Source organism: Eleginops maclovinus, chromosome 15 (genome assembly GCF_036324505.1).
Source record: "Eleginops maclovinus isolate JMC-PN-2008 ecotype Puerto Natales chromosome 15, JC_Emac_rtc_rv5, whole genome shotgun sequence".
NCBI lineage: Eukaryota > Metazoa > Chordata > Actinopteri > Perciformes > Eleginopidae > Eleginops > Eleginops maclovinus.
In genome coordinates, this window is record NC_086363.1 from 10,530,783 (window position 1) to 10,591,730 (window position 60,948).

A 60,948-nucleotide genomic window follows, 5' to 3' on the forward strand; every position below is an offset into this window, starting at 1 on the left:
ACTTTAAATAACAAGATTAAGTCTCTGCTAGCAGCGAAAGTGGACATTACCTCAATGATTGTCACCGTCACTGAAGAAAATGCATCCCTAGCCAGCTTTTCCTGCAATAAATAACATAAGGATTACCTATAAAAAGCAGCAATATCTGCAACAGGCACAATGCATGCTTACTGCGACAATGCCAGGAGGTAGAGATAATGCATTGTTGTCTGATGAAAAGAGACGCAAGCCCAATATGAAATGCAAATAAAAATGAGTCAAATCGTGGGGCTATAAAATAGGCTAAGCTTGATTGACGTGCATAAAGAACAGGTTTGGCTGTTGTCCTTGTTATTGTATTAGCAATAGACAGTAGTGAAGCAGCAAGTGTTTCCTCTAGCTGAACATTTTGGCGCAGAAAAGAAAAGAAAAGTAATTGATTGCTGTAAATACTCAGATGTCGTGTTGCCAGCCGAGACCTTTAAGGCTTAAGGTTGAACTTGCAGAATATCCATTTAATGCTTACAGAGGAATTTTGTCTACCTCCAAATAGAATATTTTCCCCTACATAATCCAGGACAATGAAAGATATTTATATTTCACTTTGCTTGTCTTAGAGAGAACGAATCATTTCGATAGCCAGCAATACGTTATTTGTTGAACGCTAACATCTTCTATAATATGTACCATAACCTCAACAAGGCACAGCATAACATGGAATTATAATGACAATACAATGATTAAATAGATTGCAGGATGCCATTATTACAGGAGCCATAGTGTGTGGTCATAAAAAATCAAAAAAGGTATATATTTGATAGAGGTGGTATATACAGTATGTGTATGTAAAGATAACGGGCCATACTTTAAGGCAGTGTTGGCTACTACAGTTTCCAAAGTGGCAGAATGTAATTGTTTCCGAGACATGGAAGTTAGACATTTAAACTAGCTGCTACCACGCAAATTACAGATGCAAAAAATACTTATTATGACCAGGAAACATGCAGTATGTGGCCTAGAAATCTCTAGAATAATACTCTTTCAAGCCAGCATGAGTTCATTTAGTTTACCCTAGATTATTGCATTACCTTTTGTGTATATCACACAAACAAAATACTGCCTAACATTACTAAAATCCTAAACTACATTTTTCCCAAGTGCAGTTTCCAGTCTCATTGTTTTAGCTATAAGGGAATATGTTATGCAAATGATCTACAATGTACACAAGAGACAGGAGACTAATTAAATGAACAGTACAAAGGTATGTATACTCACATGATCCACATCTCTAAAAGACCCACATTTAAAATAAATAGTCCAAAATCCACAGCATAAAAGAAGTAAACTCCGAAAGAAACAGCAAAAGCTTCCACGAGCAGAGAAGCGAGAGACAAGTTCAAAAGCCTCCCTCCAGAAGCGGGCCTACCCACTAATCACGAACATGGGAGGCTAAGGATAGAATGAAAAGCCCTGCTAATCACTCTGAGATTGGACTGAAATCTGCTGAGGCTTTGGACACATGACTTGGACTTCACCATTGCATAAAGGAGTTAGACACGCGTTAAGAAAGCATTTGAAATCTCATTGATGATAAATGATTAGGCATAATGGCCCTCTTAACCTGCCACCTTCTGTCCCTTCAGTCATTCTGTGGATGCTGTTTCTTCTGGGTTTTATCTCAAAATACCTGATCAAATAGAACATGTACACATATTTTCATAGTGAGCATAAAGATAATACAGCTTTAAATAAATTAAGCTTTTATCGGTTGATTTTGTGTGTCATGTTTTAATATTCTGGATGGTTTTAATGAATGATGTTATATTTTGCACTTTATAAATGTTGCTTGTTATTATCTTAATAAACGAAATGGACAGTGTTTAAAGCAACGTTACCTTTTGCTGTTTATGTTTAATTCTTTGGATTCGGTTGATTAATTTCATCTTGTTTTTCTGTTACATTACCACCTGAACAATGACAGAGCCTTCTGTTTTTTGCAATGATTTCCAGCCCAAATATCCCTTTGCCCATTTCACTCCCCTCCTTATTGTTGCTCCATGTCATGAAATCAACAAACAGTAAACAGAGAGTGGTCCCAAGGGTCAAAGCAAGATGAATGGGGAAATATGGCAGCGTTTAAATTAGGCATTTATTTTCCATATCAGTGTGATACTAATGGCAGAGACACTGCCCCCAGCTAATAGGCCCTCCTGGCCGCCTGCTTGGCAAAGTCTCTATTCATGTAATCATACGTGTTTCACCTGCATGTGTTACATGTGAAAGGTACACAATTATTTAAAACTGTACTTTCCTCATATTAATATCGCTCTGGGTCAGCTAGATCTTCTCAAGGACAAAGCAACTTCCCCAGAAACCACAAGAGGTTGCCCCTATCTGAGGCTTACAGACGGCATGCCGATCCCTCCTTGTGATGCTGAGAGTTTCAAGAAGTGCTTCATCACAGGAGCACCCACTCCCACAAAGCCTACACAATCACACGCACAGCGGGGGGCTGCCCCCGTGCTGCCATCTGTCTTTGGTCTTAAGGAGCTTGATGTGTCATGGTAGGGTGGAGCTGACTCGAGGAGGGCAGATTTATGCATCCTGACTCATGGGGAGAAAATAGCAGAAAGACCCCCCTGCTGAGTCATGACGGTAAGTGCTAAGAACATGGTTTTTTCCTCTCACTGCGGGCTTTCCTGTGCTAGGAAGCCACCTCACCTCATTCCTTCAAGTTAAGTGAAAGAATCAACAGCACGAGTCATTATGATTCTTTTTTTTTGTTAATCAAATGTCTGAACACAGTAAAATATATATATTTCTGTTTAAAAACTTCCCCGATTAATTAATTAAATCTACTGCTTACACCAACATGCTCTCAGAGTAACGAGAGCATGCTGTCTGCATTATATTTATTTAAACATGATGAGCAGGTATTTCAGTCTGCAGTCAGCTGTCTAGCCTCCACCATGCCAGTACAGTTTTGGATGAATCACAGTCACAGAAGGGCGTCCAGAAGCTCATCCGTCAAGCTCACACGTGAGTAGCGATGTGCAGGTGTAGCACCTCCCCTCCCCCCCCCCACCCTCGCTAAAGAAGGACTCCCTCAGTGTTAGTCACAGTCCTGCAGAAGCTCACCGCCCAATTTTAATCTTATTGTTTGTAGCTCAATATGGAAGTTTCTCGTTTCTTTCACAAATATGAACTAAACCAAAAGATATAAATACATGTATTCATTTTTAAAGATATGACGCTACACAACAAATATTAGCAACATTGAATGTTACAGCAAAAAGAAGTACCAACAACACATTTCTAGGATGCCATTAAGTGTATCTTGTAATTCTGGACTTGGTAAGGTGTTTTTTTGTTCACTGCAGTTGCCTGTCCTGAGTGTGATTTTGAAATACTCATTAGGAAACTTATGTGCAACGTGCCAATATGAAAGCTGTCCCTCCGTCCGTTGTTAAGCTGTCCTTCCACAACCTGAAGCAACGCCCTGAACAGTAATACTGTCAGCCTGTTGAGACTGAAAAGTACATTAAGGCACACATTAAGGAAGAAACTCATGTGTTTAGGCACTACAGTTTAATATAAACATTTAAGAACCTGTGCCAATCTCACGCTAATGAGTTCCCAGACAGACTTTATCTCTGTTGCCCCTTTATCCTGTACATGTCACAGTGAGGTCATGGTGAGGATTGAAGGGAGGTTCTATAAAAATAACGCAGAGAAGAAGCGTTGACCACACACTTACACAATCATACAGTAGCAGGCTCACACTCTGGGCAAATCCTATTATCCTCAAAGAAAACCTCTCCAGAATACCAATTTAAAAGTCATCCAATATTTATACATTTGGCTCGATTTATTTGAGCTGCAGAACTCTTTAGGTTTATTTAAAGTAAGCAGAACATTATTTGCAAGTGTTTCACAATGTTGCTTTTATATTTGAAATGAGGTTGAAGTCACATCAATGGTCAACGTGTGTGTGTGTGTGTGTGTGTGTGTGTGTGTGTGTGTGTGTGTGTGTGTGTGTGTGTGTGTGTGTGTGTGTGTGTGTGTGTGTGTGTGTGTGTGTGTGTGTGTGTGTGTGTGTTGCATGCCATGGGGATATTATGTATCTGTGTATGTTCAGCAGTTGTATGGCGATCACCATTTGGATTGTCAGAACAAGAAGGCACTATTTTTACCACCTGCCTTCATAAGACATGTGGGTTGACAATCCTATTAGTAAAAGCTAAACGTACTCCAACGTGCTCTTCTTCTGTCAAACCAGGTAGTTACAACATTTTTATGCAAGAATATAAAATACTGTACTCTTTTTTTAATACTGTATATCTACTCTTTTCTGCATTAAATGTCAAGAATGTGTTACCAGATGAAACTTATTCCACTGTTAGTACAGCTGCAGTTTCTCTCACAGCCACTAGATGCTTACTCACCTTCACAGCATCGAGTTAGTAGAAGAATCCTAAAACTTCTGTCAAATGTTGCCCATAGGAGTCAAACCAAACCAACCTCCTAAACTAAATAAATATTGTAAGCTTTAGATTGCTTTCAAAGTGAGGTAAATCAATCTACAGCACTAGCTACGAGTATTAAAGCAATCTGCTTGCAGCCAATCCACAAAAAACTGTAAACATATTATCGTGAACTGGGTTTGAGAAGTTGCCTCACAGGTTTGGGTCGAATTTATGTCCCTTTCCCACTCATCTTCACTTTACTTTCTAATAAGGAGAAAACAAAAAGTTAAATAATTCAACAACTAGAAAGAATAAATAGAGTTAAGTAAATCAAATATAAATAAATGTTTTCGAAACGGTTGTTCTCTTAAATGTTTACATGCCATAGATGGTTGTAGGATAATCTGAAAGCTATATCTTGTGCTTATATTTAATTGTATGTAGGCCTGCTCTTGTCTGTAGAATTATTATCCCACTACCAAGCAGAAATTGGTCGGTTTAGAGATAGCATAAGCTAGCCAAGAAGGTCATGGGCTATTGTAATTAATGGGGTTTTATAGATCCTAAGTTCCAAACACCTTGGGGAATCAGCCCTGTGAAAGTGCATACTAAAGATTTAGCAAAAGCAGAATTTAGCTAGTTCTTGCAGTTATACAGTGTGCTTAAAGAAGTTGTGATTTTTTAGGAGTCCTTTCTTACATATTTGAAAATTGTTAAAGTGCCAGATGTAAAAAAGATTTCATGTTGAAGTCATGTGGATCTGATTTCAGGACACACACACTGTGCCTTTACTCTCTGTATTTCTTTTTGGAGTGAAATCTTTTCTTGGCATTATAATTATTTCTTGCATGTTGGAAATGTTTAAGAAAACATTTGGTCATTCCAGCTTCCTAAATGTGAGATTGAAAGAAATGTGTTGCTTTATAAGCTGGATATCTTTGGGTGTCAGACAATAAAAAGCATTTGAATCACCTTGTTATTTATTCATTTTTACCGGACTCGAAAGAGGTGCCACATAATGCACAAAGACATCCTGCCCACATCTCTGGGATTACAACTTCAGTCTCTGTCAACCAGGTGCAAGAAAACATGTGTAAGTGTAAGAGTCATGGACGATGACTGATCAGTGATGCAAGTTCCTACATACAGGAACAACAAATTACAGCTGCTTATTCAGAGATAAAGTACGTCAGTCATGACACAGAGCATTTCCGCTGCCTTGATGTGTGCTGTTTACACTCAGAAGTTCTGGTGAAGTGCTCTCCTGACGGACCTTGACAACAGGTCACTTTGGCATCATTTCCATGCTCACTCCCATTCCTCCGACCTTTACGTTAGGGATGTAATATTCGGGATGTTGTTGATGTCTGAGCTTGGAGGAATCCCTTCCTGCTGGATGCTCAGCCTTGCTTCCTTAAAGACTCAACATCAAAAATGAGACACATGGAAATGACTCACTCAGTTGTCCCCAGAGTTCAGTACCATGTTGACAGGTTCAAAACAGGATATGAGCTGGATAGGTCTATGTTTATTACAGATGGCAGAATACTTAAAAGCAGAGATGGCTGAAAGTTCTGATAAGCAAATAAGTCACGTATTCATTGTGACATACTAGTGGGCACAAAGCCTGAACTCACTTACCTTACCTCGTACAAATTATTTTGAAAACAGGCTACCATTTAACACACATCTTACATTCAAAAGTCATAGATTATATTTCCTAAAATTGTAATTTTTAAAATGGTAAAATATATCATGCCAAGAAAGAGACATAGAACATTTAATCTTGTGAGTTTCAAACCATCTTTAATTTGCTTTGGATTACCGCAGACTAAGACAATGACATCCTTATCATGGAGGAAAACTGATAAACGTGGGAGATATTTACGTATGTGTAAGAGATGGAATCTAGTATTATGTTAGCGACAACACATAACATAGCCAGAGATTTAATTTAGAGATGCACTATTTAAATAAATATGTATTTTAAATGTAAAGCTATTTCTAACCCAGATAGATGCTTTAAAGGTGCCATAGAATGGAAAACTGTATTTACCTTGGCAAAGTTGAATAAGGAGAGTTCGGTAAATTGAACTGACATACCGTGAACCTCAAACACCATTGTTTCCTCCTTCACGTGCAAATCATGAATATGCATATCACAGCGGTAAAACGGGCGAATTACAACAATCCCTGTGTGTGACGTCACACACGGTAGTCCAGCCCCAACATTTGCATACACCAGCTACTGGAAACACTAATGCTAACACTTAACACTCCGTAACGTTGCTCTCCAATCTCCGACCAACTGGCTGTTCTTCAAATTCATCGGTTTCCTCCTCTGTTAAAGGCTCAAACATGTAAGGTTGGATGCCAATAGCCTCCATGGTTCATCTCTCACAGTTTCGCAAACTTCACTTACTTCTGTGGGCTCTGAGGATGCAATGGATTGCTCCTTGTAAACCAGCCAATCAGAGCACAGCTCGTCATCATCATTTAAATGAGCCCCAAATAAGACAATTCAGCTTGTTTCATTCTAGGACCAAATCATAGGGTTGTAAATGGGTCCGTAAAACCACATCCGGACATTTTTTGGATCAACTAAAGTTATATACCTTCTTTATAGACATCAGAGAACTATTTAAAATGCCAGATAGATGCCTTCTATGGCACCTTTGTGTAAGAAGCAGCCAAAGCAATGGAATGTGAAACTTGTTTTCTTTTTACCACAACATAAAATAAATCAGCAAACAAAGATATTCAATCCAAATTATTGTTAATGGTTTATTATTATTAATTTGTGTGCTATAGACTCAGCCAGCCAGCTGCAATGCAAATCTGTTTTTTTCCTATAGAAAAGGTTGATTTACTACTTTCATGGGTAGTGGTCACTTGAGCTTCACTAATTTTATGAATGATCTTTGTTGAAATATAAAAACGTAATTACTCTCATTGTTTTTTTACAAAGTGTCATCAGGCAACTTGGTGGTTTGCTTTGTCTATCCTCCACAGTAGCTGTTAAAAGGGGCTCTCTCACACCGCTGAACTTATAACATCACTCATCTAAATCATTAGTGCGTCTGCATTTCAGGATGCACGCTGAGTAAACTCTGTTGGTGCAGGACGCCGGGGCCAGAGCCACGATGTCAGTATGTATACGCACTAAAATGGAAAAGTTGGGGAGGCACTTGGGATCAAAGACATCCCTTGCCTTTTAATGTTAGGACACGCTGTTAGCTCATGCTTTTCACAACATTTTAAAAGATGTTATCAGGAACTAGCGATATACTCAACAGATTTGCTGCATATCTCATCCCTATGTTGATAAAAGAAAGTTGTCGGAAAATGAAAACACTAAATGTTATAAATATCTCAATTAAAAACATGAATCGGAAATGTGCAATGCCTCTTCCAGGTATTCCCACAATACGGCATCACACACGGAACAGATAAGGATGTTCTATCTCTTAAATGGAACAACCACATTGCAATTAGGAAGCACAATAGGAACATCCTCCTCCACATTGAGGTGAAGAGTTACACCACCCCTGGGAGAATCTGCAGCAGTCAAAAACAAGCCAGATAGCGCTGCAGCATACACAGACCAGTGCAGGCCATGCTTTTAGAGGGAGAAGGAGAGGGACCGATGCGGGCCAGGACAGTAAAAATAGGACATGCAATGCAATTTCTCATCACCTTTTTAAAAATAATACATCTGTACTAGTTATTTCAAAGTTTTTATTCATCTAGACTTCTCAGTGCTGTTGAAATGCAGTGAAATGTCTGAGCACACAAGCACAAAGCTCTTAATAAAGTGGGGAGTTTGCTGAAATGCACATAGTTTTGGAAGACATTTCTCAATCCTTTTTTGTACATCCTGCAGCAGAAGCTTTACCGCCTGTGCCGATTTGGTAATCAGGCCGCGCTTATGGGTAAATGGAAATCTAGCCTTCTCCTTCCCTGGGTTGGCAGCCATGTGCTGGCCTCCCTATACGCTCTTGCTGGTCGCCTGTATCTGCTTAGAACAGGTGCCGGATCCCGTTCAGCTGCAGCATTCACAGCACAGGTACGGGTTGGAGGCCCTTGGCTGCTCGTACAGTCCCCCAAGTTTTCCAGGGGTCCCCATCTGTGTCCCCGCACATCCTCTGCCACATGGCACCTGTCCCTCGACGAGTCTGGTCCATTCTTCGTCCGGCGACGTACACGCCTGCCTGCCACCCCGCACGCTGCCTGTTGTTGAGCCACAATGAGATGAAGAATAGCTGCACCCATAATCCCTTGCTGTGAGACGTGTGTATGTGTGTGTGTGTGTTTTCCCTCCTTCTTTTCCTCCTTTGGCCCGATTTAGGGCCAAGTACAAATTGTAAACAGGTTATTATGCTGCTGTAACACACTCCAGCTGGAAATGCACTCCGACAACATTTAGTGTTTACTGATGTAAGTGTGTCTTTATCCGTCGCACAGAGTAGTTTAATTTGGTGTAAAGTTCACTGCGTTTAATGTGATTAGGACGCTATAATGAGTTTGTTGTTTTCTATCTGTAGGGCTTGACAGGAAACGCAGGATTTTCCCTGCTGATTCACTTAGAAAATAACTTTGACTCATCTATCTGCCAATAACTGTTGTGATATGTGCAGCTGCATGCATATATTAGGTGTCTTAATAGTAAAGTAAGCAACATTTCTTAATGCAGCATCAGTACAAAAGAACTCAAACACACCATCATATATAACATCTATAGAAGCCTCGGAGGTTTAAAGGGCATCCCAGTCTCAAGATTTGATAAGCCTTAGTCACGTACTTCAAATCAGTCCCTTCCTCTTGACCTATAAGCAAATCACGTCATTTAGCCCAAATGCTTGACCTAATATATGATGTGATTGGACTCTCCCTCGTCGGCAACACAATAGATGCTGTACCAACCAGACTGTCAGCTTCCTCCGTGCCTCAGGAGGACACAATATTTAAAGTGATCACTGCTCACCTCGGCCCCAGCAGATGGATAATACTTTACACAGCTGTGCAAATCTCTGCATCGAGCCTAACGCTGTTACCTTGACAGTTGGTGTTGAGTTAGACCGCAAAGTTGTTTGTTTGCCCAGGGAAGTGACATGACGGCAGAGGAGGAAATAGGAAACATAACAGACTACCTGGCGGACTCATTCCACAGGCTTGACCTGAGACTGGAAGTGAGCCAGTCAGCAATCAGAGAGAAATAACAAGCTCTTGTTTGTTCAGCCTATATCCTTATATTCACAAATATAGTAAGTCTTGTTATCCTGCAAATGTGTGAAACATTCAAATAGTCAAATTAAAGGGATCATGCACCCACAGAAGAGGGGGCTTTACACACATCACATGCAAGCTGGGTGTGTATAAGTGTACATTGCATGTGGATCACACCGATGTCATGGCAGTTTTTGTTGACACGTTGTTTTCTCTTTTCTTTCTCGTTGATTTATTGCAGCTGAAACTGCATCGATGGCTGTCTTAGTTTTTCAGCAGAAGCCTCTGACAAAAGGCTGCGATGACGATGAGTCAACTTCTTGGGAGGAAAGGATCAAGGCTGACAAATTGAACGTTTTGCCCTCACTTCCCGAAAAACTTAAAAGTCACAGGATTGACAAACCTCGGATAAAAATTCTTCAGCGCTCTTCTGGGAATTTTGCATTAGGGATGTTGTTACGCTTATCAAAGTGTTATTATCCACAGGAGATTTGAAGTGGTCAGTTTGTTGGAAATCATTGTGACCTAAATGTGTTGGACACCAAATGTTTATTCACTGCAGAGGCACCATAATGAGAAAGTCGATCGCAAAAACAGCAGGACCATTGTATACAATTATAATTAATTATGGTTTCTGTTAACATATATAACATGTATTTGAATGTTATGCGTTTGCTTTTTTTTTTTAAATACCAGAAGTGGTAATCGCTTTAAACATTTTTTAAAATCAGCTTTAGAAAAATAGTTTGAACAAAATGTGTTTTTCTGAAAAAGATCATCTAAGTGATCTAAATGTCACCTAAATGAAAAAGGACTGCTTTCTTAGTTCGTCTAATTTTCTGTAGAGGCCATAAGGATTTTCAGAGGCATTTTGGGCGTGAACACTAACTCTAAAATCAACACAACATGAAACAGTGATAAAAAAAAAAAGTACCCTTTTCTTGTGTGCATCAGTCTGGCCTAATGTGATGATGAATTTTTGGACGCTTGAGTCCTTGTCCTTGTCCGTGTTAGAGTGTCCTACCCTGAGGTGGAGCATGTGATTATTGAGACATTGCAGGGCGTGTTTACCAAGGGAGTCTGCAGCAGCACCCTGAGCTAACCCTGACAACTCTGGGGCTGATGGTGCACCAAAGACCTACTTTCTCACCCCGCATGCCTGGGGCAACCACCCGTTATGCTCCCACATCCAAAATATGGTCGCACTCAAAAGGGACCCTTTCCAGAGTTTGGACCCCTGCAGGCACAGAGGCTAATGATCTAACCCCAAAGAAATGAGCATGAAATCGGCTGGCTATAAACACTGGTGCTTGATAAATGTTGTCATTCTGATCAGTTTAATCACATTCTCAGCAAGGTGTGTCAAAAGCACACAATCATAGTTGAATGTGGGTATAAAGAAAGGTCATTTTAGGTACATATGTTTAACATAAGTGTGGTGTTCTGGTTTGAGAAACGCCGATATGTTTGTGGTTTGTCTGTGTACACCAGGCCAGGTTGACAAAGCCTCTCCTGAAATATGGTGGGTGAGTAAAGACGGGTAAGTGAGATGCTAATCAGCAAGGCAGTGTTTCCTCCCGCTCGCTCAACAGCGGGTTCCCTTCCCTCACTCTGGCTCTTTTAATGCAGGGCCCAGCCAGGCCCAAACATCCTGACGGAGAGAGGCTTTTCCCTTATCAGTCAGGAAACACCGCTCCTCCGCCACATCCTCTTTACAAGAAGCACGACTCAACCGTTCCCAAAAAAATGCAGGAAGACCAGCCAGACTCCAGGATTTGTCAAAAGCCCCTGAATTCCTTTTATCAGAAAAAGAAGAGGGGAGGAGTGGAGTGGGGGGTAAACAAAAAAAAAAGAAGAGGAAAATGAGGAGGGTGTAAAACAGTCAACGAAGCCCTGGGATTTATTTTTTTATTTATTCTGCACAGATTACCAAAGGTCTGCATCAGCAAGATAGAACGCAGGGTGAGGGGGTGGGGTGGAGGTGGGGTCCGGAGTGCCTAAGAATGGCACCCAGAATAAGACTCCAGGAATACAAAGGACGGTTGAGATGGAGGCGGGTGGCGACGGCTGTGCCTGTTTTACACTAATCCTCTGAACCGGGATGAAATGAAAGCGAGAGGAGACGTAGAGAAGGCTGATGTGATGCGGGGTGGAAAAACCAAGCAAGGGAGTGGGTGTCAGAATGAGCCACAGCTAGATAGAGCCCAAAATAGAAGAAAACATGTGACCCTAAAGTCCAAGATGGACTAGTATGACCCACCACCTCCTCCACTTGTGTGTCAAAGCATGTAGTTAAAAACAAATACTTTTCTTTCTTTTATTTATTTAATTCAGGACATATTGTTTTTAATTACGTGATAAATATATGGAATAAATCTGCTTCATCTGCTTCCCAACAATACCTTAAATTATACTACATATTTTTTTTGGTGTGGTATGTTTTCTGTGGACACATTATCCAAGCAGCAACTGCATTAATATAAAAAATGGAACTTTATTTTAAATTACTGTCTTTCACAAACCTAAATCAGCATACATTTATAGTTACCATTATTATTTTTCATCGTAGAGGTTATGATTATATATTATTAAGTACTTGGGAAGAAGTATAAACGCCTTTTTTCTTCATTATACACCATTCTGTTAAATTGCATAAGAAATGGCCAACTAAAACCTCAATCAATTACAACTAGTGAGGTAAAACTCCCAAGCTAATGAGAGCGAGAACATATAATACAAACATTCGTATGGAAAGCGTCAATTATAGCATTACAGTAGCATTTATGCAAAACATCGAAGTACTTAAATTAGCTTCTAAAGAGCGTCTGTACATGCCGCAGTGGAAACAGTAACTGGTGACATTTACAAGTGGAAAAAAAGTCTTTACGATTGTTCTTCTGGTTTAGAAATGTCATGACAGCTGGAGGTGGCATACTATAGTATTTTGTGTCTGCATCCCTGAGGTGTCCATCTCCTTTTTTTTCATATTTCTCCGCTTGCTCTTTGTTCTTTCCTCGGTTTCAGACAATCATATTGCTCAGTGATCAGTTCAGGTTTTAATCATGCTGGGGTGATGTTGCTCATGGATGCTTATACAAGATTTGAAATTACAGATAAGAGCACCAAAACTTTTCTCTGACTGGCAGCCAAGTGCAACATCATCCCAAATGTCTTCCCCCCATTTAAACCCCATAGTGTCTCTGATCAGCCCCAAGTGTAATGTGAGCTTACGAGATGCCGTAGTTGTTGTAGTAGGCCGCCGTTGCGTCTGCGAGAACTGAAATGAGGCTGGTTTCTGAGGAGCTGCTGGGACACGCAGTGACAGAACCAGCATTGGGAGACGTCAGCTGGATGTGTCCTGTAACAGTCATGCTGCTGCCCTGCTCGGGGTGGAACCCGGGCCCATTGGAGTTCAGGTACTGGTCAAACTCATTGCGGTCCACCTCACCCAGAAGCTCGGCCTGACTCAGCTGGTCCAGAGTCTCCAGGTGACCCTGGGTCTCTGGCGGGGGGGACAGCTGACCCAGGTGACCCTGGTGGAGCCCGTGGTGGATCTGGGCGAAAGATGAGGTACTGTAGTAAGACAGCGGGGGGCCGTGGATCAGTCCCCCACCACTTTGGGACATGTGAGCGATGTGACCCATGTGTGTCCCACAGTGGATCTGGGTCTGAGAATAGTCAGTGTGGTACGGGGGCGGGCTGCCCATGTGATGATTCTGGTGGTGGTCGTCTGGGCAGGAGGAAGAGCAGGAGGAGCTACCAGATGTTGAATAATAAGAGGGGGGGACATGCTCGTGGTCCATGGCATCTAAGGGGGACATCTCAGGGGGGGTGGGCAGGCCATAGGGGTAGGTGTCAAAGCTGCTGCTGGAGGGGGCTGGGTCCCTGAAGCTTCGGACGCTGGGCAATGCCGGGCTGGGGCTAGAGAAGCCGCTCCTGAGGCCGTTAGGGCTGCCCTCGTCTTTGTCCAGGGGGTGACAGAGGGCCCGCTGCTCGGGCAGGGCGTTCTGATCAGGGGCCAGCCCGCTCAGCAGGAAGCCGGGGTCCACTCGCTTGCAGATGCGTTTCAGCTGTTTCTTCCGGCGTGGCCGATACTTATAGTTGGGGTAGTCCTGCATGTGCTGCACCCGGAGCCTTTCTGCTTCCTCAACATAGGGCCTCTTATCAGGGGGAGTCAGGGCCTTCCATGACTTGCCTGCAAGAGGAAAACACTGATTTAATTTAATTTCCTATTTGAACTGTAAATCTGAAATAAGTTTGCAATTTATTGTTGCATGTTTTTGTTAATTGTCTAAAGTATGTTCTAACACTAATGTTAAATTACAGAACATATTTTCTAAGACACACTATTTCTACAAATTGTAAAATATCAATAAATATGTTCTCAATCATTTTTAGACTTATACTCCTTTATTGGATAATAAAGATTTGACAATCCTATGAATAATTGTGGAATTGCAACATGATTTGTCAAAATTGAACATCGGTAAAACAGTACAAACATTAAATGAATTAACAGGCTTAGACTTTATACCTTCACCTACACTTTCAAACAACGTCTCATAATTGCATTTTTCATTTACACATAAGTAAAGAAAAGACATCTATATTAAAACTTCTACTGAAAGCTAATATTCAGCTTATTTTACTTTAAGTTATTGATTGTGTATGAAGGGAAATAATTCCCTTTTTTAAGATAAACACACGTCCCTATTTTACCCTTATTTATGAAAGCATATTTTAGATGTTATGCCGTTCTGGAATTGGCTTTAACCTGATATTCGATGTGCCAGATTTTGAATTTGGCACTAAATACTAATCCACTACCAAGATAAACCCAACGCAGAATCATTTGTTTTCTTTACTAAGTCAATAGTCTTAACGAATTTTACGCTCAACGGGGATATTCACTTTTAGCAACGCGCTTCATTAATTCTCTAAAGTTACGTAATTAAATCATTTGGTCTGTCAACAAGGATTAAACACGTTGATTTGCTGTCTTTTAAAAAAAGACAAATTTAAGAGTAAATGTTTGCTTTTTCTGATGTTGTTGTAGGCCACTTATCATTTCTGTGTTGAAAGCAACTTAAAAACTTTAGTAAAAACCGCTGAGGCCTGAGGCGAATTACACTTGTGACGACCGTAAACAAATACCAGTAATAATATTTGCAATAATAGCAGGCTGAAACTATTACTCCTAACTAAATGAAATAAAGTTCTTAATTAACAAAACTTCAAACAAGTTTTTCTCACCCAACATTTTGCTGAGCTCGGCATTGTGCAGGTCTGGGTTTTGAACCGCCAGCCGCTTGCGCTCATCTTTGGCCCACACCATGAACGCGTTCATGGGCCGTCTGATCCGCGGCTCCGGAGCCTTGTCCGCGGGGGTTCTGTGCGAGCCGTGTCCGTCCGACACGTCCCCATCTCCTGGAGGACACTCGAAGGACTCCGGCCACGACGAGTACGCGCTAATGAGGGCTGCCATCTGCGCGCTCTCTCCTCTCCAAATTTAGGATGCGCTTCTCACTCTCGTCTCTCTGATAACTTCTGTTCTCTGTGGATGTTCACTAAAGGCTGATTAAAAACTACAGAAGCTGCTTTTATAAAATCCAGCGGTGTTTAACACTGACTGAATCACTAGAGCTACAGGCGACAGTCAGATGTCAGTAAAGGTTTGGGTAGATATGCTCAGCTGCGGCTCCTCCTTGTGAGTTATGATTCAGTCTTTCCTGGTGGATGGGGGAGCGCTTTATATTTGAGGAGCAGGTTCCAGGAGAAGCCCCGGAGGAATCTGGGCTCCTCCTTGATTGCAAGTTGAGCCCAGTGAAAAGGGAAAAGAGAGAGAGCAGTATTTCAACACCATTTACTACTTAAACTGGCCTCACAACAAAACAACCCTTTCCACTGACAGAGAGCGAGAACTCACATCATTCAATGTGCAGGTTTATTTTATAAAATTATGTTGGGTAAAAAGGATATGGGACCAAGGTTGGAAAAATAGGAACTGAAATAATAATAATTAACTATTAAAGAAAAGAAATTTCTTCTGGTAAATATAGTTCATGTTGCTGTGATGACATAGAGATTTGGCAACATTGGTATTTCTGCTGTCTAACAAGGTAACCATCACCTGACAAACTGATCTAACCTGTCTCGCATATACTCTACGAAAATACTTAGAAAACTGCACTGACAAGTGTGTCTTTAGATTTCCACTGAACTCAGGGTGTCACGGTGCATGGAAAACAAACACAATCACTTTCTTTCAATGTTTTATAATGTGCTGCATGTTTTTAAATATCTTTAAAACTCCTAATTATCGACATGCCCATTTTAAAATAACTGTACAATCACTCAAAAGAGGGAAATCGTTCTAATAGTTTGGATGCAAATCAATGTTGAACCTCTGAACACACATGTAGGTGACAAAGCAGATGAAACCACTGAACACTACAAACAAATCAGTTTCCTTCTTTGGCCAAAGGCGGGTGCATATCAAATCCAGGAGTTCCTGTTGACAGGATACTCTTGGGCTGCAGCCATGGAGTAGCTCACACTGTTCAACACAAGGGCACACACACACACACACACACACACACACACACACACACACACACACACACACACACACACACACACACACACACACACACACACACACACACACACACACACACACACACACACACACACACACACACATTATCTCTTATCTGTAATATTTATGGGGGAGGGAGTAACCTGATTTCTGGTTTAACTTTTTTACCCTTCACTCGACTCCAATCTTAAGTTGCAGCACACACATTTTACTCCGACGTGATTCCCTGACCATCACACTTAAGTGTCAGCTCTAGCTTTGTGTAAACTTTGCCCCCCTCCTCCTCCTCCTCCTCCTCCTCCTCCTCCTCCTCCTCCTCCTCCTCCTCCTCCTCCTCACAGGAACAGGATACGGCACCTGAAGCCACAGATAGTGCGTAGAGCAGGCACATCAGTGATATATAGAGCCGTGTTGCTCTGACATTGGCCACATAGGTGTGAAGTCAGTGCGAGTAAAAGTCATAGCAGAACAAGTGTGAGAAAATAGGAGTGAGCATGTACAGTAAGTCCGACAGACAATTTGAGAGTTTCACCTCATATTTGCAATTTGGAATAAAGCCCATGAAAGCTCTGAGTGGTGGGTTTCTGAAATGACTAATGGCTCTATGTATTAACTTCTGTGTGGGTGGGAGCTGCATCAGCCTGCTGTTGTTCACCCTTTCAGAGTAAAAGACATGTGGCTACTGAAGACTTGGCGAGGGGGTTTGTCTCGTCTGCATGTGCTGCATAAAGAAATTTCACTATGGTAACCTTAATCAAGCAAGTCCACATCCAAATCAGTCTAAAAATCAGTGTTAAACTTTGTTAGGCCAATCTTTTATCACTTTTTCTTTTCTGCTTCACACATAACCTGTTGTATTACATGTCAATATAGTTTTAATGTTCATTTCAAAATAAATGTGAGCAGCAACATTATGTGGAAATGTCAGTAAATGTGGGCGGTGTATAAAAATTAACACATCACATTGAACATGATAGCTACAACAGTTGGAAAGCCAATTTAATTAATGTGAAAACAACTTCTACTTGGGCTTATTAACTGCTTGTAATAAACTGTTTCAAGTCTCAATGACCACAGTAAATGTAGACAATGACAAGAAACCTGCACACCTGAGGTGCTTACAGTCAGGTTGTTGACACCATAGAATGACAAATGAACTAATGAACCGTCAGTAAGTACTAAAAATAATGACGAGGAATGCCGTGTACATGCGTAGGGCTTAACATTTGTAGTTTCCTTTTTCCTCCTTTGACTCATACCGCCCACTCTCATTGCTGAACAAGACTGGCTTGTTGAAAGTTTGTCATTCTAGTCAAAGAAACAGATTTCCTAGCATCATTAATCATATTTCAAAGAGGAAAAAGGTGACTGTTGTGAAAGCCATATACAGTACGGTATGTCTGGAGGTATAATCTGTGAACGTTCATGATCAGCTATAGAGTACTCACTGCATGGCCATTCCTTATCACCACTTTCTAAATTCATTTCACACCATCTATGAAAGAAAACACAACAAAAAAAACATAAAGTCATTGCCATTTGGATTTATTTAAAAAGTGATGTGAACCTGTCGAAGGGCTAACGTTCGTCTTTTTTCTTACAGCTCAGCAGACAAACTTTTTTCCCCAAAAAATGATGGAAAAAACACATTACAAATACTGTTAACAAAATTAAAATAACATATTGTCGTTATTATGGAATTCATCAACCTGGATATTTCTATTCATTACAACATTTGCCAGCATGCATTTCATTGTTTTCAAAACGTTATGTGAAAACAGGGTCATTTAAAAGTATGTCAAATGATGTCTGAATACATTACAGACTTCAGATGTAGTCAGTCAGGGATTTAAAAAAAAAAATACATTGAAGGAATAATAATTTCATTCTTGCCAAGTGTCCTATAAATTGATCGTTACAGGTCTTGCGTCTGTCTGTTAAATATGAAGCTACAGCCTGCAACTGGTTAGCTTAGCTTAGCTTATAGACTAGAAACAGGGAAACCCCTGGCCTGGAAATGCAGAAAAGTAACACATATTTTCTTCCCAATAATGTCTATTTTTTTCTGTAAGGCATGTCTTTTTTGCCATCTGCTGTGGCCCAGAATACAAGTTTGTCATTTTAAGCTGCAGCTTTGAGGGGTTGAATCTCCTTCTCACAACAGCAAAAAGAAAAAAAACAGGACACTTAACTTGCTCACAAAAGGCAATTACTCAGTACAAGTGTGGTTGCAATGATCATGTTTACGATGATAGGACATGAGTACTGAGTCCCCCAGAAGCCTAAAGGACTGTTGAGATTGGAGGTAGATTTGATTCATGTCAGCCTATTCTTGATGTTTCTTTTTCTTTTTCTTGTCCTTTTTGGATTTTTTCTCTACCACCTCAGGTTCTACACTTTCATCCTCAGTTGGCCCATGTCCATTTTGAAGCTCAGTGTCCTTATGCTGTTTTTTATGCTTCTTCTTTTTGGACGGAGGCAGTTCGTCGGAGTTCTGCTCAACACCGGAGGTGGAGCTACAGTTCTCATTTGCAACTTCTTCGCTTTCTACAAGCTTTCTCTTCTTCTTCTTTTTCCCTGAACGCTCCTGGTCCTCATTGTCCACTGTTATGACAGGAAAGGGGGTACTGTTCTCTTCTACCACTTCTAGATCATCGTCTGACTTTTTGCTCTTCTTCCTCTTCTTCTTTTTCTTTTTGGGTTCTTCTGAGTCGTCGTTGGTGATGAGGATGGGATTGGGTTCCTCAGATTGACTTGAAGCCTCAACGGTCTCCATCGATGGTTCTTCACTCTGGGCCTGTCCACGAGCCTTCTTCAACTGAGCCATTCGCTGAGCAAAGTACTCCTGCATGGTGAGAGTACTTTTCACAGTATTGGTGATGGTCTCAGTATCCAGTTTGAACACAGCAGGAGTCAACGTCTTCTCAGTCTCACCGTGAGAATCACTGCTGTCGCTCTCCTAGACCAAAAACACACATGAGAAGACAGGGTTAGGATTTAATGCAGGATTTAAACAATCAACACAGAAATAGACGGACAATGGTGGACCGAGGAGCTTAAGTGATCGTCAATCATCATGCACAGATTAACCAGACAGATTTTCGTTACTGAAAAGAGCCCAAATAGGATGAGTTAACAATAGGTGTTAAAGGATCATCTTAAAATAAGCATATCTGGACATAATTTTCACACAGTTGTCATTTATCACCATCTTCTTACAACACACAACGTAGCATCCAGCTGTGTCTTTGCACAGTCAGCTCCTTAACTGCCATCTCCACATACAACCACAAAACATACCAGAAGATTGTAAAACTACAGAACATCAAATATAAAGAATATCTCTCTTTTTTTGTGACCAAATTATTATTAAGCAATTGCACATAAAAATACAAAAATACAATATTGAGTGGGAATATGCATCCAAATTTCAATAAAATAGCACAACTTCGTGACGCAAAGAAAAATAATGACCCCCCACCCAACCCACCCAAATCAATCTAACCAAAACAAAACTAACACAGCACAATAACACGTGATAAAGAACGAAAAGGGAAAATGAAAATGAAAACAAAAAAGCAGCCCCATGCACACCTGCCTGTATGCAAAGGGATGCATCCAAAACACAATGGAAATGATATAGACACACACACACAGACACACAACAAACTTCATAAAATGAATGTCACAAGGGGTGATGATAGTTAAGGTTATAAGGTTACCCCAATAAGCCTTTCAAAGATTCAGCTGCTGTCTGCCAAATGGACAGAGGTTTTTCAGTAGCTCCATGAATACGGGCAGTTGACAATTCCAAATATAGCACATCTAAAAAGGTAAGAATCCACTGTCTAATGTTAAGTATCTGTGAGGGTTTCCATCACGTAACAACCATCTTTTTGCGGCCGTGAGCCCAGCTAGGATGATGCGCTTATTTAGTCTAGAAGTATGAAGTCCTGAAAAATCATTCAGAATCAGAACAGGGACAGTCGCTGGTACCGACACAACCACTAGATCTAGAATATCTCTTCTCTGAATTCATTTCACAGGGTTGTGAAATATCTACACATAAAAACAAAAAGTTGACTAATTAAATGTATTCTGTCAACAAATCCCACTTAATTGTATTAGGTAAATTGAAAGCAATACTGTTAAGTTGAACCTAATGTTTTTTATTTAAACTCAATATTATTGTGTTCAACTAACCCTAATACAGTTGTGTGAAATCTGCTGACATTAATAATTAAATATATAATATATGCACATAAGCTACAGTGTAGAAATGCCAATGAAAATCTTAAGTCCCGAGCTTCTCCAACAATGCCACATAGTTATAGAAGACATTAAACACATTCAAAAATAAGTTGCAGAGCCAAAGACACGGCAGCCATCATCACCGGCGCCATCTTTAAACAAGTTAATGGGTTAATTACAGTCAACGTTTCAGCTTTTTCAGTGTACATTCAATTCATTATACTAGACAGTCACACAAGTAATGAGGCATACTTCTAGTAAACGTCTCTCCATCAACACACATTTTCAATTTCATCGGAGACAGTTTTTACCTTGATTATTGAGTGCTTTAGATAAATGTAATCAAAGATACTTCATTTTTTATACGTGTGCACTATAGCTATGGTGTTTCATTTTAGTTGAGACTCAAAAAGCTGTTAATAAAGGCATCACTTCTTTGGCATGCTGCTTGTATTAGATGGTGACACTATTAGACAAGAAATGCAGGGATGTCCTACAAAAAGGAGTAACGGGCCAAACTCATTCACTTGTTTTGAGTAAACTGTCTCCAATCTGGGGGAAATGAGGTATTCCGACACTATTAAACAGGGACTACTTTACAACTATGAGGTACAACGCAGACTACATTTTAACTCTACAGCAGGAACAATTTGTCACCTCACCCCTGCGACCCATTTGTCTTCATTTTCCTAATGGCCTACTCAATGCATAATGATTTGTCCTGAAGAATAGAGGAGCTCCTCCTGAGAGTCGCTCTAAACAATGCTGCCGCTCAGAGTTTTGCCTCAGAGATGCTGAAGTGGACGGCCTTTTCCAAACCCTACAGATTAGAGATGAATTGAATATGCCGTGTTGTGTAGAGTCACCTTATGGTGCGGCCTTTAAGCTTTTACATTCAGATTACATTACTCTGGCCCTTAACACTGATTGAGGTAGACAAGCTAACTGATGGGCTGGTAAAACAATGGGGATGTAGATCGGAACAGTTCTTTTGGGATTTAAATAGACTGAAATGCAGAGTATAGTTAACTACAGTGGTTCTTAACCAGGGCTTTGTGGCCCCCCTCAACGGAGGTGTCCCAGGTGTACCAGATCTTTTTTGCCATTAGGTTGTCAAAATTAGATTTGAACATGTGAAGAAAAAAAAAACATAATAGCGTAAAAATGTCAGCAAATATTTTTCTAGCTCAAAATGGATTACATGGTAGACAACACTCCTTCGACCCGTGCTCTCAATCACAGGCCCCCTAGCTAGCAGCTCACCCTCCTATTCTGTACAGTCGGAGAGTCACTATTTTATGAAGGAAACACTGCCAAAGTGTTGTTGACTCATCACTATCTATCTACTATAAAACGAAAGTAAGGCTGCTTTATCTCAGTAATTGCCTTAACTTTGGTTCAATTTAAGGACAGGACCAAATGTGTCCTTTGTGGCAAGATACTGGCTAATGACAGTGTGGAGGAAACCATTACACCAGCAGGAAACAAAGCACATCATTTGTAAAGATTAGGAATTTTTGGAGAGGAAAAAACTGTCAAAGGAGATCCACTGACAAAGGGTGACAGCGTCATGAAATATGGCTCCGCTTATCTTAGATACAAGTAGAAGTGGACGGCTGTGTGGCTACATTTGCACCAGGTTTCATAGCATTAAACATCTGGATTTGGTTTCTTTAGATTGCCAAACTAGCCACTGGGGACTTCAAACCCTAAAAGCAATTTGTCTTTACCAACTGAAAGGCTCTACAGTACAGTACATATTTCCATGAGGGAATCAGCCATTGTTTTTGGTTTCTAATATATTGATTATTATAGTAGAAATGATTGTCCTGCAAATATACCCTCGGTTCAATACTTTTGAAAGGCTATACATTATGCACGTAAAATCAAGATTTGACCAGATATAAAAATACTTATAATAATTACTCTATTGACTGTATTCTTTCTAAAAAATGAGAGATTAAGAAGCCTCACGGTAATGACGCACACGTTCAAGGCTTAATGACTGGGCAGGTGGCCAGTAAAACGGACCTCAAAGTTTTCCGCCACCTCCACTAGAAAGAACCCCAACTTCTAACAAGGGGGGGGAAGGCCCTTCAGGTGAGGCACTATTAAACAAAACTTTGCAACCTCCTAGAGAAAATCTATACTCCCAGTTACTGCACAATGGCATCCTCTCTGCTTGGGAGAGTGGAGATGGGGCTTAGAGCTGACAGCGCCAAACAACATGTAACAGGGATTTGGGAAGATGGCTGGGGGCCACTTTAGAACTGCCTGTGAAATTACTCTCAAGAGAGGGTGAATGAGCGAGGGGGAAAAAAGAGAGGAGAGTGACTGAGAGAGAAACATCTCCATCAGGGGAAGTGGCTGGAATGTGGTCCGTCCGCACTACCTGGGGATCTCCATTAGACCCTGATCCGACAAGACACACATATGTACAGTGTGATATGAAGCTGCAGATCCAGCCAGCACTACCGACAGCCCTGGAGATTATTGTTTCCGAGTGTCAAGGGCAACATGTTACCAAGAAACAACTCTGCAATGTTGGGGATCTTATTTCCAGGTGTGTGTTTCTTTCTATGGCCTATCACCATCTCGGTGTGAGAGCGAAATCCTATAAAAGTACAGCAGACATGAGAAAACACTTTGATTCAAATAAACGCAGAAACAATCTTAGTTATTGATTTGTTTCCATTTTAAACCCTATATTAAGGAAATGGTTGTTTTTTTTGCATAGTATTATTCATAAAACAACAAGAAGTGACATTTTCTACTAAAGTATGTTGAGTGTATTCATTCATTATGATAAAAAAAAATGGGTAGCAATATACACTACTGAATTCTGTATTGTTGTAGTGAGGGGGAGGTTTGGGAGGGTATACAGTATGTCAGCCACTTGTTTTACTTTTTGAACTGATAAGATGAGGCCCTAAAAACAAAAAATTAACCCTCCAATGAAAAGTGCAGTTAAGGCAAGTAAAATGTTTTTCTACCATAAGTGATGTATTTGTTTACCCTTACATTGCGGATACTTTAAGAGAGATGTAACATACCTCTTACTATTTTAATTATAGATTTCCTTTTGAAGAACAAAGTTTATTTTCTTTTATGGTAAATTTAGTTTAAAAAGTCATCAAATCAACACCTACTGCTAGAGAAAGGACAACACATATTTGTCATTTTCAAACCTTTTTGGCAAAACTACTGAAAAATGGACGAAAGAAAAAGGTAGTCCCAAGCTACAACACAGTGGGGTTGGAGAACACACCTATATCCAGCCGTGTTTACTCCTCCTCCACCTCCTCCTCCCGGGCCCAGAAACCAGGAAAAGGATGCGCTTAGTGCACTGTGTGCAGTTCTGAGATAAGGCTCCTTCGGCAGAGGAGCGGTCTGGCTGGCTATCGGGCCCTTCCTGCTCCCCTCTCTCCCCTGGCGGGGGCTGGGGCTGGGCAGGGAACATAGGGAGGGCCCGCAGAGGGTCCCAGAGAAAGGAGAGGGTGGGAAGACATTCAACAGGCCGCCTCCTTCAAGACACTCCAGTCCTATCTGTCTCTGCTAATGTAGCCGAAGGAAAGCCAACCGTAAGACATGTGCCAAGGTGCCAAAATACTGAGGCCAACATATTCAGGAGAGTCAATCAAGCCAGCAGAGGGATGGTGGAAGAGGTTCACTGGAGTGGAGGGGTAAATTTGCCCAACAAAGTCGGAAGCCACTTTATGTATACTTATTTGAGTATAGAGAATACAATATTCCAGGATCAATATTTTTAGGAATGTCCGTTTTAAGGTCTTCATCCCAACACGCACCTAATAATAATGAGCCTTTGCTTTAAAAAGTCGAATTATTTTCATGTTACCCAACTGGCCGAGGTACATGAAGTATTACTTTGTTGGTTAAATGTTTACAGTAAGTGTAAAGAATCTTGAATAACTAATAAACATCTTCCAAAATCACCCAACCAGTTCAAAACAAGGAGATCATTTTGAATTGGGAATTGCTGGAAGCCCAGAAACCAACAGTGACATGATCTGGTAGGGGTCTAAGACTTAAAAATAATATTGACAAGAAAAATAAACCCAAAATGATGGTAGAAGAGCTTACTTGTATTACATTTATTAAAAAGTTATGTAAACGGATGAATACGTCTTACGGCTTTCTTTAAAATGGTATAAATTCACATTCTGGCTCTCATGTTAATTAGCATTTGACAAAGCTGCAGTTGCCCATTTATTTTCTTAAAGAACTGCCCGTATGCATTATTTGCTGGGGTTTTTTTTCTCCAATAATTTCCAGCCAATATTGGTTGGGTCTGTAATTGCATGAGTGTGCCCTCATTGTCCTGCCACAATAATAAATTTGGCGATACTCAGGGTCTATGGATCAGGCCCTGATTAGCCAGCTGTCTCTCCCCGGTGAGCACACAGGTCCAGCAGCCCATCTTTCATGAGCCTGATGTGGGCGGACAGAAAAACAGGTGGATACCTTCTCTGTAAATAAGTGAACCTGGTTGACCTTTTTTTAAGTAATTTATCTACCTTTAAATGTGATCCTATTATTTAGGTTATTTTTCTGCAGAAATTCTAATTACACAAAGTAACAAAGTTGAAAAACTTTAAAATAATGTACTATAAACATATAAAATGCCACACATGGAAGCTCCCACAAGACAATACTTTTGCTAAAGGCTTTTTCATGTTTGTAATTAAGACAAAAACACAAAAAATGGGGTTTGAAAAATTGCACTTTGTGCCGGACGCAAGAACGTTTATCATAAGTAACAAATGAAGACAACATTATGCATGCAGCATGACTGCCCTGAGCTTGTTTAACATAGCAAACCCTAGCCGACAATACCCCCCCAAGAGCATAGGGTACCCCCACCCCAACCACAGAAGATACAGTGATTATTTTCCCCAGATGTGATTTATTAGATTAAAGAGTCAGTGATTAAACGGTGGTCGGTGGCAGTAAACAGCCGAGAGGGCTGGAAATCTTTGGGCGGTTAGCTTCACCAGGCGGTAATTACCCTGGTCCAATGTATTCTAGCTTAGGCATGTAACTAAGAGACAGACGCCCTCTTTTTCTTTTTTGTCCTGTGCTAATCTGTAAGTGTCAGCGAGCTGGCATGGCTTGGAGGGAGCAGTCCACAGAACTGCCAGGGAGGTAGGTGGTAAATGTGTGTGTTGGTGCAGCAGGGGGTAGAGAGAGGGGGGTTGCTTGGCGGGTCTTGATATTTTCGGCGGTAGAAGCAAAAGGGCCTGTCAACAAACGTGCTCAAGAAAGGGAGAGCTTTTGCTTAAAGCAATTAGATGTTATCTGAGAATGAATAAGAGCTCTTCAGCTCCACAATGAGCTCAGAGCAAGATTGAACTGGCCCATTCAATCTGCGCCAACAACGCAGCCAAAGCGCACGTTTACACCAGCAGCCCCTTTCAAAAGATCATTGCTGAGGTTAACAGACAACTGAGTCAAAAAGAATATCTCTGCTTCAGTGCTGTATTTCTATTTATACAGTCAACTGGAAAATGCAGTGGAACTGCAGTAAGTACAGAATAATCCTGTTAATGCCAGCAGGACAGACGCTTAATCTGTAAAGACTGCAAGTTAACAACAAAACTAATCGATACTGATACTTACATATACACAGCGCCTGACATGTGTAACACCATCTAAGCCAGTCTAAATTTGATTTCTAAATAATCCAACACTGCCTCACTTTGCTGTTCACAGGCCTCAGCAGCAACCTGTAAAACCTGTTCTAGAGTTAAAAGGAACCCCTGTAAAAAGACATTTTGCCTCTGCCCTGTCAGCAAAGTTTCACTGCTCGACTCCGCCCATCGACTCCCTGGCGCCTTGCCGACGCATCTGCCAAACGCTCGAGCCCCCTACCCGCTCCGCCCCTGCCCCATATTCCTTAAGATGCTGGTATCGGGGGAGCCCCCTCTGACGCGCGATCCTTCATGTGGACGATGCGTGGGCAGGAAAGACTTGCAACAGGTGCCACCCGATGAGGCCTGATCCCCGGCCCCTTTGTGCCTGAGCAGGAGTGGGAGTGGGAGAGGCCGCAGGGGTCATGCTGACCCGAGAGCAGGGTGAGCCATACCGACTGTCTGACTGGAAGTCTCAGACGTCAAAACAAGACTTGTACCAAATTATAGTCAACCACTTTTCTTCGCTGAGATTTTTAAGGAGTAAATAACTAATGAGCGGGTCACTGTTATGTCATCGGATCTGCCGACTTTGAAACCTGAATCCTAGATAAAGATTTTACTGTACTGATAAAGAGGTTGTGAGCAGTGAGCAAAATATTTAATTTTGGTAGTTGCTTTGAGCAACAGAACAATTGTCTAATACATAATTAACGGATTTCTTCACAAGATGAAGATCTGGAAGACTTAATAAAAGTGTGATATTGAAATCTAAGTTTATCAAAAAGGTTTTAAAAAAAAAAAAAAAACCTTTACCTGCAAGTAATACAAAACAAAAAAAACTGGAATTTAGTCTTTTTCAAACCCCATCCCCCCAAAAAACAGGAACGTGGAAGCAAATGTAGGTGGAAAAATAAAACTATGGCTTGTTTCCACCTTTCATGTGAGCTGGCGGCTTTAAAAAATGACTAACTTTTGTTGATGTATGAATCGGCGGGGAGTCTATTTATCAGCAGGCCCTCTGCGGTCGCCCGCTCGGGTCCCTCAAGTCACAAGCCGCGTCGCTCCCCTTTGACTGATTAATTAGCCAATCAGAGGACATTTTTCACTGGGCGGCAGAATGGTTTATTTCAGCTAATGCCGGGCTTTCGAGCTGAGGCCCGTTGGAGCCTCGTCGGCTCTTTCGGTCTGCCTGAGTGGCCGGGCAGAGGGGCAAGGGAGATAAATCAAGCCGGGCTGGCCCTCCATGTGGCTCCCCTAACTAAACCCCCTGAGGAGGGCACGGTGGTGGAGAAGGAGGAAGAAGGGGGGGACATAGGACGGCCAGGGGCACTGCTCGCCCGCCGATAAGCACGGGGAGCACAGGGCTGCCAAAGTGCCTTCATTTAGAAGTGGCCGGGGCTTTTTGATATCTCGGCAGAGAGAGCCTGTCGTTTGTCATGCTGTGAGTAATTGTGTTGAGGGGCGCTAGAGGAAGCAGGAGACGGAGGGGGCTCGCGAGCGTGGGATGGGTGATGGATAACAGGGAGCCATGTAGATGGACAGGTGCTCCAACACAACTTGATAACTTTCACTGGTCAGGGAGTGTAAATAATGATTGTACGCCATCATTTTCAGGAGTCTAGATGGTGAGGTGGAATAAGGGCAGTGGGTGAAATGGTGGTCATCTATTTATACTGTGTGTACTGATGATGCTTTGTATTTAACAAATGGTTTTTTTTTTTTTTTTACAGAGGTGGGGGTGATGTAATGGACCTGAATCATATTGAGATGTGTATCTAATGTTTTTACCTTCCTAATTACATAAAGGCAGAATATAAGGAACCCTTCTTAATATAATGCAGTCCAGCCAAACATCACCACCACTACCAATACCTTTATGATCAAATAAAGATCACTTCTTGACTAGTGTCATATGAAGAAGTGAACATGATATGCATTAAAGCAGACCTTACAGCAGGGCAGTATTTCGAAGAACATCACTAGATAGCAACTTCAAGTGAAATGTTACATATGCTTTTAATATTTTATCTTTCATTTGAGATATTTTACCATAACACTTCAAAATACAGCTCTGCTATACACATAATTTGAAGACAGGTGAATCACCAGAATGTATTCCACTTATTGGCTGCCTGTTTACAACCAGTGAATGTGCAGTAGGTTAATAATCTGTCCCCTGTGCTCATTAGTCCTTTCAACACATTGCTGCCTTTAACTAAAAGAGGCATGTGGGACAGCCGAGAGTGTGTGTGCGCCGGTGTGTGTCTGCCTGTCTGCATTTCAGGGAGTGTTGTGAGGCGAGATAAGAGGCGAACAGGAAGCACATCACTGCGTAGGAAGGAAAACCCCAGCAGCGGGGGACTGGTGTTAGGGGGGCTGGAGAGACAACAGTGGGTGGTGGGTGAGGTGCTGGAAGATTCATGAGTGGGAAGAAAGGCCGTTCTGGAGAAGCAGATTCAGATTTGGTCACGTTTCACCTCGTTAGGATGCAGATATGTGATAACGCAACGGGTGGAAACCCCGGCCAATCCAATCCAACATAAACCAAAGTCACTACTTAGGAGTACAACTCTTTAGGGTACTGAGATTCCTGGATGTTTGTAAATGGTTGAGCATAATTTGTGCTGTCACAGTCATGTGGACTACTGTAAGCACAGATCAGGGAGCAGAGGGTCACTGGCAGTGTCACAGACCCTCTCACAGGAGATACTGCACAATGCCTAGAGCTTGATTGGTCCATCACCCTCTTTACCTCTTCGCAGCAACCTCAGATGTTGCTGGGCTTCAACACAAGGCCTCATGGGATGCCATTGTAATTGTGTTCCGTGTTTTCGATATGGTCAATGGTGTCCCTCCTGGCTGAAAAATAACAACCCATAACCAAACGATTAGGGAGAAAATGATAGTGTGTATTGCTTGCATTTCCAATGTTAATCAGCTGGGGAGAAGCAGCCATTGTGATGTTATGGCTCGGCACCTGCGTGGGAATAGAAAAAGCTTTTTCTTTTGCAATTTATGGATTTTAAGATGCCAATTTCTTCAAGCCAAATGCTTGAGATAAACAGAAGAAGCCAGCAAGAGGCTTTTTCTGTGTCTCTGCGTCCAAAAGCTACATTTGTTATTGTCCTTCAGGCTCCGTAAGGGGTCAGCACAACTTGTGACACCCAAAATATTTTAACAAATTATATTTTAGTGAATCATTTCAACTGTAGCTTTGGTATACAGCAAGTTCCATTGGCAGACACTTGTTGAATTTTTTACAATAACTCAACAAAGTTTTTATTAATGTAAGGGAGACCATCCGAGAACACCTTTCAACGTAGTATTAATTGTAATGTAGTACTTTTTACAAGTTAGCCAAAGGAACATACTGTGCCTGAAATGCAACTTGTACCTGTCTGAGCCTCTAAGCTATGTTTCAAAAGCACAAGAGCAGCATATTGCCAAATGGTATAGTGACATTTGAAGTGACCAGCCACCAATGCCAAGAGCGGAAAGACAACTTTTTTTGCAAGCGTCATCACTTCAGATTTCTGCACACCTCACCCCAATTTTGATTTGCCTTTAATAATGCCCGCTGGCGCTCTAACACCCTTATGCCAGCGCTCCAAGACAGAAGTGGAGAAAAGGGGGAGTGCGAAGAGAGAAGTAGGGGGTAAGAGTGCAAATCCCTTAACTGGATTTAGGTGCTTTCGCCGCCATCGGTGGCCTTGTGGCGGTGTTAAAGTGACATGGCTAATCTAGGGCCACAGGCTTCTCAGGAGCTTGGCCTTTTAGAAGCACACGGATCACATGGTACTGCAGCGACTGATAGAGGCGTCAGCACCAATAGTCACCCTTAATTACCGAGGAAGATAAGCTAAAACCACCTGGCCAAAGGGAAGGCATTTCCTCCCCCAGTGCACACTTGACATTGACCGGGGTCGGGCAGGATCACACCACTGCTCTCTCGATTTAGAAAACCACTGCTTCAAAGAAAACACAGTCATTCACACCTTGGATAATAATTATTCTCTGCAGATATTTAGTTACAGGATACAGAAATAAGTTCATTTAACTTATCAACGATCAGGCTTACATTATATATGTACTATACATTTTTTGCTTCATTGTGTGCTACTGAATGTTTCAATGTTGATGACTGTCTTTTTGTTGTTGGTAAATATGTGTAGGTTGCTTAATGACAGTATGAAATCAAAGCCAAACCAAACATTATTTCAGAATTTTCAGGGACTGACAGGATTTATTTTTTGGTTTGCTAAAAAGGAATTTGTCTTTGTTTTCAGGTTAAAACACAATCAAAATAAATCACTCAATAATTATGATGTCTCTTACCTTCTCTATGTCATTGGAAGACCCTCCTCTCTTTCCAAAGATACAGTTAAGGTCAGTTTTACTGCGGGAAGACAGGTCCTTTCCTAAGAGGGGACACAAAACAAACACATTTCTCTAAATTGTAAAACTGTTTACAACCAAGTCAGTTTTTTCTATTTAAGGCATGTAATATTTGAAGATTAAAACATAAGTATGTTTGTGAGTTTGTATCTGTGTGTTGGGGGAGGAGGAAGGCGGGGTGGGGGTCTTTTAAGGAAAGAAAAGGGGAGGTTTGCATAGTCTGCTTCTGGATCCAGGGATAAAACGGCAAAGAAAAATAAACTGACGACAAGGTCTTCAACGCACGCCTCCGGATTCCAATTTTTCAAGCCGGGCCTCAAAGACTCCTTGAGCACACAGTCGTCCGTCTCAAGCCCAGGTCCTGTTCGTACAGCTGCATCCTCTTCCTTCAGCGGGGCTCTGATAACATTTGGTTATTTATTGCTTTTAAACCTCTATCTCCCCGACTCTTGGCTTTGAAAGCCACTGCACATACAGGTCTGAGAAGTAAAACCAAGAAAGTTGAAAAGTAAAATAAAAGACGCGGGGGGGGGGGGGGGCTGTGGTGTTTGTCTTCTAGTGAACTCGGGTCGAATGTAAAATGATGCCCAACGTGACCTTTCTGCTGTTTGGATGAGGAAGTACCTGTCAAAATTCTCAGGCTTTAAAAGGTGAAAGTGCAAATAACAATGTTCTGATAAAAAAGGAGCTTTAAAGTTCAAAAGGTGGCTGAATGCCATCATGCAGGATGAACCATGTGCGCTGCTGTCCTGCAGTGGAAAGTGAACACATGCTGGTTTCCAAGGACACGGTTGAAATGGTAACAACTATCAGTAAAGACAACTAGTCAAACCAGACCAACAGATCACTGAGGCTCTAATCTCGCACAAATCTGACAAATACGAAATGATTAAAAAAGCTAAATAAGATGGTCTCGAGTGATAGTATGATTAGCTTTAGAAACACTGAAGGGCAGGAAAAAAATAACTCGCTTTCTGTGACTCAAAGCACTTTGGCTGGATAATATGTTGTAGTTGCTTTGTTATGTTTACTCAAAACCTCCAATTACAGAATCATACTGGCTGAAATGTGAACATTTGTTTTGATAAAAGCCCCAAGACTGCAATTAAGCCAACAACACAGAAACGGAGAGAGAGCTTGTGGTTTAATTCTGCATCAACCACCCCTGCTGCAGTGACAGGTGATAGATGGAGGTAGCAATTAAAACTGGGTTACTGGTTTATTCTGTGAGCCCGGACCTAAGCAGCGGAGATTTTGGTGCCTTTCCCCACAAACAAAGACCATCAATCCTCAGCGCTGGCAGTGAGGGAAGCAGCCTGAACAGGATATCAATAAAAAAGCAGGAGAGAGAGTAAGGAGGAGGCCTGCGCTGGGACGCAGAATAAGATGTTTGGAAGGTTCCCAGAAGCTTCTTTGGCCGCAACATTTTTTATGCATTAATGTTTTCACAGCTTTCCAATCAAGTTATGCGATAATTGAATACGAAATGACTAGACTAGATGCATTTGAGTTAATAACCAGGACAAGACCAAACGGTGAGATCTCTTACAATAATCGAGTCGGACTGGACATTAAATCAGGATTTTAAAATGGAGCACTTTAGGGCTAACTTTCCGTCTCTCTTTTAATTCTGACTTTTGCTTAAAATGATTATGAAAAACAAATAAATAAAAAGTATTATTATTGTGCCTTTTTTCTTTACAGCTGTGCACATTTCTGCCTTCTAAATAGAACAGGGACAGCCGCTATACGTTTGCTTATGCTGTAAAAGTGCACCAGATTAATGCATCTTCCTTTATAAGTGCCCTCTTTTCTAAACGGATGATGTTTCCACAATAATTAATTCACAAATGACCATTATGATGATTTTGCCATAATCATCCAGAACTGGACGCCCTAGTTGACACATGCACATGCAGAACTATGAGGAAGACCTGACTTTTCAACCTCTCATCTAACAAGCTTAGCAACCGTAAATCCATTACCAAGCCTTAACTTGGCAACAGCTCTCCCGGAGAGGAACGCTAGCGTCAGATCAGTCAGTGGTAGCATGCCAAGAGGCGTGGCCGGTTATATGTTGCCAGGTAACCCTTTTGTTGGCATACGTCTATTTAGACCATAAGCTGGCCCAGGTGAGGCAGGGCACTGAAATGTTATGCCTGTCAGACAACTTAAGGGAGGCGGATCACTCAACTCAAGTTTCCAATCAAGTTATAGACAAACAAGTAGTGCCAGCATCTCTTCTGTTGCACGACAACGGTTGATGCCTTTTTGTTTTTACATAGATACAAGGCAAAGTGGTGTCATGTTGCCAAAGACACGTCTGCTGCTTACAGAGGAACAAATTGTCTCAAGATTGAATTCTGGTTTCCCTGTAGCTGCCTTGTGTGTAACAAACTGTGGCAGAGTCAGGCGCTACCAGCTCTGTAACTTCTCCTGGTGGTGATAATGAAAGCAATCTCCTCAATTGGATTAAAAGTCCTGCAAGGTCAGACTTTATTAGTTGATGACTGGTTGGGGTACAAAACAAGAGGCCCGAGTTCACAGACAACGTAGGTGATGAACAAATGGCTGTCACAGTGGCAATAACACTTGAGCGAGGTATTGTTTTCAGTGCTTTTCTTTTTCTGCTTTAGGGTCAATGAGGCCGTCTTGAGAGGGAGGAGTGAGATGGATACAGCTGGGAGGATACAGAGATCCGAACAGAATTGCAGCGTTTCAATACGTTTGATGGGACTCTCAGGGCAGGGTCAACGTGAAATGCCTTCAAGATACTTTTACACAGCTTTAAAATCAAAAGATTTCATCGAAGAATCCAAAAATCACCATACATTCTGAATTTGACTCTGTGATATGTCCTCATTAAGAATAAGGGAAGTTGTGATTTTATCTATGATGCCAACGGTAGAGAGGGTTTAATAATAGGTATAGCCAGGTTAAAAGCAGGCCGGGTGTTGGCTAACACAGTATTTATAGTGACTGAGGGGATGCGCATGTAGCCTTCGAGTACCCTCATGACTTGTTCAAATGAGACTCGCCCCGTGAGGAAACATTTACACTGTTAAACAGTCACTGGTGGTCAGGATTTAATAAAACAAAATCTCTCAAAAATAAGTCACTAGGAACTTGTGGAATAAGCTTCTCCAAACATGGTATAATGCAAATGTGGTAAATGGTGCCATGATGTAAGATGATCAATGTGAAGTGATATTCAGAGATGGCGTGGGTGCATTCCTTTTCAAATCATCAAGCAGATGCAAAGTCCGAGAATGAAATCCAACTGAAGCAAAGGTGCCTCGGCAAGACTCAGAAAAGTCCGTTATAACGAGATGTATGACTTCAATAATGTATGCATAGGGACAGAGGGCAAAAAGGAGAGCTCCCGATGGAACATTATTATGGTCTGGTGTAAGGTGCATCTGATCCACCGGGGTCTTTTTTTGGCTCCTGACAAATTAAGATTGCATAAACAGGGTGAGAGGGTCTGGAGAAGAGACTTGTGTCATGCCTTATCTAGCAGGGTCATCTAATGGGTCACAAAGCCCCTGGGAGGTGTTGTTTTTAGGGGGCCAGTAAATGGACATGCCAGATGCCCCAAACAGGAAACAGGAAGTTGCTATTGAATGACGTAAAATATAAAAGGCTCTCCCAGGTGAGGCAAAAGTTGAGATATTTTGTTTTCTCATGTATGCTGACCTAAGGATGTACATTTGAACCAAATCACAAAAACGGTTGTGGATTAAGTACTTCAGCATGTGTGAATACTTGATGCTATTGCAATTCTTTCAATCCAAAAGGACTAGTAAAATCAATGTTTTAAACGTTTTTTTATCCTGACAATCATGTTCAAAAAATGGGCTTGTAATCAATCAAATATGCTCTCTGCTCAGACAAAGCAGCCCAGCAGTAAAATATGAACTTGTGTTTATTCATGTTGGTCTCCAATGATCCTGAACATCAAATTCCTCCTCTTGCCTATCAGTGTACTGGCCTTGAACAGCAAATCTTAACTTCCTGACGTGTAAAGGAGTAATGAACGTAGAAGGGAGAGTTATTAATAACCTCCCCTAGCACTGACCGGGCCGAATGACCCAGCACCGGCTGACAGAGCTCTGATCAGCTTCAGAGGTCTGAGCCAAGTGCACAAGGGGCTAGAGAGACTTTCTGTCCATCTGGACTGACTGTATGAAAGGTTGAAAAATAATAATATAGTTGGAGCTCTGAGCCATGTTTATCCCTCTGAAATGCTGCTGCAAAAACTTGTCTGCTGCCAAAAGACAAACCCACCTTTAGTGAACTTCATGTAATGGACCCTCTTTTTGGACGTCTTGGACTTCTCCTCCAAGCTGAATCCTTTCGGCTCCTCTGGTTTTGGAGGTTCTAAAAATAATAAAGAAATACAAATAAATATGTTTATGTGATACCAATTCAAGATGCATCTTTGCATCAACGCTGATAAAGCAGTATTCTAGCAGTGCTTTGTTTCCCAGTACAGTTGTAATGCAGATGTTTCTGTGAGAATGAATCAAAATGTTTTTCCCCTAAATGTTGCAGTGTGGCACCCTCTAATGTCCAACACAGGGATCCAAAAAAGAGAGCCTCTGCATTTGGATTTTGTGTAGTTTGAGACACAGATGTTGGAAAGCTTTGCACTAAATACTACATATTGGTGGAAGGAGAGGTTCCAACAGCTAATAAAAATGTAATCGCATATTCATATGAAAATAAGACATCTTATGGCTAGATCTCAACTATTAGTAGTTATTTTTTTCTTTCTTTTACACAACCCGAGAAACACAAAGTGCTTGAACCCAATGTAGAATAGAATAGAATTACTTTATTGATCCCCATTTAAGAAATGTTAGCTTGTTAGCAACTGAGTGTTAGCATTCATTAATAAAGTGAATGTACTCTTAGCCCTGTTATAGCCAACTCAGCTTGCGCTATTGGCTTCAGTTTGGAGTTTTTCGGCATGAACACCCTGAGGATCTTTATCAGTTTTGCTGCAAGTTGGTGACACAGTGAGGAGTTTTGGACAATACGAGAGAGCACGTCGTCGCTGGACACCTTCCCTGCCGCCGTTGATCGCCATCTGAGACTGAGGGATCGGTACAGTTGCAGTTTGGAGTTGCAGATGTTCAGGTATCGCTTTGGTTTTATTGCTCATTTGAGTGAAAAGGACAAATAGTTTTGACTTTCAACGCTCTCAAGCATCACATCAGGCATGCAACGTGAGGGCTTTTATTTCATCTCATTTGCCGGCTTGTGTGTGTGTGTGTGTGTGTGTGTGTGTGTGTGTGTGTGTGTGTGTGTGTGTGTGTGTGTGTGTGTGTGTGTGTGTGCTGAATGAGTGTGGGCCCAATGAGTTAAGTGTGGAATTGATACAACGGTGATCTGAACTAGTTTGATATTATAATAATTTCCAGTTAAAGTGACTATTAATCCTGACATTATTGAAGGCACATTCTGACTGTATATTTCATGTTGTTTGTTCACAACTATACAGTAAATAATTGAGATCTTTATTTATTAAACTGATTCCAGTGTGAAATTTGGTGATTTCTGACTCAAGATAACACAAAGGGTACATTGGTAAAATATAAGAAGACATTACCTTATGTATTCTTTATTGTAAATTTGATTTATTGAGTTAATGAACTCAGGGCCCTTCCCTGATTAAACTAGGGAATAACTGGGCTACAAATGCAAGAAGGACAATTGTTTTGTGAAGAATAAGAGAGACTGTTTTGAAGTAACACCACCACAACTACATTTGTAACCCATTTGTAGACAGTGCTTTATAAACACTTTACACATCCTAATGTTGATGATGTACTTACCAGCGCTGCTGTTTTGACCATGGTGGTTGTTCAGTTGAGCTAGAAGCTCATTGAAATCATCTTGGTGGGCGATCCACTTATCCTGTGAACACAACATATGTCAACAAAACAACATCAAAAATAACTTGCAGGAGGTAAATGTAGATTCAAAAACGGTATAACTAGGCAACCATATTTTTCAGGTTCAGAGCAACAAGATTAAATATATTGCAGTATTAAGTCCCAACTGTTGAAAGTGCTCACCTCAGAGCTGGCAGGTGGTTCCGAGACCATAGTGGTCGTTTTTAACTTTTACTTTGATATGGTCGGTGGAGCCCTGCTGAGTTCTGCCCAGGCCCTTCACATGAAAGGAGAAGAAATACTGTTTAACACAATTGTTTGTTTACTCATCCATTCACGGCCAGTTTTAAAAGAAATCATCACTATTAATTTAACTACATGGATCCACCTCACCTTGCCCTTTGACCAGCCCATTCGCTCCAGCATCTTCTGGCCGAATTTGGATTCATCTTTTGACCAGGCGCTGTTCCTGGGGTCAATAGACCACTTCTGCTTCCTCCGGGCTGCATAGAGAGCAGCACCAACATTACATAACAGTCAGTCAACAAAATATAACATAAACAAGCATGAAAAGCAACTCACAACGCAGGCTGGCACCGACAAGACCTTTTGCATACACAGAAGTTACTGTGCAGACTCGTGATAAAACTAGTTACCCCAAACGGTCTAATTACCACAGTTATAAATATAGCATACGTGTAGCTATGTTGCACCTGTTTTCATTTAAATACACATAATTCAAAACATTATAGTATGCTGACCCTACCTGGACAATAAATAAGGTTTTGGTGTTTGCATGTAAACACATTGACATCTGTCAGCATTAAGGGACCTGAACAGAAGCCACGTCTACGATGTGAAACAGAGAACAACACGTTTTTTAATGAGAGAGCAGAATAGGTTATGCGAATACATGGTAATTAACGATTATATAGTTAAGTAAACTGAACCGATGACAAGGGACTGTATGGTTACAGGAGAAAACACGTGTTGTCATAGACTGCTTTTTTGGTGCTAATGCTAATGTTAGCAACGCGAAAAGTTGTAACAAGTATAAAATGTAATAATTTCAGAAGACAGCCTCTCAACATCTGGTAGTGGTATGTATTAGCGAACATAACATACGAAAAAACGGAATGTTAAATTGAAATAAAAAGGGGAAATATCCGTCAAAAGGATAGAAGAAATGTACATACGTTCAGCGAGCATGGACATCCTGGGGTCCTCAAACAGCTTGACGAAAGTCGCGCAGGCTTCCCAGAAAATGCCTGAAGATAATACATATGACCACGCTGGTTGTTTGTGGTCAACATATCCTTGTTAAAGGTTTACTGTGTGTCTCATTTCACACGAGTGTAAGTATGTTGTTGGCCTGTTGTTTTTACAATTCATGTTATTGTTATTTTATTACTTTCACTTCAAGTGTTCATCTTAGCCAACAGAGAGCGCCACAGTCACAACATAAAGTATGCGCTGGGTCACTTAGGTTCAGTGAACCCAAAACCACAGCCCAATAATGTTATATATAATATACAGTAGATCATATTAAAAAGAAAAACAATTATTCAAGATTTTTTTTCAAATAATAGTAAAAACTGCAGACTGAAAAAAAAAGAAGAAAAAATAGAGAATTACTGGACATCTTCCAATATGGCTAATGGCAGTATTTGTGATCAGCTAATATGAGCTGATATCAGCCCACTAATGTCTTGGCCAAACTCCTCCTAAAACTAAACTATGATCTCCGCAAACCCAAACAAAGCATTGCCTAATCATTCAGCAACACATCATGCCTAACTGTGTTCCTGCTAAAATATACCTTCAACCAATGTCTTACTGTTTTTCTGATGCATGTGATGCATACGCTTCAGATCTCAGACTTCAAAATGTTGATAGATAGTGGGTGTAAATAGCAGAGAGTTGCTTTAAATTATGGGAATAAAGAAACAGCATAGGATCATTTTCAACTGTCTGAACAATGTTCAACCAGACATTAATTATTTGTGTCCTCAAGCTCTTGCATGCCAACAAGAACAGTTTCACTCTGAAACACGAGCTAGCACACTTCAGGCTTCACTGAATGGATTTCACATGCATATTACATTTCTCTTATCTAACTTGTTATCAACATATTAGACAACATACTGACCCAAAAAAAGAAAAACAAAGTCACAAAAGCTTCAATAGATATAGCACGACCAGAAAGAAGGACAGTCATAGGAGCATCATAAGCTGACAGTGGTCCTAGTAGGATAAATTGGTCAAAATAAAACGTTTAAAAAAACACATTACTTGTTTTGGAATGTGAAATGTTGTTCTTGATCTTTGCAGTTTCTAAGATGTTGTTTGATAATTGCTTTGGTCTTATAGCTGTTGTGTCCTTGTGCTGTTTATGAGTTATACAAGGTTTCTGGGGACATTTATGAGCGCTACTAAAAGGAAAAACTTGGTCTTGATATGAGGCCAGTGTTAACAGTTCTTGTATGCTTAAGGATACATCTGTGGGAATAATATTTAGTTATTCTAAACAGCCCAGGGAGATGTTTGTTTTGCAAAAAGGCTGAATCGGGTCACCTTCAGGAGATGTTTGCATTAAAGTTCGAAGGGTTTACGTACTAAGAAACTTTCTTTCCCATTGGAATAAAAGGAAAATATTCTGGACTAAAAGTGATAATACAAATGCAAAAATCATTAATCTGTTTCATTTCTAATTCCCGATTTCCTCTCATACAGGCTGCCACCAATCTGATCTCGGGGACACCTGTCCTCTCAGGGAAGCAATATTTTTTATCTTGGCATTGCTACCCCAACATGTGAATCATGCTGCATCACTCTAAATAAGTGTGGTTTCCAATTGTAATGAATAAAAAATCAATAAATAATGTTACTTAAATTTAAATTGTTCCTTGCCTACAATATCTTGAGCGAGTATGATTCACTCTAACCATCTTGCTTTTTAATTTCAGAAATTCAGCACTTAAATTACATCTACATGGATTGGTAAAACATTGGGTAAATAAATAGTTCCTTGGAAATAAAGCCTGTAAAATAGTGAGAACTTTCATAAAGTTATAAAATGCAATTCACAGAATATGTTTCAATACTGACTAATTTTATGTATCACAGCACTTTGTCCTTTTTTATTTTCCTTTTTGAACAGGAATTCTCATCTGCTGTTCAAGAATCAGACATCAGTTTGTTTCTATAACAGTCGAGGCTGAGTGGTGTGAAGCTCTAATCTGACCGCAAAGCTGTAGTTACAGTCTCCACCTTAGCCTGGGATTAAGGTGTGGTTGTGTAACTGTATCAGAAGCTTGGCAGGGATTAGTGAGCATTGTCAACCTGACTGTGTGCTTCAAAGGAGCTAATCGGAGTAGTCATGATACTGTGCGGTGTCACTGCAGCCGACCTTGCAATTCCTGTTTATTATTTTTCTTTCAGCTAACCTAGATAGAGTTCTATGTCATTTGCAGCCATTCAATTCTGATCTGATTAAAGACATGCTTTAGTGGGCCATTTAACGGTCAGATAAGGTCATTTAAAAGTATAGCTCAGCAATCATTGATTCATATATCACATTAATGTGACCATGAGTCAGGCTTGATTTACTGATTGATCATATATCAGCCCTGTTCCAGACTACTGGAGAAAAGAATGGGCTGCTAATATGATTTGCAGAAGCATTTCCTATAACAGAATTTCTTTATTATTCCAAAAGGGGATGTGATTTAACAGCAAAAAGCAGAAAAACACATCATATTAAAACATAAAGACAATAAAAACAGAATAGACTGTAAAATGTGCTCCTTGACAAAGTCACCCCTATCTGCCTGTAACTGTGTAGCATTATAACAAATAAGTAAGAAAGAATCCACAAGAGCGTGTTTCCAGTTAGTGTCATACAGTATGCCCTGACGTTTCCATTATGAGGAAGGTGGTGGGGTCTTAGGCTTTATTACCATGGCAACAGGTCTCCATGAGGACTAACAGCTGGGGCAGAAAGTGTTATGGCGTTCCTGGCCCACTGCCCAACAGCTCCCTCCCCCCCGTCCTTCTTCATGTCTCGTCCTTCACTTTCCCCAGGACCGCCGTAAGCTGCTGCTCACAGTGTGAATCTTATTACACGATGACGAACAAAACACTGGAGGCCGAGGCCACCAGGGAAGCCTCCTGATTGGCCGGTGGGGGTCAAGCCTGCAAGGGTTTGTGCACAAACAGACATGTCTTACATAAGAGGTAAGATTCCCTTTCCTAGAAAGAGAAGAAGTAGAACTTTGCAAAGGCATTGCAGCATGCTTCCTTGTTCCAAAACACTTTCCTCCACCAATGAAGAAGCTTTGTCTATGGGGATCACGTTAAGTCATATTCACAGCATGCAAAACAAAATTATATGTAGGAATGTGTTGCCGAGGCAGCAGGTCTATGTGATGCATCACATTAGCAAGTTTCTTTATGTGCTGTAAATCCTGAAAGATATGTTGATTTTCCTGCATCAGCATGCCACTGTCAGTTCTTTAAAACTACATTCAAAGTTAAATGTCAGGAAAAATAATGCAAAACCAGTGCAAATATTTTCAGAGCAATTCCACTTTGCTATCAAGAGCAGAGAGTGGGTAAACAGAAATCTTTCATACAGTATCAGGTCTCAATGAAAAGGAACTTCTGTTGAACATTACCATCACAGTCATTACACCACTTCAATAATCAACATAAAACTAAATGTGCTGTTACGTTGCATTCAAAGGCACCTGTTTGTAATTGTGCCAGTCATTATGACTAAGGTACATTCAAGTCTATTTACAGGAGGTGTTAACAATATTTTGTCTAGCACCGTTGGACATTGTGAAATCATTCCTACTTATAATGATGTGTGAAAAAAGCCTGCATACAGCACCACAGTATGTGATGAGAAAAATATTGTTTTTCATTCCCAACAGAAAAGCCCACCTGCAGTTTTATTGACACACATTCACCGAGCAGAGGATCTATTAAGTGAAGAGAGCTTCTGTAATGTTTGAGTGCTTTTCAGTGGCTCTAAACGGTAAAAAAGGCACCATACTTAACATTTAGTTCAGCTGAATGAAGCAAATCTCTCATGCACTCAGGCAATCTGTGTTCCCTCTGTGCTCTTTTCTCTCGGCAGCACAGCAAAACTGAACAAGGTCACCCTCGGAGCAGCTCCAAATTACTGACACAGAGAAATTGAAGAAAGGCTATCAAGCGGTGAAGGACATGCTGTCCTCAGGGTTACCGTTTATGATCCCATTCGGTGAGGTAATACAGCAGATTCGGTTTAGTGCATTTATTGATGTGCTGAGGAGGGCAGTTTTTTTTATCTGGGTTAGTTTGTTGTGCCTTATGAATAGATGGCTTAAATATGAGTATATGCTTGCCAAATGAATCTTTTGCCATGTACAAAATAATAAATAGGATATTTTAATAGTTGGAAGTTAACATAATGCTATAATTTGAGTATGTGTTACTGCTAATATGTGACTAATTTAAATAACTATAACATCTGAAGGTAGATCAAAATACCCCACAATTAACACAATACTAACTATTGATCCACTTCCAGTACTAAAAGATGTAATTGACTTACATTTGTACACTCCAAGAAGAAACAACATTCCAAAAACATTGTTATTTGTCTTGGTCACACCATATTACATCATTTAAATCTGCAAATGTCATACTATCTGGCGCAACAGCACTGTCGATCACGGGTGCACCTGCAAAGACTGACTCATAACAAGAATTTCCGATTGAGCTGCTTTAAGAGAAACACGAATAAAATGGTTGCACAACATGTAAAATGATGTCTTGGCGGCTGGACGTGGTTTTCTTTCAAAATATCTTGCATACATTTCCCAACTCTTAGATTCTTCCTCAAATCCAGAGTTGCGTCGGATCACGTTGGTTTGGACACACAGAACGTTTTTTAAAGACTATAATTACAGGTTGTAGTTGCCAACTGTAGAAACTCTTCACAGCTGTTACTAAAACTGCTTCTCTTTGCTTATTTTATAACATATGCAAACCAGTCAATGCAGGTTTCATCCTGTTCAGGAATTCTGGAGATGCATGTCACTATGTATAAATGCTGAATATACAGAACGACAATCAAGTTCACTTAATACACCGTTGGTACACACGGTCAGTAAGGTGGGTGACGTTAATCTAATCTAAAGAATACAGACATACCCCTGTTCCAAGGTGAAGTAACCACTTTGATGACTTGAACTCAAATGTTTGCAGAGGTATGTTCCCTAGAGGGTAAGAGCTGAGGTTACAACGCTTGTTGTGAATTACGGTTGAAAATGGTCGTTCACTTGTGAAAATGACAACAGATGCAGAGGTATGTGGAAAAATGTTTATTGTCAAAGCTTGTGTGATTGGAAGAACATATTAACCAATTTCATTTCAATTGTCGAAGTACAGAAACATAAATGTGGCATAAAGAGAAACAATTTCCTTTTGTGTTTAAAATTAATTCCACATAGTTGATGAAAAAATAAAATATTAAAGAGGACAGGTACGTTTAGAAACACTTAAGAAATACTTTCACTCTGTGAAGCTCCCCGATAAACAGAGAGAATAAATAAATTGGAATAATGGAAGAATAGTTCTTGATAATAAATCGCGGCACACTGCTCAAAATACAGATTCACTGCTAGGTGATAAGACTCTGGTCATTCATTTAACATATGAATCTGTCTAAAGTGCATCAAAAGGACACAACAAAAAGAAATGAAATTAACTTGATCTAAGCTACAGGAGCTTTAGGCCTAGAAAACCTGAAGTTTGACATTCCTTTTAAATTTTGCAGAAAATAATTTGGATCTCCAAAGAAAAAACTGGTGGAAACTTACAAAATGTAACATTCTCAGTTTGTTAAATAGATTTTTGCAACAATTCATTAACATGCAAGTCTTCTTCTTTATCCAAACATGTTTTTACAGGCCGCGTTGTCATCCTTGACATCGCTTCAGCGGATAGACTGCTCCTCACTCAGATTTTCAAGGAGAAAAATGAGGCAAAACAGCAAAGCAGGGGTAGTAGACAGGAGCTGGGGGGGATGGACTCCGTTGCACTGACCTTCACATCCTGGAGACACGGTGTCCCCGGCAAGCAGAGCCCTTCTGGTTTTACGAGACGCGAGCGAATGATTATATACAGGCCAGGTTTCTCTTTGGTCAGTCTTTACATTATGTACAACGAATACTCGGACCGATGGTGAGCGTCCCTCAGTTAGCATGAGCAATGCGAGTCTCCGAGCTTAGGTAGTTAAGCATCGTCTGGATGAGCTCTGGGAGATCATAATCGTGCTTCCAGCCCCACTCCCGCCGTGCGTTGGAGTCGTCGAAGTTCATCGGCCAACTGTCAGCTGGAAAGAAGAGATAAAAGAGATATAGAATTAAACGTTTTAAGTCAGAGCGACATAATGAACATTTTGAAAAGGACAAAACAACATTCCTCTTGCATATGAAATGTATAATTCATGAGAAATAAATGTTGATTTTAGCACGTCACAAAACCAACTGAGAATCATAGAAAATTAGGTGACAATGTACAATAGTTTTGCATTTCGCAGTTGTCACCAGATTTGTCAGTGTGCATCACTTACCGATGGCCTGCCTGACGTGGTCAACGTCATACGTGACCTCCAGCTCGGGCATCTGCTTCTGGAGCTCCTGGGCCAGTTCCTCCGGGGTGAAGCTCATGGCATTGATGTTGTAGGTTCTCATGCTCAGCGTGTCAGCTGGAGCCTCCATCACCTCCAGCGTGGCGCGCAGGCAGTCGTCAATGTACATCATGGGCAGCCGCGTGTCGGGCCTCAAGTTGCACTCGAATTTCCCATTTTTGATTGCATCGTGGAAAATCTGGACGGCATAGTCTGGATAGAGACAGAGATTAAAACATTACAATTACAAAAAAAATGTAATTTAAAAACAGCAGCCCAGTTATGAAAAAGAAAAATTGCTGTGGAGGGGGTCAAGTGCATCAAGTTATCAGCTGGGCTAAAAATACAACCTGCCACGTAAGTCTCAGGAATACATCGGTTACATAACAAACTTGTGACATGACAGAAATAGATGTCCATTAAAATGGAAACCTTTTGCATGTTCTGAAGTACATCTCTCTCACCTGTTGTCCCACCACCTGGCATTGAGTCAGCAGAAATGATCCCTGGGTAGCGGAGACAGCGGAAGTCCAGGCCGTAACGGTGGTGGTAATACTGTCAAAAAACAGGAAGAATTACAGTATTGATTACAAATAAGAAGAAAAAAAAAAGAGAAAAAAAACTTCATTTGCCATCTTAAATATTGGTAGAGAAGAATAATGCCATGTCAAATCCACATATAATATTTTTTTAGGGGTTTGCTTTGAAAAGCCAGAAAGGAATCTGAATTCTTACCTCTCCCATCAGCTCTGCGTGGACTTTGGAGACCCCATAGATGGTGCGAGGTCTCTGCACACAAAGATCTGGAGTAGGGTTTCGGGGAGAAGTGGGACCGAAGGCACCAATGGTGCTGGGGACAAACAGGCGCAACCCGTGCTCCGCTGCAATGTCCAGGATGTTGTGAAGCCCTAAAAAAGAGACAAAGAAACATAACATTACGACATCAAACTTCAACCACACTTCCACTCAGTCTTTTGTCCCAAGATGAAGTGCTTACCCGTGATGTTTACAGAGCGCGCCAAGGCCACGTTGGCCTCTCCAACAGCACTGAGGAGGGCGCTGTAGTGAACCAGCCACGTGATGCGGTTGTTCACCACAATTTCCCGCAGGTTCTTGTAGTCCAGTATGTCTGAGTAGATGAAGGGGCCTGACAATGATAGAAATGATTTTATAAATCAAATGTTCACTTTATGTTGTATAAAGTATCTGTGATCTGCCCTTTTTACTGGAAGCAATTCTCAAAAATGAACCTTCTTTTCTTTTTGACTGACTAATAACAATTTCTCATCTTTTATCATCATTTATTTTTATTATTCAGACTTGTGAAATGTATTGCCGATCAATGTTTTTACTACTCAAAGCCCATAAATTCATTACGCATTTGGACGGCTCATTACTTGACTTAAGCAGGAATCTGAATACAGAACACAGTACAGTATATACACAAGTTGACTTACCACTATGGAAAACGTTGCTGGGAGGTTTCCTGATGTCAGAGAGTATGACGTTGTTCTTTCCAAACCTCTTTCTGTGAATCCGGGAAATCAATATTGCTCAATTGGAAAATGTACCAGAAAATCCCACATTGTCAAAGTATTTGGCAATAAGTCGGTTTCTGACAAACCATGTGATTTTCGATAATAACTGAGAAAATCTTACCTCAACAATTTGGCAAGCCCCACCCCGAGCTGTCCCAGGCCACCTGATGGAGAGACAGAACCGCTAGTTGTCATTGAGGTAAAACACAAACATCCACAGCTTATAATCATGAAATGTTTGTTTCCATGGAGACTAAAGTTACTTAAGGAGGAGAGTGGGCTATAATAATTTTTTTAAAAAGGTCAGAGTACTTAACGCCTACATGCTTTTTTTTTTTTTTTACTGTCATTGGTTTCATGCTTTCATGGCCAAATCCTGCTGGTCTTGAGACCTCTTATTACTTCCATGCATGTATAAAAAATGCTGTTGTGCCTCTTCTTCAAAAGGAGTGAGCCTGACTATGTTTAACAGGCAAGTAATCTACCAGAATGAACAGCTGCGTACCTGTAATGAGCACCTTGGGGTGGTCTGTTTCTGAGAAGGACACAGAGTGGAAGCTGGCATCAGAAGTCACCTGCCGAGGGGAGAAGCTGATGTTGCGCACAGCCACCGTCAGGGGCTGGCAGCTGCACCCCGGGTTGCTGAACAGGGCCTGCTTGGCCACCTTACCGAGGGTTCTGATGACAGGCATGCTGGTACCTGTGGAGGCAGAGAAAGTGTGTTTACGCTTTCGTGTGAAATGTGTCAAATTCCACAGCTTCAAGGGGAAATTCCGTGTTATGATTCTTTTTCCTTTTTTTTTTGCAGGAATTGCATGACTGCCATCATACGGTGGTTTCTTTTAGCACATTTGTTTGGCTAAGGCATGAAGTTCTATGTCAAGAGATTTTTTGGGCTTCTCTCCAGACCTCAGGCGCCAAGAGAGACTGAACGACAGAAAAGGCATTGAGGGAGTCGATTTAGTTAACTTCATTTAAATTGCAACTGCGGCCAAGTCGCAACAGAGCAACATTGAAAACGGTCTGAGAGGCAAGAAAGCAGCAGGGAAGACACGTAAGCTTCAGTTAAATGCAAATGACATGCCATTGTTTCCAAAGTGACGCAAAGGAGCTCTTGAGCGCATAGCAACCCCCAACACCTAACATTTTATCGAGTGCCTTTCACTCGCAGCCGGTTTACATTTACACAACTTTATGAGACATCCCAAGACCTATATTTTTAGAAACGACACGACTACAGCAAAGATGGAGCACTGAGTCAGCACATTTAAGGGAGTACTCACCGTGCAGCCTAATAACTTTTAACGAGCAGAAGGTTTAATCGCATTACAAATAGGCCTCCCTTTGTTCATCACCGAGCCTTGACGAGCTGTGCATCATTTTCATAAATGTACTTACCGAGGGTGCAGCGAGCTTCCAAAAAAAGGAAGGAAGAGAGTAACCTGAGAGTATTTATACTGCCCTGGCTTCAAGCACAGCCAATCAAAGAGAGAGGGCGTAAAGTGGAAGACGAAAACAGAGCCAAGAACATGTCCACATATGTATATATTTCACATCCTTAAATCTTTACTGTTATTATAAATATTCTTCTCTCTTTTTGCACTATTTTATTTATCTTATTAGCACCATGTAGCCTATGTTGAGTTGTTGGAGGAGCATGGGATATAAGATTTTCATTGCCAACATATACGTTGTATATGCTGTGCATATGACCAATAAAACCTTGAAACCTTGAACCATCCATATGACAGCATTTGGCTGCGTTTCTCCAATCAATTTTAGGGAGGTTGGGGGAAGTTTTCCTTCAACACCTTACAAGGAGAATTATTGGAGTGAAAGTGTATGATGTTGTAGATGTAAGAGTATTATTATAACATGGCACATCATAGATTAACATCCAAACTCTCTGTTTTAGATTATTTGGGCCAAACACGCATATTTCCCTTGCCACATCACAAAAGGTCAATGCACTGCATATCAACCCTGGTTTTGCGTGCAAGCAGGCGAGTTGTGTAATGTTCTTGGTCATGGGGAATCTATATCAAATGTCTTCAATGTGTTTCCATAATGAATGGATTAAATAGCGTGGCTGCTTTTCCACGTGGGCAATGGTGGTGAGCTTGGACAATTTTGTTTGAAGGAGTACAAATAACCAGCACACTTTCGCTTTTTTTACTAGCTAAACAGCGTCTTCTTAAAATGTGGATCCGTGAGACACAGTGAGCCACCCGGCAGATGAAACCAGGTCATTGCACCGGAGTCTATCCGTCTCAATTACACGAGCCAGTCTGAAATGGCTCACAACACATTGTAAATCATAAAGTAGAAGCACGCTACTAAAGGAAACACGTGGTCATGGTACTGAACTCTAAAATACAGAATTATACATTTTCTTAATAGGGTTAACATGACTTCAAACAGTCTCTAAACCACAGTGGACGAATAGAAAACGTGACGGCGGAATAATACACAACACGTAAGTTTACTCACCGGTTATTCTTCAGGACTATGAGCGGTAAAAACTCCTGAGTCGCTTTTTGGTAATGAGATGCTGTTTCCTCCCCTGAGCTGCAGCGCTCTGACGTGATGCCTGTGTTATCTATGGAGAGTATTGCATCAGCTTCAAGCTATATATCAGCAGCCATCTGGTTTCAGTGGATACCGGCTTTCTCTCCGATTGGCGGAGGCTCGGAGGTGCGGTCCTCCCTCACAAACCACACCCATAAAGAGTGACGGTCACTCCGCTGACTATCCGGTTAGCAAGTCCATTCACAGCCGGTTACGCGTTTCTCCAAAAAGTGATTAAACACACGGATTTCTGTTGTACACTGATATGAAATGTCACATCATGGTGTAGACGTATGTATAGATGTGTTATAAAATACTGCAATTTGTTATTTTTTAAATTAGATTCTGCTTCCGGTTATTTTTCTATCGATTGTTATAGTTTGAAATGTAAGGAAATAATTTGGTTGACTGCTTTGTTTGACAGGGACAGTACATATTGATACCAATTCAGAAAATGTGGCCAGGAAGTCCAGAGATGACCATTTTTATTACAATGACTTTCTGGGGAAATCGCAATTTCCCAGAGCTAAAATATGTTTTAGGTTGTTCTGAAAGACGAATAATTTAGAACCAACATTTTTCTGCTTACTATCAGAGAAGCTATAAGAAAACCAGAAAATTAAACAACCCTGATGCAGAGAATTATTTTTTGCATTTCTCCTCAAGCTATTATTATTTGATCAAATAATTGACTAATAGTATGTATGTTAATATGTGTCCAAATGTAGGTAAAAACCAAGTATAAAGTAACATTTTACCCTATTTTCCACTTAGAGATGGGCATTTGTTCCACGTCCCAAATGGCAATATACTAAGCTTGTATTTATGAAGATTGTGCAACATTGTACAGATGCTTTAACAAAAGCCTGATATTTAAGTGTAGTTTGGAAACTTTGGGATTTTGGATTTAAACTAAAATGATGTTGGTTGGAGTCAATGAAGTTTAACAGGTTTTAAAGTGATTATTATACCTTCTATGTCCACTGCAGTGTTAAGCAAACATCACTATATTACAACAGAAGTGCTGCATGACCTTAAAAGCAGCAGGACCGTCACAACAAGTACGACCAAATGAGTTCACAGGTCGTCTATATTATTTATCAATCCTGCATACACATTAAGCAAAAGCATAACCCTGATGCATTATGAAATCAAAAGCATGTCGTGATAAGCAAATGATATGGTCTGTAAAGTTACTGAACACCAAATCACTGTGGCCACACTGCAAGGTGTGACTCTACAGAAAAAGGGAGTGGCTATCCTTATTTTAACAGCAGCCACTCCAAGCTGCTGTTTATCAAGGAAAAGGTTTGATGTGCACACAGTGTGTCTGACATTGACGTTTGTTTGCAGTAGATAGAGGAGGGCCAAATTGTTGGCAACGTCTGAGTGGGGCGAGTAAAGGATGGCTTTAAATCTGTGCACTCTTGTGAGTGGTGGACTGTTGCACACCCCCATGCCTGTAATCACTGAGCGGGAAAACAAGTTAATATGTAAACTGATAAACTCACTAAAAAAACCCCCCCAAAAGCAGGTTTTCTTCAAGTAAGAATAAGATTGATTCTATTTTCAAAAAAACACATAAATATTAAGAAAAACCTGATCACTAGGAGATGACACCTTTTTTTATTTTACTCTACTGTAGTGTAAAATTAAACAATTGTCTAACCCCGGCTAAGAACATCTGGTTATGAAAGACAAAACATTTACAATTGACACCCGAGTGAGAGTACATACAGTCATCCTTTAAATTAGTGGGCGAGAAACCCAAGGCCACATCAATAAGGAAAGAGTGCTGGTTGTACATAAGCACTGTAAACACTGGCTGCCGTCACAAGCGTCCATGAGGCAGCTGATCCGTGGCTATTTATTCCCCAGGCACAGAGATGGCAACATATTTTGTGAGGGGGTGGGTTGCTGTTTACTAATTTTTGGACGAGCCACACAGGGAAAGTGATCTGCCGTACATTGGAAGCGTGCTCCCTGTCACTAAGCAGTGCAATAAAACGAGACATCAAATAAATATTTTATGTAAAAATGCTATAGTGTTTGTTATTTGGGAAAAATAATCATGATATTTAGTCACCATATAGAGTTGTAATGATTCAAGAATATCTAAACTCAATGGCTGCTAAATGTTTCACTTGCTAACTAAGAACAAATATACTAAATATCAAAATATACTTCAATAATTGTGAAAATCAAACATTTTTTTGTGCTATAATGTTTAATGGCATGAAAACTTAAAAAAACATTTAATCTTTGAAACAATAATATAGTTTTACAAACAACTGATCAGCAGTAATACAATTACTTATTTCTAATTCTGATTTAGCAGTAAGGCATTGCACAAACACAGTAGAGTTCAACAATCAATAAACAATAACATTATGCATATTGGCAAGCATAGGACATTAGTAAAAGTGTAAATTCAACCATTAGCTTGATTTAATGGTTCCACTCAAACACAGCAAAGCAATGGAAGGCAAGGTGTCCTTTTTATTCAGGCAAAAGGAAAACATGCATACAGCTTCAAACAACTTTCCCTTTACAAAGCAGCTTAATGTAGTGGCTGTAATCGGTTGTGTTTAGTGTGAATATTACATCATCCTCAAAGCAAAATAGATGAAATGTATGAAGATGACATGACTAACAGCAGAGAAAATGATTTATCTTACTGGCAAAACAAACACAAATGGCCAAGCATGACCACTGTGGATTTAATCTGACCTAAAAAAAAACTGCCATTTTTTATATTTAAAGTGCAGCATAAAGCTTTCTGAAAAGTCTAATGCTAAGGAGGCTACCGTCACCCATGGACAGCATTGAAAGACGAGCTGTAATGTTACGTTGCAGACACAAATGAATTAGTGAAGAGAAAACGATCACTTGGATAAGGCCTTGATAAAGTCTGTGTCATCTGCTTCAGTTTACATTTATTAGACATGTATGTATTATAATAAAGACATATGCTGTCTAATGTTTTCAGCTGGTGAGTACTGACGACAAAAAATGCTGCTCATTTACTTATTGATGAGACCTTTAACTAAACAAACTGCAGATATACTTTCAGTTTGAGAATGTACTTGAAAGCAACAATTAGAGCATAACTTAAATAACCAAAATGTAGATTGGTCTTTAGAGCAATATATGACATTAAAATAAAACCTCCATCAGCTGTTGCTTATATTCATATGACCAACATGGCCAACATCACTGTGGCAACAAGACCTTTAATTTCTGCATCATCTGCAGGCATATTTGACTTCATATTACACCCACTGAGTTTGAACGAATGCTAACTTTTTATAAGCTTGTGTTAAATAAGTCTTTCTGCATACCCCAAGCTGGAATGTCAAGTAATGATCATTTAAATAAACAAGATATTTTGGTCAGATCCTTATTAAACAGCACTGTACAGTACAGTAGGCGCTGACCCTACCTACGCTTATTATATCATCTCATCGTGCAGCAGTCACTTCCTTATAGCACCCTATATGTTGCCATAGTAACGCTGCAGGGCTTTAGTGGAATATACATTCAGCAGGATGTTTGGTGAGACGTGTACCCTGTAGTAGATTAATGAACAAAGTCCAAAAATTCATAGGAATGATCTGTTGTGAACAGGTCTGCACTAATACCAAAGTAAAGGTAGTTTCATTGTCATTAATCTGACAGTGTTTTTCAATCATTTCGTTCATGAGATGTGAAAAAAATGGCCTTTACATAGATCCAACCAACAGATAACACATTTACAGTGATTTATGACATAGAAAAGCAGCAAATTCTGATATTTAGAAAGTGTAACGAGGAAACGTTCGTCATATTTCCTTAAAGAATTACTGAAATGTTTGTAGACTAATTGTTCCAATCTGTTTAAGGGGACTTTTATGTCTTACCCTCTCAGTTCTGCTTAGTTAGTATCTGGTTAAATTAGCATAAAATGTGTGTAATGTAATGCATCAGGGCCTTATTTCAGTCTGTTCTCTCGTGTAAACTGCGTGCCATAAGATGATTGCATGAGTGGAAAATCTTAATTGGTGTTTAAGGCCATTCCTTTTCATGTGTTCGGAAACCGAAATGTGTCATCATCAATCATGCACAAATTCTCCTGGATATAATGTTCTGATTTTATATTCTCAAATATGTGAAAATAAATTAACTGGGCTGTTATCGGTTTTCACATTTTCTACCTCTTCCTTCCACCTCTCTCCCTCTCTGCTGCTCTCTATGGCGTCTGCAGCAGAGGATCCTCAGTCTCCAGCTGGGCCAGCTGCCTGCGCAGGCTGTTCACTTTGTTCTGAAGCTCCTTGTTGTATTCAATGATATGTACCATTTCCTCGTAGGCCTCGTCCAAACACTTGGAGGAGCGGTTCCAGCGAAGAAACACCCCTGCGACAGAAGAGAGAGGAGAGCGCAGTGAGTTTCCTTTAAAGTACAACATTAATTAAAACGAAGTTGTGTGTATTTTTCTTTTCCTGTTCAAACACCACCATGAGTCTATAGAGTTTTTCTAGCAGCTATTTGAGGTTTGGGTGCAGCAGTCCTCTGAGTTAGATGGATACATAACCATTTACCATCATAGTTCAGCATGATTGAACAGAGAATAATAAACACAAAATGCTCAAAATGTTGGAAGCATTTCTTAAGCTAGAGTGAAAGACCTGATATCATAGGAAACTGCGAAATACAACCATTCCATTGAAATCTATCATGTCACAATAGCTTGTCTAGAGGTGCAATAAATAGTGCTTTAAAGTTAGGCTGATTCATGTTGAGTGAAGTTGGCCTGAAATGTTGCAAAACGATCAAATCCAAGGACTCCTTTTCTGTGAATTAACGTCTAACCGGGTCAAAAAAGCAGATCACTGTGTAACCAAATGGCTAGGATATCATTTATGTCAACTATTTTGTCATTTTATTTGTTTATATTTGTGTAGGTTCTTGCGTTCCTTTAAGTTAATGTTGGAATGAATTAAAAGTAAAAACGTATCTGTCTCTTTTGTACTGCTGGATTGGATTCCAGGTTAGTCGGAGCACAATACACATATTATAAAATGGCAGGGTACTGGAGCTCGATATGGAAGAAATATTACTGACAGTATTAAAGCATCCCTGTTTCTGAAATGTAAGGCTAAAGACAGGACATGGACGACACTGCTCGGCCTTTTTTTGGGGTAAAAATCCTCAACCTTCACTACACACCTAATCATAGCACTGGTCCCTCTTTGTGTCAACATGAAGCGCTACAGATATAGACTTCCATGGGTTTTCTTTGGTTGGCCCCGGAGTGTGCGTCACTCTCAAAGGCTTGTACAAGCCAGGTGTCTGTTGAATTTCACGTGCTTGAGTTGTTCTCATACTTCATATAGAATCAGGGAGAGGCTCAGCTTTAAGCAGGAAGGGGGCCCCTCCAACAAGTTCGCCTGAACCTAGTAACCCCTCCTCTGTCATACACCCCCCACCTCGCGGCACTGCTTTTCTTTATGAATGGCGTTTGCTTTGAGCTGATGCGAGAGTCAGCAAATTTCAAAAATAGACTGCCCCGGGACTTTTTGGAGTCAACTCAACTGAACCCACAATTATTGAAATGTACTTAATCTCTTTTATATTTCAAAGAAAAATTGATCATTGAGTTTGTGCTCAGAAAACCATTATCATATTCCAAACCATATATAAACCATATAGGTTCAGCGAAATAAATAAGAAATCTGATTTTTCTCTTAACTGAAGGGCTATCTATTAGTCGAGACTGTTTTTGGTGTGCATTGCAGAGGGTTAGATGAACTTGAGACGTCTCCATCCTTTAACAACTTCCACTGTCCATCTTAAATACAGCAAGTTATAAAGCAATGATACTAACACATTCAGATTTGTCTTTTAAATGTGTGTTTTGTATACAGTAATGGATCCTTGTATGAGCCAGAATGTACGACATGTTGGGAAATCATGTTAGAAAATAATCTAAAATCTTTAATGAGCAGCACTGCTAAGAAGAAAAAGGAAGTGTGATCTAATCTCATTCTCACACTGTTTCTATGGAGGTTAGTTTAAGGTTTAAGGGCACTAAGAGAAAAAGGAGTAGTATGCATACACTTCGGCCCACGCAGAAGCATAATGAAACATCACTGTCTCATTGCTAGCTCCATCATTTGGTGCATTAAACACAACATAGTTTATCAAATAAGAGCCTAAATCAAAATCTGTCTCTAGAACAAAACAAAGAACTAAACTTAGCATGCACATGACTGCTAACTGCTAACAGCTAACTAGTAGTATAACGTAATTGCCAGGTGCCAGTGGGGACATCTTCTGTGCGACCTATAATAAGACGAAAATGGCGGGCAAACACGTCACCGACATCGCTTCCCAGCTATCTGAGCAATGTCCAAAATGTAAAGGTGCCGAAAGCCAAACAAGAGGGAAAGTCATGTGAGCCAGAAGGCCACATGCACCTCTTCATGTGACAGTTCATGAGGCAGAGTGTACTGACAGAAGGTTAAAAACAGCTAACAGTATTTAAGAATAAAAACAAATGTTTCCTTATTTTATTATACCTGGGTGCTGAACAATAGAAAATATTAATGACTACAGAGAAATTATAAGAGTTATATTGATGGTTAATTCTGACAGAGGAAGCAATGACAATGCCATGTTGTGTCTGAAGGTCAGCTTATTGGACAAGTGTTATAATAATAAAGTAAAAATAAGACGCTTCCAGACTTTATCCACAAGGTGTTCCAAATTAGAGTGAGTTAGTATGAAATAATAAAAAGTGTAACATTAAATAATAATAATAATAATAATAACAATAATAATAATAATAATAATAACAATAATAATAATAACAATAATAACAATAATAATAATAACAATAATAACAATAATAATAACAATAATAATAATAACAATAATAATAATAATAACAATAATAATAATAACAATAATAACAATAATAATAATAACAATAATAACAATAATAATAACAATAATAATAATAATAACAATAATAATAATAACAATAATAATAATAACAATAATAACAATAACAATAATAATAATAATAATAATAATCAAGAGTTAATTTTTAAGTTTCTGAAACGGAAACGAAAGTCAGTAATATGCAGATTTAATTTTTAAACAAGATGACAAATATTAAACTGAAGTATGTTCAGCAGTGTGTATATTAACTTTTGATTTCTTCAAATGAAATGACTTATTATTATTTTATGTATTATTATTTCCTAGGTGTACTTCTGCTACATAAGTTGAAAACGTCCTAAATAAAAATAAACACGGTTTACTGTTGCTGTGACAACTCTACCATTTAAATAAAAATGTGTGCACAGCTTCAGTTATGTCTTCAACACAGGGCCCAAAGTAAACGGGACACAAATACTGTGTGTGTGCTGCAGCCTTTAACAGCGGTGAAACCAAGAGCTCCCCCTCCTGGTGGGATTACAGAATGCCTGTGTGAGTAAAAAGTAATAAGGGACGAGACTAAGGACAATTTATGGCATCTTATCTGTTGGTTTTCCCAACGGTTTTAACAATAGCTGTAAAAAACGGAAGGGGGGGGGGGGGGGGACTTTTGACTGAATAAATAATAACTCTTTGTATCTGATCCCTACCTTCCCACAGCAGCAGACTCTGCGGAGCCACAGAAGGCCAGATGACAAGGCTGTTGGCCTCGTAGAGCGGGTTGGTCAGACGCTCCAGCTCCTGGGGCCGGTTCACCCACGACCAGAGGGACACGGTCTTCTCAGGCAGAGACAGTTTGGCTCTATGAAAAGAATTAGAGGATGTTAGGTAACAGTTTGCAAAAACTGGGCTTGAAATCCATAATATGGAATAAAGGCTATATCAAATTGTTCTTGCTTATGGACACTGGACTTTATACATTTCCAGATGAGGCATTAATGCAAGTGTACAAGACAAAACAAAATCAATGAGCAAAGGGCTGACGAAACCTGTGGATCAACCCCACCACACTTCTGACTCACCTCTCAGCTGTGCTGTTGCCCAGGAAGGTGCCAAACTGAGAGGCATAGGAGTGTTCGAACACCAACACTAGGAAGCTCTCACTGAATTCAAATGAGCACGGAAACTGGCGAAGGATCTGCCACACGCAGTCCAGGAAGAGCAGGAACACCGGAGCCTCTTGGCGAGGCTTGCTGTTGGAGTAGGCCGACTGAGCGCAGCGCTGCTGGAACGGGTGACCCGCCTGGGACAGACGTAAACAGGTTAGAGGTGATGAGAGGGAGTGCAAGGACCACGCCCATCCTGATAATAAAATGCTTACTTGATTAAGGTGCAAATGTTTCTGTAACCTAATTTGTGTCCATTTTATTCGCTGTTTAACCTCCATAAGTGACAGCCCTTACGACTGTCAGTAATATAATATATCATAACGAGTGAAAAAGATTTTGATGGAGACTGCATGGGTTTACCTGGAGCCACTCCCGCTCCACCAGGCCCTGGAAGCCTCTGATGGTCCTGCAGGCCGGATCCAGGATGATCTGAGCCAGGGAGGTGACCTGCAGGGTGGAGTCAGCCCCCTCTGTTCCATGAACCAGCACTGACGCTCCCTCCCTGACACACACATGATCAGAGTTAGTCAGAGTTTCGCCCGCTAATCCCACACACAGTCTGAAAACTGTAATTTATCCCGATGCAGTATGAACAAAGAAGACTTATTGTGAAATATTTTTTTGTAAGTCAAGGTGTATTAGTATAAAAAGCAGGTCAAACATTGTTCCCTTACCTGTCGATGCACTGTGCAGCCAGGCAGGCGGTGGTGAGGATCTCCTTCACGTGGGACTGCCAGTTGGAAGCCTCTAGCTTGCTCAGCCAGCGGTCCATACTGTGTGACTGGTCGTTACACGCCTCCACCAGCTTGATCAGGCTCTCCTGGAGGACGTTAGACCTGCACATGAAACATCAGTCGTAACGTTAAAATAAATGTGAACTATTTTTTTTGTGTCTGTTTTTGTTCGGTGGTTTTAAGATGTTTTGCCTTAAGCGAAGGTCACTTATCTTACTGCTGTTGAAAATAAGAAATATTGAGATACAAAACAATTTGGTTAATTAATATATATTGAGTTTTTATATAATTGTGGTATCAGTATCCAATGATGTCAGTACACAGCCCCTTTATTTTGATAAAAGTAGCTAAATGGTAAAAATAAATTGTAAAATATGAAGTTAAAAGTTAAGAGTTCAGCATGCAAAAACTACCTAAAGTAAAAGTACAAAAGCATTGGCATCCATATAAAATAAGCAAGTAAAAGTACTCCTGAATAAAAACTAATTCCATAATCATTTATATGTAATGACTGGATTATGACTATCACTACATTAATCGGTTAACACAGCTGGTGAGGGAACAGCTAATTTGAAGTACTTTATATACTGCTGCTGAATATCTTAACCTATACTTACAGTACATATCAGTAAAAGCTAAAAATCGAAATCTGGCTTCCAAAGTATAGTGGACAAGAAGTATTAAGTAGCATACAATAAAAAATACTCAGTAAAGTATCACAAAATGATACTTCAATAATCGTACGTTGTTACATCATCCCTGTCTGTATCAAATTCCATTCAAACACAGTAGCATTTAGAAGTCGGCACAAAGATTATTTATTACTTTATGGATCAAATGAAGCCCTAAATGGCCACCCACCTTTCGACCGCCTTGTGAATCCTCCTCCACTGGGGGTAGTTAGCCTCGGACTCAAACCCTCCACCTCGAGCTTTGGCCTGCTGGGCAATGTTAATCGTGCGCGTGTCAATGATGTAGCCACGTTTGCCGGGCCGCAGGGTGGCATTGATCAGCTTCTCGTCTTCCTTACACCGCCTCCCGTTGGTGCCCGTCAGAGGCTGCCCTGAGCGCATCATCACCTGAAAGTAGATTACCGTACAGTTAAAACTAAAACATGCCGAAATAAATGCAGACAATTCTTGCAACAGATATCATATTAACTCAAGTTCCCAGGTGCTCACCATGCCATTCTTTTTGTGGTAGTAGCTCAGTACTGGAAAGCGGCCACCGTGACGGAAGCTAGCTACTTTCCTCAGAATGTCATCATCAACGTCTTTGGGCACTGCTACCAGAGGAGGGTACGATGGACACACACTGAAGTCCTTGTTGACTTCACTCAGTCTCCACTCATCTGTCTGTTAAGAGGGATGGTGAAAGGTTAGAAGACAGTTGTTGGGTACAAAAGATGACTTGAAGAAGTGTGACCATTTTTGCCACTAATCAAGTCCATACCATGGTCTCCAAATCTTTAAAGGCATCCTGTGGAAGAAACGATTTCCAGCCGTCTTCTATGACTTCAAACATGGGCCGGTAGAAGAATGGGTACATCAGGGAGAGTATATCAAGCGTTGACAGAGCCTAAAGAGGAATGAAGGATGCGTTTCAGTTCAACACATTCAGCATTTGATTTGACATTAAAAAAGGTAAAAGTGAATATTTTTGCAGTTTTGTTTCTTTACCTCAATAGAGTTGGCAATGTTGAGACACTCCTCCATGCCAGGGATGTCGAGCTGGATCACCCTCAGGTCTTTGCATTTGACTATGATGGTTCCCAGAGACCCTACAAATCTTATAGGGAAGACAGAAGATTTGATTCAAAACATTAACTTAAAATGAAATGAAAAAGGACACTGTATGAAACACTGTTGGGGTCGAGGTTCCTCCTGGCAATTAAATTCAACTTAAATATATTCTGACCCTGGAGATTCACATGCTTGCTTAAAGTAATACGGTTTTAATCTTAATTCAACCAAGGCCCAGGCCTCAGCGCTACAGTTTGTCCCCTTGTAATTGCTCTTATAGTTATGGTGGGGATATAGGGATGCTTTTTTTGTTTGTGATTTTTAACAGCTAAAGTTGAATCCTTAGCTCTTGCTCTTTTTCAATCAAACAAAAAAAACAAAAAACTCTTAACCTCAGGAAGCCAAGTGTATGCAATCATTCAGATTGAAACGTCTGGCACAGCAGTTTCAAATCCTCTTTCCACTTTAAACGTATAACGTAATGGTTAAAGATAAAACAGTTCATTGTACAACACCAATCTTTTCATGTAGGTGACATTGCCTAAACCACAAATTAGGAAAAGGTATAAAATACTCAAAACAGTAAATAAAAAGCTCATCACCTTTTCTCTATCGAGTCAATGTTTGAGTGAAGCAACCAGAGCTCCTCTGTGTTGTCCTGTCTTGAGGAAAGGATCAGGTGATGGCCTGTCAAACACAGGGTTCCCTCCACGGTGGGCATAAAGGGCCGATGTAAGACAACCCCATCCACCCTGGGTGTCTTAATCAGCTCTGCGAACTCCATTATCTGACCTGAAGAAACGGCAGCAGAAACAAGATGGTTCTCAAAGTATATGGACGACGCTGCTTATTAGCTAACGTCACTACTGTTGAGACAAGCTAACGTTAGCCCTGCTGTGCTGCTCCTAAATAAACATATGATGTAAGTCCATGTCCTTTAACATTAAACGAATACATGCTAAAACATGTCAGCTAGCTCAAGTTAGTTTGACTCAGGAAATGAAGTGGCTAACCTATAGCCGTGTCACACCGTATACATCGTTCGTCATGTTTATCTTCACGCCAAAATGTTAACCTTACACACACTGTAAATGCACAATAAAAGAACTTACGTCTTTCGTTTAAGATGAAATGATTTATCGTATAGTTACCTGAATCTCTTTCGTTATATTCGTTAATGGACGAGACTGGTACGTTCACATAAACAAGCCGACAGGAAACAACTGACTTGTGACACTTCGGCTGAGGATAATCTGCATAGCCATTCCCACATTATTCTCTATAAAAGAACAAAAATACTTTGTACATCCCAGTCATTTTGGTTATCAACGGTACAGTTAAATATAACGTGTATAACCCCGATTCTAAACTAAATGGGACCAAAAATATGTCATAAAATGTAAATGGTTGTAGGTATGTAAACATGCAGGTCATTCTCGTAGATTAGTAAATAGCTGTACTCAGTTACTCTGTTTAAGGACATATATGTATATAATGAAATTCATTGAACAACATATTTCTTCCATGACACTACAGTCCTGTTGTATGTGAAGCTGCTTTTACATTTTAGGCTGACTCGTTTTCCTCCCCAGCTGTTTGAAACCCCTAGCAATAGTTTAAATGGACACTAGGTGGTGACACTGAACGATCACGAGAGATTCATAGTGTTAAAGGACTGATCTAAATGGCCCCACAATTCAATAACACCAGGATTTAAGATGTCTTAAAGGTAGGGTTAATTTGCATGAGAAATAGCCCCAAGATATAAGCTCTTGGTCAGACAGAATGCCCACATGATGACAGTGACCTATTGATAACTATTGGCAAGCAGCAAACCTGGCAGTCCAAATGTAATTAAATCAGGTACATATATAAACAAAAAATGACAATTAACAATATTTTTACAACATTTTAGACCAACAGGGAGATTTCAGAGATCACATATTTTTCCTGCGAATCTCGTGTTAAGGTGTCTGTAAAATTAGTCCAACGATTCAAGACCAATGTGAGCTCTTCACGAAGCAATTTAAAGCAGACAGTATGTGAAGGGGTTAAAGCAATCCCTTGGTGGATATAGCAGAGTGGGCAGCTTGGTGAAGATGAGGGTGTGGTACCTTGGAAAAAAG

The 60,948-nt window shown here is 40.4% G+C and overlaps 4 protein-coding genes across 6 annotated transcripts; all 4 read right to left on the reverse strand.

Moving 5' to 3' along the window:
• Positions 1-12,145: 12,145 nt before the first annotated feature.
• sox7 (SRY-box transcription factor 7) lies at positions 12,146-15,383 on the reverse strand. Its single transcript, XM_063902744.1, has 2 exons — positions 14,925-15,383; positions 12,146-13,866 (listed from the first exon to the last, which is right to left on the reverse strand). Exons 1-2 carry the CDS (start codon positions 15,154-15,156, stop codon positions 12,899-12,901), a joined length of 1,200 nt encoding a protein of 399 aa, XP_063758814.1. The 5' UTR covers positions 15,157-15,383; the 3' UTR covers positions 12,146-12,898.
• Positions 15,384-17,793: 2,410 nt separating this feature from the next.
• Positions 17,794-37,784, reverse strand: pinx1 (PIN2 (TERF1) interacting telomerase inhibitor 1). Of its 2 annotated transcripts, none has more exons than XM_063902538.1 (7): positions 37,663-37,784; positions 36,860-36,969; positions 36,657-36,743; positions 36,407-36,494; positions 34,854-34,946; positions 30,507-30,589; positions 17,794-19,228 (listed from the first exon to the last, which is right to left on the reverse strand). In XM_063902538.1, exons 1-7 carry the CDS (start codon positions 37,679-37,681, stop codon positions 18,596-18,598), a joined length of 1,113 nt encoding a protein of 370 aa, XP_063758608.1. In that variant the 5' UTR covers positions 37,682-37,784; the 3' UTR covers positions 17,794-18,595. The 2 variants fall into 2 exon arrangements, with proteins under 2 accessions (XP_063758608.1, XP_063758607.1); XM_063902537.1 differs by having other exon boundaries at positions 36,407-36,488; positions 36,650-36,743; positions 37,663-37,752.
• A 5,041-nt stretch (positions 37,785-42,825) lies between these two features.
• On the reverse strand, positions 42,826-48,355 carry tdh (L-threonine dehydrogenase). Of its 2 annotated transcripts, none has more exons than XM_063902336.1 (9): positions 48,179-48,355; positions 46,194-46,388; positions 45,810-45,852; positions 45,608-45,678; positions 45,148-45,297; positions 44,886-45,058; positions 44,615-44,705; positions 44,094-44,363; positions 42,826-43,853 (listed from the first exon to the last, which is right to left on the reverse strand). In XM_063902336.1, the coding sequence occupies exons 2-9, from the start codon at positions 46,378-46,380 to the stop codon at positions 43,714-43,716; spliced, it is 1,125 nt and encodes a 374-aa protein (XP_063758406.1). In that variant the 5' UTR covers positions 46,381-46,388; positions 48,179-48,355; the 3' UTR covers positions 42,826-43,713. The 2 variants fall into 2 exon arrangements, with proteins under 2 accessions (XP_063758406.1, XP_063758407.1); XM_063902337.1 differs by lacking the exon at positions 48,179-48,355 and adding an exon at positions 47,087-47,132.
• A 2,139-nt stretch (positions 48,356-50,494) lies between these two features.
• On the reverse strand, positions 50,495-60,043 carry mtmr9 (myotubularin related protein 9). Its single transcript, XM_063902536.1, has 11 exons — positions 59,974-60,043; positions 59,425-59,614; positions 58,760-58,868; positions 58,533-58,658; positions 58,262-58,435; positions 57,942-58,159; positions 57,021-57,182; positions 56,707-56,848; positions 56,260-56,480; positions 55,888-56,039; positions 50,495-52,648 (listed from the first exon to the last, which is right to left on the reverse strand). The coding sequence occupies exons 2-11, from the start codon at positions 59,604-59,606 to the stop codon at positions 52,485-52,487; spliced, it is 1,650 nt and encodes a 549-aa protein (XP_063758606.1). The 5' UTR covers positions 59,607-59,614; positions 59,974-60,043; the 3' UTR covers positions 50,495-52,484.
• Between the last annotated feature and the right edge of the window lie 905 nt (positions 60,044-60,948).

Bases quoted from the DNA above. Each gene is read 5' to 3' on its own strand.
- sox7 (XM_063902744.1), bottom strand. From the start codon at position 15,156: ATGGCAGCCCTCATTAGCGCGTACTCGTCGTGGCCGGAGTCCTTCGAG. The intron at 13,867-14,924 runs GTGAGAAAAACT...TTCCTCTTGCAG, and splicing joins CGAGCTCAGCAAAATGTTGG to GCAAGTCATGGAAGGCCCTG.
- tdh (XM_063902336.1), bottom strand. From the start codon at position 46,380: ATGCCTGTCATCAGAACCCTCGGTAAGGTGGCCAAGCAGGCCCTGTTC. The intron at 45,853-46,193 runs GTACGCAGCTGT...TCTCTCCATCAG, and splicing joins CCCCAAGGTGCTCATTACAG to GTGGCCTGGGACAGCTCGGG. The intron at 44,364-44,614 runs GTGAGAGAGATG...GTCTCTATCCAG, and splicing joins GCCAGGTGGTGGGACAACAG to ACTATGCCGTCCAGATTTTC.
- mtmr9 (XM_063902536.1), bottom strand. From the start codon at position 59,606: ATGGAGTTCGCAGAGCTGATTAAGACACCCAGGGTGGATGGGGTTGTC. The intron at 57,183-57,941 runs GTGGGTGGCCAT...TTTCATGTGCAG, and splicing joins ATTCACAAGGCGGTCGAAAG to GTCTAACGTCCTCCAGGAGA. The intron at 56,040-56,259 runs GTGAGTCAGAAG...TTCTTTTCATAG, and splicing joins GGCAACAGCACAGCTGAGAG to AGCCAAACTGTCTCTGCCTG.
- pinx1 (XM_063902538.1), bottom strand. The intron at 36,495-36,656 runs CTCTGAGGTGAG...CATATGTTGTGT, and splicing joins GTCTCGGAACCACCTGCCAG to TCACAGGATAAGTGGATCGC. The intron at 34,947-36,406 runs GTAAGTACATCA...TATTATTTTTAG, and splicing joins TGGTCAAAACAGCAGCGCTG to AACCTCCAAAACCAGAGGAG.